The 60,948-nt window shown below is 37.1% G+C and overlaps 1 protein-coding gene, 1 long non-coding RNA gene and 1 other non-coding gene across 3 annotated transcripts; 1 reads left to right on the top strand and 2 right to left on the bottom strand.

Annotated features, from left to right (window-relative positions):
• Nucleotides 1-17,863: 17,863 nt before the first annotated feature.
• On the bottom strand, nucleotides 17,864-18,744 carry LOC110796035 (cysteine-rich repeat secretory protein 38-like). Its single transcript, XM_022001063.2, has one exon. It carries the CDS (start codon nucleotides 18,709-18,711, stop codon nucleotides 17,980-17,982), a length of 732 nt encoding a protein of 243 aa, XP_021856755.2. The 5' UTR covers nucleotides 18,712-18,744; the 3' UTR covers nucleotides 17,864-17,979.
• An 8,265-nt stretch (nucleotides 18,745-27,009) lies between these two features.
• On the top strand, nucleotides 27,010-48,156 carry LOC110796046 (uncharacterized). Its single transcript, XR_002535503.2, has 2 exons — nucleotides 27,010-27,158; nucleotides 47,829-48,156. It is a non-coding gene; the product is annotated as an uncharacterized lncRNA (long non-coding RNA).
• On the bottom strand, nucleotides 30,317-30,423 carry LOC130462221 (small nucleolar RNA R71). The gene has a single exon (XR_008922335.1). It is a non-coding gene; the product is annotated as a small nucleolar RNA R71 (small nucleolar RNA).
• Nucleotides 48,157-60,948: the final 12,792 nt, after the last annotated feature.

The following is a 60,948-nucleotide window of genomic DNA, read 5'->3' as shown; positions in this document are numbered from 1 at the left end:
CCATTGAAGTTGCTATATATCTCCAAAAGAAAAGTGATAAAGATCGCAATTTACAACAAATTATTTGTGTGCAACTATTTTTTTTAATTCATAAAAATAAATTTTTAGATATTAAGATTGTAATTTCTATTTTTTAAATTTTAATTTATAAGATAAAAGGAAGTATATATTTACTATACTGTAAAAAAAATATTTCCTTCATTCTAAAATATACTACATACTACCTTATTTAAATATTTTCATAGTAAAAATAAGGCGTTGGTGTGAGAGGGGTCGAAAAGACGAGTGCTTCGTAAGAAATTGCTCGACGACTACCCTCGCGGATGTGGAAATCAATATTAAGTAAACGGGGGACTTACTGGATGGTCGTAGCCTCCTATTTACTAGATCGTGGAGTCGCTATTCAGTTTTCAACGACATTGAGGAAAACTGACAAAACCTGGTTGTTGCGATACGCAAGTAGCTGCTGAAACTCAGGCTCGCGTATTAGACCACAACGGTCTTAAGTTTCCTTATGATCCCTGGTTTGGAGATCGCTCTATGTACATCCGCATAGTAGGGATTGAGGGTTCGGGGACATTTACTTATACGGGGAATGCGCAACAAGTCCTTACTAGTTCAATGCAACGACAAAAGGGACATGTGTTAGACTAAATTACTAATCTGTATTGATTTTAATGCACAGATAATTAACTAAACAACGTCAAATAGTGATTTATATTGATTTACGGTGCCTAACAATAACAGATTTGTCCAGATATTATCTTTATTAGGCGTGATTATATAACATATTTTATGAACAGTTTATATGGTGACGAAAGCAATAAAATATACGGTTTTTTCATGAAATGCCCCTGAGGTTTGCAAGAATGCACCAAATACCCTCGCGTCTTTTGAATCACATAATATACCCCTATTTTTGCCTAAGTTTGCACCAAATACCCCTAAGCCGACCTTCCGTTAGTCCTCCGTTAAGTCATGTTTAAAATTCACAGAATGCACCTATCTATGAACTTATTGCACAATATACACCTATTTGTAAACTAAGTTGCACCAAATACCGAAACGACTTTTATATTACAGAAATGGAATCAAGTTTATTAGTTATGAACACAACTAAGTGTTGAATGTTGTTGATGTTGCTGACATTTTTAATGTCTTTTACAATAATTGTACTCCGTATTATTTTTCCATCCAAGACAACTAAATATATTGGTCCCCTTCAATTTTTGTATATGTCACTAAATGCTCTACATTGGTGGAAACTGTGAACTGTAGAACAAAATATTACGGAGTAGTAGTTGCTTTGATATCTAAGCTAGGTACGCACACATGAAAGAGCTTCCATTTTTTAGAAGTTTGTACCAATGTTTTATTTTGGGAGGTAAACAAAACTCTATTGGACAACTTGATCGATCAAAACAGTCCCTGTAGTTTTTCTCTCTTCAATGGCCAGTACCACCTACAACGTTTTTCATAATGCGATTTTTCACTGTTGTTTTAAATTTTAATTCAAAATTTCAAATAATCTTCTACAAAAAAATACAATTTACTTTCCTTCCCTACCTATCTCAATAGTCAATACTAATCTGTAAAAACTGATCAAAAATGACAAAATCTTTGAGGAAAAAAAAAACCAGAAACACAATTCATATGGGAAAGAAGAAGAAAACAAACAACCACAATTAAAAGAGGAAGATGGGAAAGAAATTTACAAAGAATGTGATTGTGGAGGACAACAGGTAGGAAAAAAGAAATTGAAGAAGGGGAAGTGAGTAAATCAAATGAACCAGAAAAAGAGAATGAGAAAGTGGAAGAACAACTCTAGCACCCACTCTATCAAATTGTTGAATCACAACAGCACCCTCCCTTCCAAAACGCTCCACCATTCATTCTCCAATCTCCCTTCCCTTCTCCTCCCTATCCGTCACTGCCACCGCCGTGGGCCCTGCCCCGCTAATCGTACATCTGAACGCTCACCCTTCAATAGTTTTAGATTACAACGCTCCCCCTTCAATAGCTTAGATTCTCGCTAATCGTACACTGGAAACTTTAGATTCGTACTCAAGTTCGTCGTGTATGAGGTCGATTGGATATAGAGGGGAGCCAAAGAGGGAGTTCACAACAACAGAAGCCGCCGAAGATCTGAGACCGGAGCCAAGTGGGAGCCCTTTATGGAGAGTTAGAGAAAGGTCGATGGAGGAAATGTTGAGGAAGTCGACACTGGGACGGGTGTTGACGACGGCAGCGGGGGCGAAGGTGGTGACGGAGGTGAGGAGTGGTGTTGGTTAGGAGTGGTGGTTGTGAGGAGACGGAGGTTCAGTGGTGAGGGTAAGGTGGGTTGAGTGGGAGGAGAGAGAAAATTTGCAAATTAATGGGATTTAAGTGAAAGAATGTCATTAAGGGTAAAATGGTAAACTACAGCTAACGGAGGACTAACGTCCGTTACCTCCAAGTGTATTTGATGAACACTACGAAAAAATAGGCGTATATTATGTGATTCAAAAGACGCAAGGGTATTTGGTGCATTTTTGTAAACCTCAGGGGCATTTCATGAAAAAACCGTAAAATATAATGCACATTACAATATAGTTTTGGCCATATTGCGATTCTCATGAACACTTACAACTTGTCTTTGCTGGATTTCCTTTCATGCTTAGAACTTCTCGGCAACTGAATGAATGCTCCTGATTCTTGATGTGATTCCTCCAAAGTTTCCCCTAGATTCCCTTAGTTTAGGCTAGGAAATTGGGTATAATCTAGGCTAGGAACGGGTGATTCGGGCGTTAATACGAACATAGATTTGACAACGGGATTTAATACGGGCAAGGATATTACGAATGTAGGGACGCGTTTAATCTTTAGTTAATACTCAAGCTTAGGGTTGGTGAATATTTGGTACCGATTTCCGGAAATTCTAAGTATGTGTTTATAGTGAAACTGGTCGGGTAAAGATAGGCGTTTGAAGAGTCAGAAGTTCACTGAAATTGAAATGTCAACGCTAGAAATTTCTAGTGCGTACCTGACCAGCGCTGGTTTGGCAGCGCTAGATCCGTTGGAATCAGTGTTAGCAGTAGAACATTCTGGAACCTTATCCTTTGTTGTGATTGGGAGTGAACCAAACTGCAGCGCCTGAAAAGAGTGGCGCTTGGATGGCGTGCTAGAAATAAGCGGCGTGCGGGTGCCACGCGCTAGAAAATTCTAGCACTGGTAAATTTATCCACACATTTTTTAGATTTTTCGGTTTATTCTGGATTCTATCTCTTTTCACGGTTTTATCTCATCTACAGGATTAGGTGGAGTGCAACTCTTATCTTTTCTAAAACATTAATTGTAGTGCAATGCAATATCTAGGTGTCTATCTTATAAAATTACTATATATGGTAGCTGTTTGGATGACAGTTACTATAAATAGCAGTTACTAAAATAAAAATGTTAATTCGGGAATCTCTTCAGCCAGTCGTAGGATGTTCGTTGCTTACCTAGGGAAGTGTTGACAAGTAGTTTTGGTTTCATCATTGAACTTACCGCTTCTGGCTAGAGGTCAAATGTAGGCATCTGTCATGACCTATTTGACAAATTTGTGGTACCACTAATTAGTGACTCAGGCGATGCCCCAGATTTTATTGTTTTTGTTATTTTATCTTTGTCCGGATATCGATTGTTTTACTACAAAATTTTTTGTATTCGTTTTATTTAATTTGTTGTCATATTACAGAATACACTCTAAATATATGAGGGTTTCCAGAATAGCCCCTAAGTTTAGATACTTTATTTTTTTCAAGTCTTACTTGATTGGTACTCCGTATAAAGCTCTGGTTTTTTTTTCTAATTCACTTATAAACATAATAAATTTCTTAAAGTGTCAATTATTATAAATTGAATAAGAAAAAATATATAATTTTGGAATAACGCACAATTGATGGATTAGCTAAAAAAGTAGTGCAACAATTAAACCTTTTTTTTAAGGTATGATTTATCTGAGTAATTAAAAAAGATTAAGTAAAAAATTATACTCCATTCGTTTCAAAATGTTTGTTACGTATTCCTTTAATAGTGTTTCAAAATGTTTGTTACATAAAGAATCTTTCTATTTATAAACTTGTTACTATTATTGTTTTCTAAGCCAACTTTTATTTCTAATTGGTCCAACTTTTCAACTCAATAAATGTCATTCACAATTGGACAAGTTAGCAATTTGTGTGATTTTTAATTATTGGTTCATTTTGATAATAAAACAATCTTATTGATTGTTTCAATGATTAGTCGATTGAGGTATATTTTTTTAATAAAAGATGAAAGCAGATTTGCACTATATTCAAAGAGAGTAATAAATGTCAGAATTTGGAAAGATGAAATCAGATTTATGATTGAATCTAGAACATTTAAATTTTTTTTTTAAAAAAGAATCTTAATTTACGTTAATAAACGTGTCAAATTCCAAACGTAACAAACATTTTGAAACAGAGAGAGTAATAGGTTATTATTCAAATATTTTGGTCATTAAAGTTTTAATGTTTATAAGAATGAGTTTTGTCTTTTTTCAGTACTTTATAGTCATACATTATATCATTGTAGAGATGGTTAAAACTTTACATTATAAATTATAGGTCATGGGTTCGAACATTGATACTAACATTATTTGTGATAATAAAATTAAGTAATGCACGTGTGCGTTAGTTAGAAGAGAGACATGTAACCAAACAGAATTGTGAAACATTTTATTTATCGCTACTTTCGGCCTTTATCATCACACATTCACACCTCACGAAATACCAATTAAAACAGTTTAATTGTCTGGATACAAATCAAGACTACAACATACTTTAAAACACAGGCCAAAATAACAAACTCATTTAAAACCAGTTTACAACTCACAAAACCAAACTCTATTTATAGTACGGAGTATTTTGTAACTTAGTGTTCACTTTCTTTCCTACAATGCTTTCTATTATACTTCATATTATTTACAATTTCCTTTGCAGTTTTTACAGTTGAATGGGTATGCAAAACTTGAGCTCCGTCCAGTCAGTCTCTATGATTGGCGAGCAAACCTTATCAAAGGGTATTTACGTAAATAAATTGTTAAAATTTACAATCTAAATATTAAATATACAATCTCTTTTTATATTAAAATTATTTTCCTTTATTTTTATAAATTATTAAATAGACTGTACATTATATTGTATATTATTTATTATAATTACGAGAATGCCACTTAATATGCCAATCAACGAGATTGTTTTTAAATTTCTCGCAAAAATTTTCCTTTACAGTTTTTACAACAGTCGCCTGCTGCAGCAGCATATATGACCCTCTTTGTAACAAGTACAAGAAGTCAATCTATATAATTAAAGTAGAGTGGTGTTTAATGAGAGGTGAGCAAACCCCTAATACTCTATTTTCATCTATGCCACATCATACTCATTCAAAAGGAAAGCAATCAATTCACAACTTCAATCATGCACCAATCAAGCAAGAAAAAAAAAAAAAAAAATCAAACTACTAATAAAAGGAAAATAACCATTGACAAAAAAGGAAATAGAAAATAAATCAACTAACACCCGAGTAATCATACCAAACCAATTGACATAATCATTCCGATAAGTGTACCAAGGTAAATCAATATGAATTTATTGCCTTAAACATCAACGAAATGAAATGTACCAAGCTAAATCAATATGAATATTTTGCCTTAAACATCTACGTAAACATCATTTAAAATGTTAACTAGTTTGTGGCCCGGGCGTTGCTCCGGGTTTTACTTTTAGTGGGGATTTACTTATTTTAAATATGTGCCTATGTGGTGCTATTATCTTATTTCCATGCAAGATCAGTGACCGATCAACAAACTTCCTTCCCATATCCGAAAATCAAAATAAAGTCGAGTTCTCTTCTTCATGATTAGTTGATTTATTATACTCTTGTCAATGTTTCCCTCTTCCGCACTCATAATTACACTCCATTACCCTAAGTTTTATTTTATTTTTCAAGCTAGCTTAAGTTGAGAAGAGAAGAACTGTACATTTATAAGTTAAGTAATTAATTCCCTTTTGTTTTTTTTCCCTTTAATTCATTATTATTCATTTTAAAAAGGTTGTATTTATTATTTAAATAGAAATATAACATCATTGTGGCTAGCTAAGATGGTAAGAATGGTAACTTTTAATTCAAGAGGGTGTTCATTGCTACATGCTTTTTGGTTGTCAACTACATGTCATTATACTTAGTAGTGGTGATGTGGCATAATAAGGAGGGATCTACGTGGCACATATACGTTCTTATAAACGCCTTTTAATATATTAGTATAGATTATCAGTAGTTTAAAAGTATGTATGTTGATTTATAAATTTCATAGCTACTCCAAATTTATGTTTTTATTATTCTCAACAAGCATAGTATGTAATTTTTATATAATCTAATTTTGCTTTTAATAGCTTTTCAATTTTATAGAATTCCCGTGCATCAGCACGGACACAAACTAGTACTTAATTATTGCTTTTATTCCAATCCATTGCTTAACGTGATCGAGAGCAGGGTTGCTAATTTTATATATATATATATATATATATATATATATATATATATATATATATATATAGGATAAATTGTTTTTTACCACCTAAAAACTAAAACTTGTATTTTACCACCTCAAAAAATTTAAAACTTGTTTTTTGCCACCTGAAAAATGGAAAACTATATGAAAATGCTAGTAAGGGGTCACAATAACGGTAATACTTCTTATATGTTCTATTCTTCCACGATTTCATGTATTTAACTCTGATCTCTTCCCCAACTTCCTTATGTTCCATGAATTTGCATAATTTTTCACCACCATTAATTCACAAAATTAACAAAATTTAATAGAAGTAAAGAGAGAAGGGTGAAAGAGTTAAAGAAAATCACACAGGAAGTGTAAAAAATGGGAGGGAAATTGAATTAGGTAGCCATACATAAAGATTTCATCAACTTTTTTTGCTTACATGTAGTAAAAACAAGTTTTAATTTATTTAAATTTTTAGGTGGTAAAATACAAGTTTTAATTTTTTAGGTGGTAAAAAATAAATTTTCAATTTTTATAGGTAGTAAAAAATAATTTGTCCATATATACAAGTGCATCTAAAATTCGGATGCTTATGATTCTCACTACTATTGGTGTAGATGGGGTAAAAATCAGAATCTGCAACACCGATAGCTTTCAACCTATCTCTAGCTTATACGGAGTATTATTTTACTGCAAGTCGTCTAAGGAATCAGAAACTTTTGTGTAAGACTGTCTAACGGCTATACCACTTTTTTGGTACTAATTAAACTAGTGTAAAACATAACTAAAAGTAATCAAATCATAACTAATTGAATAACAAAATAGTTAAGGTATAAAGACAAATAGATAAATATATGAGTCGAATAGTTATTATTTTTTAACAAACTTATTATTAACTAAAGCTCATAAAATCTTAACTAATTGATCTCATTGCTTAACTAATCAGTTTCATTGTTTAACTAATTGGTTCAGTGCTTAACTAATTGGTTCGGTTGCATAACTAATTGGTTTCGTTGCTTAACTAGTTGAATTTCAACTTAACTAATCGGTTTCAGTGGTTAACTAACTAGCTAAAGTGGATAACTATTGATTCCAGTGCATAAAAGAGGTCTAACCATTAGGCCGTCTTTTCTAAAAGTTTATACTTAGGAATGGACATTCTATTTAAGTCTACTTTTATCTCTATAGGGAATTAGGGATCCTTATACCAATTTCTTATGCAAGTAAAACATTATTGTACGTGTAACTTGGAGACATTGGATTTGTTTTTATTAGTTAATAAATAACTTTATATTTTGCACATACTGATTATAATTTGAACATTTTAATATAAAATTCTTCACAAAATATTGGAACTTTGAAATTATGATGTTAAATTTCTTACAACTACGTACTCACAACTTTTATCAATACGTACTGTTAGTAAAATACTTGAGTTGTATACTTGCAATAAGGTTATTTAAACTTTATTCTACTCCCTCATTCCCTTGTTATAGTTTACGTTTGGTATCATGCATGTTAAATACCGAACTTTGAATTATGAAAACGAATATACAGAAAACTAGATTAGGACGAGTTAATATCTGTCCTTAGAATAATATTAGTCCCCACTATATTGCTGATGGGATTTAAAGCTAATCTACCCCCATGATTCCCTAACCAAACGAACGGATTACAACAAGATCATCCATTCTCATGAACATGTGTTTATCAGAAATATGATAAAAAACGTAATTAACCATAACCTTCTACCTTAGGTTAAATAGGAAAATATATGGCAGTCAGTAAATAACCGCCTCTGATTATTATCCTATTAAATTCAATAATTAATTAATATTTTAATTAATTAAAATATTAATAACCGCAAAAAGGTTAATCGTTAATTAAATCCTTAAATAAACCGTGTGCGTGCCACGTACGTATCCTATTAAATTTAATATTTTAATTAATTAAAATATTAATAACCGCAAAAATATTAATTGTTAAGTAAATCCTTAAATAAACTGTGCAAAGTGCTAAGTGCTAAAGTCTTGATTAATATATATAGTCATATTACCAACCCAATACTAGAACACACCAAGCCCAATGCCCCTCTTGGCCAATAACTCAAGCCACCACATATTCAATAAATCAACCACATGGGTATATTTAAAGATGCATAAAAGATCATATTTCTTCCATGTGGGAGAAAACTCCCACATAATAAAGTGAAGACTATTATATATATCTAACAATGCAAACATTTAACTGTTTAAAAATTTAGTAATGTGGACTGAAATTCCTTCTTTTTTACCCTCAAAAAAAAAATTCCTTCTTTTTTTATTTAAACAAAGCAAATTATGTTTATTGAGAAATTGTGTGAGATAAAGAACAATTGTGTGAAATCGTGCAAATTATGTTGTGTAAAATATGCTTATTGAAAAAACAATTGTTTAATAACTTTGTATTTTTTTTTTCTCGAAATTTAAATTTCTATGTATCCTTTTATTTAGTAGTTCCTTAATCTTTTAAACGAAAAATATTTTTAAGAGCTTTTTAGTTTCATTTTATATTATTAGTTTATTTGTATTTGATTATTTGATTATTTGATGGGTAATATGTTTGCCTTTATTTTACATTGTAATCTAATGAAAAATATTTGCGCGTAATTTTGGATAACGAAATCGATGTGGAGCTATGTCGCTCTCTGATTTGTCGTTCTTATACTTGATTCTATAAAAGGAATTCCACTCTCTCTCAACATGCCTATTTTTCTATTAAATTATAATATATAAGATTACAATAACTTATCGCATAAAACTCCATGAAAAGACTATTGCAACGATTAAATTTGGACGGAGAGAGTACATAATATAACGCTTTGTTTATTTACTCAATTATTATAATAAGACATTTACATTGTAGAAGACTCTATAGTAGAATTTTAAAATTCAAAACTCTCTTACCAAAACAAAAATAAATATGTTAGTCCAGGGGTGAGTGTGGGGCGAGAATGGATACACATGTCGGTGATAGATCGAGGATGAGTTTTATTTTTTACCCTTTAATGAGGAGATTCGTAAGGGTGAGTATCTTTCCCATTGTGTGTGACAGGGATATAGATGAGAATTTTAGACAAGTACGAGTGCGGAGGCATCGACCAGCCTCGAAGTCATGACTAGATGAATAAAGGCAATGGTAGAGTATGTGTTAAGTGATCGGGTAATGGTGTAAATATAAAATGATTAAATAGGTGTGACTATCGAAGTGAAAGGTTGATGAGAATAACACTATGATTGACACATGTGTTGAATAGATGAAAATAATTTTATTTATTATCTTTATTTGTTTTTCCTTTTTTAATAAATAAGACATCGTATGGGGTAATAAAAAATTTATCCATCATTAATTTTAATTGGGGGGATATCCATAAGGTACATGTGTCCAAAGTATAGTGTAGTAAGTGATTATCAAATTATGAAAAGAGTTTTAAAATTAAAAACTCTCTTACCAAAAAATAATGCCGGGTCCAACCGTCTAGGGCAAGGTTTGACACATGTGATGCATGAGGATGAAAATAATTTTGTCTATGTACCCTTATTTGTTTTCTATTTTTAATAAACAAAACACCAAATTCGGTAATAATAAATTTTATACATCATTAGTTTTAATTAGGAGAATATCTTTAAGCTATATGTGTCCAAAGTATAATCTAATCAGACAACCAAATTGTCAAATACTCTAGAATAGAGTTTTAAAATTAAAATATTTCTTACCAGAAAATAATGTCGAGTTCAGCTTTCTAGGCTAGGTTTTACACATGTGATGAGTGAGAATGAAAATAACTTTGTCTATGTACCTTTATTTGTTTTCTGTTTTTAATAAAAAAGACACCGAATGAGGCAATAACAAATTTATCCATCATTAGTTTTAATTAGGAAAATATTTATACGTTATATGTGTCCAAAGTATAATGTAATCAGAGAAACAAATTGTGAAATACTTTAAAGTTTTAAAGGTCAAAACTCTCTTATCAAAAAATAATGCCGAATTCAGTTGTCTAGGGCTTGGCTTGAGTCGGGCTTGGGTGCACATACGGGTGATGAAGGGGGGTTAATTTATTTTCCGTCCGTGACGCGGGGCTTAGACGGGGATGAGTATCATACCTATCGTGGTGACGAGCATGGGGGTGATAATTTTAGGCAGAAACAGGTGTTGAGGGACTAACCCACCCCGCTTCGAAGTTATCTCTAGATGAATAAGGTATATGGTGGGGTGAGTGTTAAATGATCGGATAATGATGTAGATGGTAGGGGAGTATTAAGTGGGTATGACTATCAAAGTAAAGAACGAATGAGAATAAATTTATGTTTGACATGGGTTATGAAAGGGGAAAAACGTAAATTTATCTATGTACCATTATTTTATTTTATTTTGAATTTGTTAAATAAATAAGATAAGAAATGAGGCAGTAACAAATCTATCCATCATTAGTTTCAATAATAAGATTATCTATAAGCTCTATTTTTATGATAATTGTCTATAGCTATAGTTTAGTAAAAGTTTAGATATGCAAATTTAATATTCATATCACAAATCGTGCATCGCACGGGTACTTTAAATTTTCCTTAAAAAATATATAAAAAAAACAAAAAAAAAAACCAGGTTGTATATCTTTGGAACGGTTCTTCAAAAAATTATGAGATAAATTGAAAAGTAATTCCAATCAATCTAACCAATATAGATAATGTCATTTTTTTATTCTGCATTTAATGTATACATAATCAATTTAATAAATAAAAAAAGGTATTTCAGTCAAATGATTAAACCATACAATTTTGTAACTTATTATTAAAAATATAGAATAAACATTGTAAAATTATCCATAAACATAACACCACCTGACTATCACAAAAAGAAACATAACACAAACCAACTATCACAAAAAGAAACATAACACCCCCCCAAAAAAAGAAGTAATATTATACGTAAGAATATTACAACCTCAAGTCCTCAACAATGACTAACGAGCAAAAAAAGCAATATAAAAAAGTACTTCGTCGATATTCAATTCATACAAAAGGTCTTGTGCGTACAAGGTGTACAATAAATTTATTGTACACCAAGATAACTTTTATGCAGTTTTTCATAACTTTAACCTATTTTCTGTAACTTTTATATTATAAAATAAAAAAGTTAATAGATAAACATTTTAAAGGGTTAAATGATTAATTTATACATTATTAGTGATTTTGAAAAGTAATATTTATTCAAATGAAAAAATTTATCATTAAAAAATAGATAACTTTTACATATATAAATGTAACTTTTAAGCATTTTGAGTCAACTTTTACTCCGATGTACAATATTTATTGTACACCCATTATAAACAAGAATTTGTGCAATCCATATCATTTGAAGAAGTTATTACCATTATAATATAAGGTAACTGTTTTTATAAATCTAACGTACTACTCTGATTTTTATTTGCTTTCTAATTTTATAGAAATCTCGTGTATTATCACGAGCCTATACCAGTAATATAAAATAAAATATTTCAAACGTAAAAACTAAAATAGAACACTTAAAATAGATACGTACGTAAAGAATAAAAAGGAGGGAAGAAGTAGTATACAACTAGGTTAATACCCGTGCGATGCACGATTTATAAAGATCACTTATTAATCTTACACTAATCTAAATATTAAGAGGGGTGATATTAACTTATCCATCCATAATTTACCTATCATAAAAAAATTATAATAGAGGTGATGATTCAACTTTAACGATTTAATATTGACCTATTCGCCAGTTGTCACAATAATAAATTTCGCATCATAAATTTGTTTTAATGTTCCGTGTGATTTAAATTGCGGAATTAATTATTACTCTGTAAAACGTATTTATTTTCGTGACATATTGTACACCCTTAGAAGAATGTTATTGCATATGAATTCAATCTTTGTTTAGTATTTATTATTATACTTCTAACTTGTACTATGGTAATATATATTTTTAACTGTAGAATGAAACAAACTTTTGAAAAATGATAAATTTATTATAAAAATATAAAAAGTTTTAAAAATTGATAAATTTATTATTAAAATATAAAAAGTAAGCAAAAGTCTTAATATATTGATGGGTCACATGAATTTTTTTTCAATGAATTAATTTGATTATAAATATATATATATATATATATATATATATATATATATATATATATATATATATAGTTTTACAATATTAACCTTTAACTTAGTGAGATGCGTGAAAAGCCAAGATGATAAATAAGGTTTCTTTTTAACCATTAACTTGATATTTCGGGGTTTCTTTTTTTGTTTTTGTTCTTCTCAATTTTTATAATTAAAATAGATATAAGAACAATAAAATTGATTATAGCCGAGTAAGCGCATAAACATACAAAGAAATACTTAATATATATATATATATATAAGAACAATCATGTTGAATTTTAACCATTAACTTCCTTCATCTTCCTTCCGATCGTTGTAAATCAAATTGATTAGAGCCGAGTAAGCGCATAAAGATACAAAGAAATACTTATTTCGTTCATTTTTATTCGCAATGTTTAGACTTTTTACATTTTTCACATAGTCTACTTGACTATTGTTGGTGATCTATAGGAAATATAAAACATATACATGTGGGATTTTGTTAGATTCGTCTTATTAATCAACATTTAAATTTCTTTTTTTATTAAAAAATGAATAAATTGTGTTAGTAAAGTATGTACTATGTATATAAGAAGTATAATATTATCCCCATCCATCACAATGCACGAGAATAGATGGTAATGAAACCTGAACCATATCTAGATTTGGTGATCTTCAAAATATAATTAGACCCTGCATATCTGGATCCAAATCCGGATCTGTTTCTAGCAGATAGGATTTGAATCCTGTTTTTGGGATCCATATTCGATTCAGATCCTGCCCATTGATCTATTTGAAAATGATTTTTTTTTAATTATGTATAAAATAATTTGAATTTGAATTTTTTTCATAATTTTGAATTTTATTTTCTTTATTCCGTTGGAATGTATTTTGCATCATAGGGTGAATGCATAATTTTATTTTATTTATGAAAAAATAGCATAAAATTACACGTGGATCTAGATCCTACATACAGATCCGTTGGATCTGGATCCAAATTATTTGGACCGGCGGATCTAGATATGGATCCATGTGCGAAAAACGGAACTTAGAGTATATTAGATGTACACCCTGGTGCACCGTGCACCCTTGTGAGGAGAAAATGTGGCAGGTACCACCAATGGACATAAAAGTACCCTTGAGTGCACCAAATAACTTTCACGCTTTACCACCCACTTTTTTTTGCCTAATATAGTTTTGTATGCTAAATGAAAATCACCATATAGCATATCAATTTTTTTTGTATTTTTTTATTTCCATTGATTTTTTTTATTGAACCTAATTTTATATATCACCTATAACAGCTTGTAGTTAGAGAGTATCTATTTTTACCCCTTAAATATTGTACCACCCTCCTTACCGCCAATATAACTTTTTTATCCCTAACCCCGTTTATTAGGACCATTCAACCCATCTCCTTATTGTAAAATTAAGAAAATCTCCAACCACCATCGTACTCCACTCGATTGGAGCTCGTATTAGCCAATACATGGTCAATTGGTCATGCACCCCCAAACAAATTCATACATGTTGTATATCTTAGCTAGATTATTTTACATGATTAGACAAATAGGTCTAATAATATATGATTAAAGATTTGGCCTAAAACCTTATGAATCGGTTACAATTTTGTCTTAACTTTCATCATCGAGTTTCGGATATTTAAATAAATACTTTATAGATTAAATGATCCTGACTTAACGATTTTCTGATATTTATTGTGACATAATTGTATCATGAGTAACGACGTATATAATTTTCTTATGATATGTAATGTTACAAATGGTTTTGTATTATTATACGTTAAAAAGTCTCCAAAAAAAAAACTTGGCGTAATCCAACTAACATTCAAACTGCCGAATGACTTCTCTAAATATACAATAAAAAGTAGTATTCGTATATGTTAAGACAAATGACTAATTGATTATAGAGAGAGAATATATATAACTTCTTTAAATACCAAATCATTTATGTTAAGAAAAATTATTTGAGCATATATCATATATATGATTCGTTATTGTTACCACAAATACAATAACTTAAATATGATAAAATAAATTATCTATTAATTTATCTATATATTATACAAATACAATAACTCAACCACTATCACATGTCGAAATAGGCGGATAAAGAGAAGTCATTGGGTTTCCCAAAGACGACAAGTGATAGGACGTCAACCGATTAACAAGAAAGGATCAACCAATAAGTCGACCAACGTTAGAATGGACAGTGTCAAGACCAGCGATGTGTCGACCTCATTCAACGTGACGGGACGACGCCAGATGTGACGACGGCGGTACAAGCGATGACAATGATCTCAGGAACGAAAACAAGATCGTCGACGAGAGGTGTCACGACATCAGGACAATGCTGCTGATTGTAGAATCATCATCAAGGGACAGTCAGCGACACGACGTAATTTCGTTACACGAGCCCATATTAAGTAATATCTAACACTTACTTCGTGCGTTAATTAATTTCTTTCATTTTTCACTACACTGCGATTAAAGTTCAATTTCAGTTTTTGTTATCTGTCGCATTGAATATATCTTTCCAAACGCAATTATATTGTACTCGTATTTCATCTCACTTGTTTGAAAAGCAACGCTAACATCGCATCAAGCGAACGTCCACCTCTACCTTTTGTATTTTCTACAGATCACTTGTTGACCACGTCACCAACGGCAACAGCAACGAACGACATCATCAGAAGACGACATCAACGAACGACGCTATCAACTACAAGCGACGACGTCTCCATGGTCATGACCCTTAAACTTATTGGATCCCAACGACGACATGTCGCTTCTAAGCGCGACCACTACAGACGACGCCGGTGCTATTTATGTGCACGTAACTTCGTTTTCCGAGTACCTCACAGGTGACATCTATTCCACAACGAACAACAGAGACAGCGTAAACAACATTTTAAGCTAACGACGTGTATGCACCCTCGACGCTTGTCCAAACGCCTAACCAATCGCCAAATACAAAACAGAGAAACACACGTCTTTCCCCCTCAACACTGACGAAAAACAAAGCCGACCCAGAATGCTCATGTCCTACTTAAACTATTGTTCTGAATATCCCATAGGCTAAAGTCTCTTTCCATAGATTGCGCCATCCAAACATCTTATCCCTTGTCCTCGTGTTATAGGAAACCTCACAACCCTTCGACTCTTCTTGACATTCGTCATAAGGTTGCTTCGAACCATCCACTTCATTCACCTGTAACTTCAACTCAGTCGTATGCTACCTATCCTCACATGACATTGCAACCATCTAAAACGATTCAACCATACGCACACTCGACGCAACTTCCTTCTCTAAATTCTTCGCAAGACTACGAACAAATGAAGAGGCTTATATCGCCTTCATACGATAGATGTCGCACAACAGTGACAATAGAGGCACGCCTGTAAACATCAGACAACAGACTAAGATACGACAGTTGGCCATGACACATGTAAAAACATCAGACAGACAAAGATACAATAGTTGGCCATGACGCCTGTAAACATCAGACGACAGATTAATATACGACGGTTGGCCATGATGCATGTGAGCATAAGACGTCAGACTAAGATACAACCGTTGGTCATGACGCCTATAAACATCAGACGACAAACTAGGATACAACAGTTGGCCATGACGCCTGTAAACATCAGAAGACAGACTAAGATGCAAGAGTTGGTCATGACGCCTGTAAACATCAAACGACAGACTAAGGTACAACAGTTGGCCGTGACGCCCGCAAATATCAAACGACAGACGAAGATACAAAAGTTGGCCATGACGCTAGATACCTAACTAACAGTATGTCTCAACGTGTTTTCGCACAGCTTTTTAAGAACTACACTCTATTGTCTTACGCTCGTTAAGAGAAACGATTCTTTCACAAGATGCCAGGTTTACATCTAATTAAGCTGAGGACACCAACGTCAACATGAAGACACCAATATACGCATGACGACATTAAATGTTGTCAGAAATCATGGGTAACACCAAGTGGCGACGTCATTGATCAAGGTTAAGTACGGAAGACGACGGACAAGTCAAAGATAGTGACAGATTAGCATCGACAGCAAATGAACGTGGTGACAGACTTTGAAGATTATTTTCCTAACTTCCGGCTCGCTACAGTTAGGAAAATGGGGGCTATTGTTATGGATCGTTTCGTACCGTACATGTCGCGGTCTGTTCCTATGTTTGAGGAGCGGTTATGGCTGAGTCATGGAAGACTTGTTGGGAAAGGTCAAAGAGGTTAGCAAAGATCAAGCAAACGGTTGGAGGAGATCAAGGAATCGGTTGAGCAATTCAAGGAGCACTACTAGCACAACTCCCTCAACAAATGCCACACCAAAGTCCTATAAAAAGATCACCACTCTACAATGATGAGACACTTCCAATCTCCATCCGAAATACCCACAATGAAACCGTTGCTGTCTATTATCTACCCCCTACACATAAGTGCCTCGTATCTCCTACTAGCCTAACTGATGCCATCTTTCTATTAAACCCATTCATTCTCACTAGCCTATATTTCTTACACTACTAGGGCCTTACGCCATGTATCATCACTGTTACATCACCTTCTCCAAGGATCCATTATTATTTGCCCAACATATCTTATCCAACATTCTAACCTACTGCCGTAAATATAATAAGCTATCTTTGATGATCCATAACCCATCTAGGTCTACCCCTCGTATCTTCTATGTTACTCCATACGTATGTATTATTGCGAGATACACATTTACATATATGCAGATATCCGTTGTACTTATATTCAATGGGCTTTTTATGCCAGCAACATAGTAGATTGGTGGACTCATGGCCACCCGCGGTTTTTATCCCTTTCGGGTTTTCCGCGTCACCATCTCTTGCCTCGTCTCTCTTTATTTTCTGCCCTTTATTTCCTGTCATCTATTTGCTATATTTAATCTAGTCGTCTATGTCCCAACCAAAGGTCGTCCATACGAAATTTGGCATAAACACGAATCACCCCGAGACTAGTCAACGCTTTTACTATGTAGGCTATAGTCGGCACACAAGAAAGAGAAAATCGGATCAACCCGACACTATTCTATATCTTTAACCGGAACAATAATTTTATCAATTAAGACAAACACATTACCATTTATTATATATAGGTAGGGTATATCCAAAAATAAATTTATTGAAATTAATCATTGAAAAATCTCTCAATGAGTTGAACAATAAAGAATAAAATACATCTAGCCATATAATAAAGGTTGATGACAGAATCTTAAATTTCTAGGAATTGACAAAAGGGTATAACTCATATCTCACGTTACAACTCCCACCCATTACTCTCGCTCCTCTCTTTCCATAACAACAATTTGGTAGCTCACGTATGGCTTCATCCAAGCAAAATTTGCAAGCTTTATTCGTCAAATCTTGGGTACATTGAGTTGACCCGTACAAGTTTGTAAATGCATCGAGCTTCATTTTTCCAAATGAGAAAAATTCCTTAGTTTTAGCACTCTCGAGAGCTAACTTACTCAATAATGTCTTAACATTTTGGTTAAACACATTAGGATCATGACTTACGTTAGCAACGTTCAACAAATAAATTTTGTTTTTGGTATCAATTTTACCAAAGAAACTTTGGTCTAAATACTTCAACAAGCAATTGTCATACCATATAGTTGCCCCTTTGTTATAAGGGCAACTCTTGCGAAGTTCGATACTAGCATCCCGAACACACGCGTTACACTTCGAGGATTTTACATCTCCTCGGCAGAGAGCGATTCCAAAAAACCAAGATGGATGCATACGAGATACGGCGCGCGAAAATCCCAATGGAGAAATATCTCTCTCTAGAGCACCCAAGAGTGCATTAAGGTTCTTTTCATATATGGTATTGGAAGTGAAATTCCCGGAGGTAGATGAACAAAAATGATAGAGTGGGTGTATCGCTAAAACTCTAAGGCTACTTTGGAGAAGGAAAGTAAAGATAAAGTATGTAATATGGATGTTAGACATGATGGAATGTAATGCAAGAGATATTGGGTGGAGATTTTTGATGTTATATGAAAAAACTATTCAATATATAGGCACTTTTTTAATAAATAAATAATAAAAGGTAAATATTACGTCAAAAGTTTGATGAGATTTACATATTCGTTATTAAAATATGCCGTACTTTGTGGCATTTCTATTTTTGGAGGATTTAGGATTCAAAACTTTATAATTTTGTTTTTAGTTGACTTTGTTTCATCTAATTAGTGGTTATCTTAAATCAACTTTACATTTATTTTTCTTTTTTTAAGGAAAAATCAACTTTACATTTCTAACATTCCCTTGAAAATTTATCCTCTTAAAAGTTGTGTAATTACACATAATTCAAACTTAATGAAATTTTAGTAATTTTGTTTCAATTCCATCTAACTAAATTGGTCTCTTTTATTCTGGGTAGTTATTTTACTCTTTTAACACTAATTTTTTTTTTCTAACTATATAACCCATTAGGTAGTGTTCCAAGCAAATAATTATAACGATGAAACCTCATATTTCATCAAGTACAGTTAAATTAATATCATATTGTAATTTTTAATATTTAAAAACTATAAAAATGATGGAAAAGAAAAAGGAAAATGTGATCATCAAGAATAGAAAATATAGTAATTAATAATATACCGTGTTTTAAATTTAGTAGAAGGAATTAAGTGTATTCAATGTTATCTCTACTCGACAGTAAAAAAAAATAAAGGGAAAGGAAAGAATGATAGTGAAAATAAAATAAATAATATTTTTCAAATAGTTTACGGATGGTGCAACTCGTGGTTACAATTATTACTTACAATGGTATTGTTGTTATTTACCTAAACCAAAATTAATAATATTAATTATAATTTACAAAAATATATATTTCTCATATACATAAAATAAATGACTTTAGTTGACTTGGTATATTTCACAATTTAAAAATAAACATAGAAAGACGAATTCGAAACTGAAAACTACCTTATTAATATTGTTTGCATCATAAAAGGACTTCACTGGAGTTTCACCGGCAGTCATTTCTCGGCCTGTGAAAATGTGACAGTTGTTAGGTAAGTAGAGTTGAATTCACAGAGAGTGACTCATATTGGAATAAAAATATAAAAAAATAGGGATGTTGTGATCAGGGTGATTGAACTTCGATCACTAATGTAAGGAGCTAGATGAATTATTTACTAGGGTAACTAATCAAGAAACTATGGTGATCGATTGCGAAAAAACAAATACCAACTCTCAATTCCCATTAGCGAATCAATTTCTCTACTAACCTTCCCCGACCACAGGAAAAAAAAACAACTCTAAAGACCTTGAACAAAGCATTAAAAATCTTATCTATAGTGGCACTAGAATTGGCTGGCATTACTTATCTCATCTAAACACAACTCCTATCGGAGATTACACTTAGGATTCAATTCCTTACATTCAACACAACAACAATGAATTAATAATTTCAATGAACGCCCAACGAAATAAATAGGAATTCATCGCCTTAGATTAGGGGTCATCCAACCGCTAAGTTCAGTAGCAGAACTATAAAGAGTACTACTGTGTGATTTAACACAACAAGAAAAATTATTAGGCCCTCGATCTACAACAACTAAGGAACTTATTAAAACTTTTTTAGAATTAAAAGGGACTTACAACAACAAAAGAGAAAGTGTAAGAAGAACTTTCTAGCCCAAATAGAAAATGAAAAACCTCGCCTCTAAGTAATTTTGATTCAATATTTCCACTAAAAATAGGCCAAGAACTCTATAGTACCTATTACAAACTTAAAAACCAAAACTGAGTTCCTCTACAAGTTCATGATCCCCGCAACTGCTTAACAAATGCAGCTCTCAAACTTTGCTATATATATTAGTTACGAAAATGATAAAGGTCGCAACATGCGACCTTTAAGCCGTGTCCCAATGATGATATGGCATGCTTATGTGTCATGATTTAAATTGGAAACTAAAATATTTAACTTATATGATTTATTATACATGCTTCAAATAAAAGGTAGGAAAATCTTAATATTCTAATATGTTTCATTTTTTTATATCGAATACCTTATTTACATAGTAAAAATATTGTATTGATAGTAAAAATATTCTGATGACGCATAGCCTACGTGGCACCTAGGTGTACCAATTAAATTCCGACACGTAAGATTGCGACAACTAAATGTTGTCGCAACTTGCGACCTTTATCATCACGCAGTTAGTTAAAGTATAATACAAATAGTTGCACTTATGATAGATCGAGTAAATTGGTTAAGATATAATCTAAGGTGATGTTTGGTTGCAAGTAAATAGAGGGGGAAGTGTTAGTTCCTAGGAATTGCATATATATCAAGTTGTTTGGTGGCAATGAAATGAGTATAATGGAGGAATTGGAACTTCCTTGGGAAGTTGTAATTCCCATGGAACATGGGAAGTGACTTACCTACCCTCCCCTTGGTAAGTCACATTTCCCATGCCATTTCCCACAATTTACAAATGCCCAAGTTCAACCAAACATCATCAAGCTACTTCCTAGGAAGTTAACTAAGGAATTAACTTCCCATAAAATGAAACTTCCCATGGGAAGTTACTACCCATGTCAATCAAACATCACCTAAATTAGTTATAACATAATGTAAGTAGTTGCACTTATGAGCCAAATAGTTAATTTCTTATATAAAATAGTTAAAGTATAAAACATATAGTTGCATTTATGAGTCGAATAATTAAGTTAATAACTAAATTAGTGAAGACATTTCAGCCTTGAGTTTATACAAACAGCAAGCAATCAACATTCTCATTTAGCCCTCATTTCATTTCTGTTTTCATTCATTCGAAGTTGTGAGCTGATTGCTCATTACAAGTCCTTAAATAGGACGGCGCAGCATCAACCTAGAAGTAAGGGCTGGCCAATCATTGTCCTAGGATAATACCCTAAACATGACTCATACAAAGAGACAAAACAAGTCACATGATCCCATAAGTTGAACATGTGACTTTACAACTAAATGGGCTGGACAATAAGTAATGAAATGGGCTAAGATCTTAATTAAGCATGCTGACACACTACCATTCTCAACACTCCCCCTCAAGCTGAGAGTGCAGGTTTAGAACAAACTCCCAACTTGGAGAGAAGGTAGTGTTGTTGTTGAGTGGAGAGAAGCTTGGTGAAGACATCTGCCAGTTGATCCACACTAGCAATCTTGGTTGGTTTGATCACACCTGTTGCTGCTTTTTCTCTGATGAAGTGATAGTCTATCGCAACATGTTTTGTTTTCTCATGGTGCACAGGGTTGGCTGCAATTGCCAATGCTGCTTCATTGTCACACTGAACAAGAGTGGTGCCCAAGTTTGGTAACCCCAAATCCTTCAAGAGTTGTTTCAGCCACAATATTTCACACACAGTCAGTGCCATTGATCTGTATTCAGCTTCAGCAGTGGACCTAGCTACCACAGATTGTCTTTTTACTTTCCAAGAGATGGGAGAGGCACCTAGAAGGATGCAAAACCAGATGTTGACCTTCTGGTGGTAGGGCAACCTGCCCAATCACTATCACAGTAGGCTTGGAGTTGAGCAGAAGAGTGTGAGGCAAGAAGAATTCCTTGATTGGGTGAACCAGATAGGTACCTTAGCACCCTCATAGCAGCTTGCATATGAACATTTGTTGGCTTGTGCATGAATTTACTCAGTACATGGACAGTGAAGGCAATGTCAGGTCTTGTGATAGTGAGGTAAATGAGCTTTCCCACAAGTTTTTGGTAGGGTTCAGGATCTCCCAACACATCACCAATATCAGCAGATAGTTTCAAATGAGCATCCATGGGGAGCTTGAGTGGTTTACAGTTAGTAAGACCATACTCATCAAGGAGATCTAGTACATATTTCCTCTGTGAAAGGAATATTCCTTGATTGTTTCTGTCAACTTCAATTCCTAAGAAGTAGCTTAATTCTCCCATGTCTTTCATTAGGAATTGAGATGAGAGGAACTCCTTAGCTTCACAGATAGATGACATGTCATTTCCTGCAATGATTAGGTCATCCACATAGACTAGGATGCTTGTGAAAGATTTTCCAGTTCTTTTGGTGAAGAGAGAGTAGTCAGACTTGGACTGAGTGAAGTTGTTGCTTTTCAGGGTTGAGCTCAATTTAGCAAACCACTGTCTAGGGGCTTGTTTGAGTCCATACAAAGATTTGTTGAGTTTGCACACTTTTGCGGGATCATACTTAGGAACAGACTCCCCCTTGGCTTGAACTGTTATCCTGCTTCCCATTTCAGTGTATCCAGGTAGCATTTTCATGTACACATTTTCCTGCAAGTCACCATGAAGAAAAGCATTCTTAACATCCATTTGATGTACAAACCATTCTTCTATGGATGCAACAGCTAATAGGGATCTAATAGTGGTCAATTTTGCAACAGGAGCAAATGTCTCCTCATAATCTATCCCATATCTTTGTCTGTTCCCCAAGACAACAAGCCTTGATTTGTGTCTTTCAAGGAATCCATCTCTGTCATGTTTGTGTTTGTACAACCACTTACATCCTATAACTGTCTTCCCTGGTGGTAGGGTTGTAATCCCCAAGTATGATTCAGTTCTAGGGCCTCAAGTTCCTCATTCATAGCTTCCACCCAATTTGGGTTTGAGATGGCTTCTTTGAAGTGAACTGTATTGGGTTTTTTGGTGATGTGAGACATGAAACAGGAGAATCTAAGAGTGTTTGAGAACTCAGTCACATTTTCACTTTCTTTTGGTCTGTGGTGGTGTTTGCCATGTTTGTGTGATACTGACTCAGTCAGGTGGGTGGTTTATGAGTTCTGGTTGATTTTCTTGGTGGAGGGTCTACGGTAGGTTCAGGGCTATCTGGTTCATCATGATTAGGAGTTGGTTCTGTCATTGGTTGAGTGTCTTGGTCATCACTGGTCTCATTGTGAGTTTCAATCCATGCAGTGTTTTGGTTCAGGTTGAGAGGGTTGGACTCATTTGTGTGTTTATGAAATAGCTGGTATGGGTATATTTCCTCATAAAATCTCACATCCCTAGATACAAAGGTGGTGTTTGTGGTCAGGTTAAGCAGTTTGTATCCTTTCTGGGTCATGGGATAACCAATGAATACACAGGGCACACCTCTAGGGCCAAATTTATCTGCAGTTCTACTGGGATTGTGACACATAGCTAAGCAACCAAAGACTTTCAGATGATTATAATTAGGTACAGTTTTGTAAAGTACCTCATATGGTGTTTTGTGATCAAGAATTGTGCTTGGTAGTCTATTTGTCAGATGAACTGCAGTAAGAACACAGTCTCCCCAAAATTGGAGTGGAAGGCCAGCCTGAAATCTCAATGCTCTCCCCATTTCTAGAACATTCCTGTGCTTCGTTTCTACTCTCCCATTTTGTTGAGGTCTGTCATTGCAAGAGTTTGGTGAGATATTCCCAATTCAGTGAAGAAAGAGGTGCATTTCTTGTCATCAAACTCAAGAGAATTATCTGACCTTATGATCTTCACACTATACCCAAACTGATTCTTTGCCATGTGAACAAAGATTCTGATTGCTTCAAATGCATCAGACTTCTGTCTCAACAGGTGAACCCAAGTCATTCTGGAGTGGTCATCTACAACAGTTAGAAAGTATTTGTAGTGACCCCTTGTTTCAACTTTGTATGGACCCCAGGTATCAATATGAACCAGTTCAAATGGCTTGCTTGCTCTTGAGTTGTTTGGCTTGAATGGCAGCTTTGTGAATTTTGATAGGGGACAGGTCAAACAAATGTCTTCTGTGGTGTTTTTGAACCCTTTAAGCTCATGTATCTTGTTGATTTTGTTGAGAGGAGCATGACCCAATCTGTGATGCCACAGGGTGGTCTTGTTGAGAGGTTTTACTCCTTGTATCACTGCAGGCACACTCAGAGTGGTGGATGCATTCATGCACTGGATATTCTGATCTTTGAATTCTTCAATAATATCACCCAGAGCTTTGTTCACAAGATAATACAGACCATTTGACACTCTCCCAACTCCCTTCACCTCTGAAGTTCTCCTATCTTCAATGATACAGAATTTTGGGTGAAAGGTCACCTTACACTTCCCATCTTGAGTGAGTTTTTTGACTGACAGAAGGTTGTATTTGAAGGCTGGAACACACAGTACATTTTTAAGTTCTAGCTTGTTTTCAAGGAGAGCTTCACCACAGTGACTAATGAGAGAATTTTCTCCTGTAGGCAAGTTGATTCTTGGTTTGTTGTTGCAAGTTCCTATCTTTGACAGCAGGTTTACATCTCCAGTTATGTGGTGAGATGCTCCTGTGTCAATGATCCACTCATTGTTGCTTTTGTCAGCAAAATAACACCTCACCATATTGGAGTAGCTCACATCCATTTCTTCTTCAGTGTCAGATCCTCCATTCTTTGAGAGTGCAGGCAGATTTCTCAACAATTGTTCAAGTTGTTGAGCAGTGAAGGTTGTTGAGCTTGATGAGCCACTTTCACTATGACTATGAGCATTAGCAGCCATTCTTCCTTTGTTGCCATTCTTGCCCTTATTCCATTTCTGATTCCCTTTGAATTCAGTTCCTCTCACTTGTGGTTTCTTTCCACTGTAGTCTTTGGGTTTGAATTTGTTCTATTGTTGACTCCTGGCATGCCACTCAGGATAGCCAACTACAATCCAACACTTGTCTTCACTAGTAGAAAAAATGTCATTTGCAACTCATCAATTGCAACTCACGCAAGTCATACAGGCTGCAATATGGGTTTGGTCAACGCGGGTCATAAATGAGCTACTTGCACCGATTTTATTGACCCCGAGCTGCAAGAAAGCAATATGTTTTTTAAAAAATAGATTTCGCAGCGCGTACATACAGTACAAGTTGCAATTAGGCAAATTAGTTGCAACTTCGGCGCTTATTGATTGCTGCAATTCAGAACAGTCGCAACTTCCGCCCTCTGAGATTGCTGCAATTAGCTAGAAACCTTCATACTCGATCAATCATCTTCTCAACCCACCAGTCCTCAATGTACGGTAGATCTAGAATTCCAAAAACAATAACCCAGAGAAAGACCTAGGTTTTCGAATCTCCACAGCCAATTTCTGCTCCTTTCTACACCGCCTGCTACCGCACCGCCGGCTACTGCACCGCACCGCCTGTAACAATCGATTGAGGACTCTCCTTCGCCGGCTACCGCAACACACCGCCTGTAACAATCGATTGAGGACTCTCCTTCGCCGGCTACCACACCGCACCGCCTGCTACCGCACCACCTGTAACATCGGAAAAGGTTGTCTGTTCTTTTTCAACTCCCACCGCCATTTAACACCTCTAACCTCAAGTAAAACCCAAGTTGCAGAAAAGTGGAGGGAGAAAGACGAATTTATCTGGGCTCTCCGGTATCTTCGGTTCAAGCAACTGCAATTGGTGGTAAGTCCATAGTTGGTATTCTGTTGTTTTAATTTTATCAACAATTTCTACGACCTAACATTCCCAATTTTAATTATGTTGTTTTAATTTCGGAACAATTTGTATGACCTAATCAAAAATAAAATTCGTTAAATCAGGAACTGAATTGGTCTATATTAATAGTCAGGGGGTATCCTGGATTTGAACTGTAGAATTTTGATTTGATCTTCTTTGGTTTTGGTTTTAGTACACAGGAAGAGTAACCTATTTTTTGTCCTGCAATTTTATTTCTTATTGAAGTATGAAATTCAAACATTGCTGAGCTTTTTGTTGTGTGGAAGGGGCAATTAGGATATATGGAAATGGTCATGAATTTTACTCATTTGCGTCCAAATTATATCACGCAATTGAGTTTTTGAATTTGATCAATATACTTGATAACTTTATATTGCTTTCTATTCAAACTGCAATGTACTCTTTCATGCTTAGATGTTATGGATAATATCATAGAATATGTGCAAACTCTTAGGTGTATAAAAATAATTTGAAAAATGGTGTTTCTACTAGTACTATACGGAGTACTAAGTTACTATGTAGAGTACTGAAGAAAAAACACACCAAAATCTAACCAATTAAGTGTGTGTGTAAAAGAAAAAAGAAACCAGCAAATGAATCTAGCCAGAATTCTCGACCCAAGAGCAGATAATGACTGACTAAACCAGTGAAGAAAATCGTTTCTTCTTTATCTGATACTATGATACTTGAACTCCGATGTTATATGTTTTTTTCTCTGTTGTATTTTATATTTAAGTCGATTTCCATAACTCTGCTTGTTTGATGGATTTGGAATCAAATACTTAAGTTATGGTGACCCTTTTTAGTTTTAACTGCACAGGGGATTTCACCACCACTTTCTCACCCGTGCAATTACGGTTGCTTTAACCTTTGTCTTTACTCTTTCCGTTAAAGAAAGTTCAAGTGTAGTCTTATCAGCAACTTTTTGGACTTGATTCAGAGAATTTTTGGACCCATTGGTGAGCTCGTAGAAGGTATGTCCATGTTGTTCTGTTATTGTATACGTTTCTTACAAAGTTTTCTTTTATTATCTTATTAATCTCGAGCTGCTATGCTAACTGCCAAGTGCCTGCACACAGCAGAATATGAATACAAAATTAGAATTATACTTTTAAAAAATAAGCTAGCTTCATGAGCAATAGAATTATAGTGTTGTGACTGGTCGAATGTTGAGTTGTCTTGTTGCTGGAGTCAGTTTGTTTGTCGGGTTTTGCAGTCTGCAACTATTCATGGGTTATGCTGATTAGCCATTCAGCCCTCATTTCCTTTGCAGTATGTACAATGAAGTATGTAGATGTGTATTGCGAGTTCTTAATGCATGAATCTTTCATTCATGTCTCCCCATCGCTCTTTCTGTTGTTGTGCTGCTGCTTGCTGGTGTTCTTGTCCAGCTGTGACTTCCTGCAGTTTATGTGTTTGCTGGTTAGTATGCAGCTTGTTTAGTGTGCGGGTGTGTTGCGTGTTGGTGTGCAGTTTGTTCTGTGTTGTGCAGCCTGTACATTACAGTGTGCAGTCTGTTTTGCTGGTGTCTAGGTGCAAGTTGTTCATTGTATATCATGTAGTTATTTATTTATTTTTTATTTATTGAATTTCATGGATGTTTGTTCCAAGATAAGCTTCCCTAAGTTGAGAAGCATGGATTCCCATATAACAACAAGTCCCTATATAAACAGTCTAGATCGAACAAGGTATTATAGATGAGATATGAAAAGATGATGAATTAAAGCTTATAATAACAATTAGTATCCTGTATAAATGATGGATTATGTAATTCGTGGTTTATAATGAGTAAGGAGCAGCTTATAATTTCATTCTAAGCACATGGATCACATATGATTTGCACTTGTTACAAGATGAGTTCCGCAATAAACGTATCTTGTTACCTAGAAAAAAGATTTTTGAAACTAGTACTTCATAGAATGAATGGCTTGGGACTCATCATGACTTCTAATCTGAATTGCGGTCTCTAATGATTTTTTTTAAAATTTTCTTGTACCTTCCACTTTTCAATTTTGTTTCCTGAGAAGGGAAAATTCAGGCGCATTGTGATATGCATGTTTTATATAGTTTCTTTACCCCCGTCCCTTAGTACTTTTATGTGTCAAACGTGCTCTTAGGAGCCGTTTCTAGTACTAATGTGTGTTATTGAGTGTGCCTTGAGTTTCAGGTTTGATTATGAGAAATTGGTCTTTTTAGACCCGTTTCATGTTGATCTAGGCCACTATATGAGCCCGAGGAAGTTCGGGACCTCCATCGTCGACTTTCGGGAGCCTTGGATGCTTATGGTTGAGCCCCGAGAGTTAGACTCAGTGATATGGGCGAGCTACATTGAAGATTGCAAATCGCCCTGGAAGTTGAGGGCGAAATGCAACCATCGGGCGGAATTTAGGCAATTTGGATTCATCAACGCGCGCCCGATCGGGCGCAGCTCGCCCGATCCGGATCGGGCGGTCATCCTGGAGCCTATGTGGAGAGTTCACAAAACCGCCCGATCGGGCGGATTTTGGCCCGATCGGGCCGACTATCGAGTGGATCGCCCGATCGGGCGACGCCAACCTCCTACATTTATGCGCGAGTTTTCTTTCCGTTTTTTGGGCTTTATTTTGGTAAACTATATAAACAAGCTTTAATTATTTTTAGAGAACACTTTATTTTCTAGTATTGAACCTTAGTATTATTTTCCTTAGCCTAGTTTTCTCTCTAGTTTATGCAAAAACACTTAGTTTAATTCTCAATAAAAATTCAAGCTTTCACTTCCCTTTGTTCTTCAAATAGGTATTATTTCTTATTTCAATTCATTGCCTTGCTTTAATAATGCTTTCAATTATGATTATTGCTTTGTTTATTGTCAACATGCTTGAGTAGTTTAATTTCTAGGGTTGGGGATCCATGAATAATATTAAGGGATGATTGAATGATTATGATTGTTGGCATTGTAATTGATTCCTATTGATTGGTTTATTTCACTATACAATTAGATTTGCGCAGGTTTAATTGTGGTAGTTATGCAATATCAAATTAAGATTCGAGAGATGTAATTTGATGTTTAGGCTTGTGTCAATAGGTGGAATTAGAGTTAATACGTAGTGAGAGCCCGTTAATTCTAAGTCTATGATTAGTATCGACTTGAGAGAGCATGCTAGTCTAATTAATTACTTTGTTGATTATCGTGATTGTTCAATGTCGTGGATTATTATTTGTTGGCGAACCTATACCCTAGATTCCTTAATATATTGATTCATTCTTGTTTAATTATCGTTCGTAGTCTTAGCATACAAACCATCAACCAACTTTTGTTCACAATAGTCTAGATTAATTAATTGATAGTAGAAAGAACGCCTGTTTCCCTGTGGATTCGATCCTGACTTCCCTTGCTACCTAGCTAGTGGACCTTAGGTTATTTTTGATTAGGTGATACGACTTTAGCCTGTCAAAATTTGGCACCGTTGCCGGGGAAACGGTTTTATTTTCTGTTATTAATTGTTGTTCTAGATTATTGTTTGTTACTTCTCAAGGAACTCCCGTTCCTTGAGATCGGATCTCACGAATGTTATCTAGTTTTTGCTTGTTTATGCCCAGGACTGTCCATACCAGCGATCTGACTTCGTTCGATCCTGAACCTGAACGGACCTTTCGTAGACGGCGTAGATTCGTTAAACAGTTGAGAGACTATTCTGACTCTGAATCCGATTATCTGATTAGCAATCTATTCCATACAGATTCAGAGATGGGTGACCAAGCACCACCACCGCCACCCCCACTTGTGCCAAGGCTTACAGACTACTCTAAACCAAGTCTGTCTATGCTTCCCAAGGCAATCATGCCTTCCATTGCGGTCGAGAATTTCAAGATCGAACCCCAGCTGATAAACATGATCGAGAGACACCAATTCGGTGGGGGAAAGGGTGAAGATCCCAATCTCCATATTTAGTCTTTCATTCAGTATTGTGCCACCATTAAGCAGAAGAATTTAACAACGGAGCAGACTATGGAGATACTCTTTTCATTTTCATTGAGTGGGAAGGCAAAGCTATGGATTAACAGTCTCAACCGCGCAGCTATGAAAATCACCGATTGGAATTCCTTGGCCCTTGCGTTCTATGTTAAATATTTCCCACCTGAGAAGACAGCCCGTCTGAGGGGTCAGATATTAGGTATCTCTCAACAAGCAGATGAGAGTTTGTTCGAGGTTTGGGAAAGATTCAAGGACTTCCAAAGAGAGTGCCCACACGATGGTCTGGAGGACTGGTTCCTGGTTCAGCAGTTCTATAATGGTCTGGGTAATGAGTCTAGGTGTCTTCTGGATTCAGTTGCCAGTGGGAGATTTATGCAACTGAAGGTGCCTAGAGCTTTAGAGGTGATTGAGGAGATGGCCATCCATAGTGCCCAATATGGGAATCCTAGAGGTTTTGCCGATCGTGGTGTTAAGCATGAGATGAACTCTATTGAACAACTTACTGCTCAGCTAACTGCCCTACATCACAAGCTGGATAATATGCAAAACGCATCTTCCCAAGCCACCCATCAAGGTAGTGTCGCCGCAATGAGTGCTCAGTTGGCCAATGTCTGTAATAGTTGTGGGATGCAAGGTCATTATGCACCGGAATGTAGGAGCTCTATTGAACAATGCAATGCATTCCAGGCCTACAAGCAGAACAATCCGTACTCCAACTCATACAATGAGGGGTATAAAAACAACCCCCTATTATCATATAGGAGTACTAATGTTCAGAACCCCCACCAGATTCAACACCCTCCACCACCACAGCAACCCTACCAACCGCGGAGTAACTACAACCCGCAGCCTAGTGGACCACCTGGTTTTCCTCCACAACCTCAACCCACACAACCTGATCCCATGCTTGTAGAGATGAGGAATATGATGTTGGAACTGCAGAGATCTCTGAGCGAAAAGGATGCCAAAATCGATGCCCTCACTGCTCATAACAAGATCATGGATAAACAGTTGGCACAAATGGCTACTGCTCTTGCAGAGAGACCCAAAGGTCAACTCCCTTCACAGCCTGTGACCAGAGAGTCTGTAAATGCTGTCACTTTGCGGAGTGGATATGAGTATGATGGGCCACCTATGACTATAGAGGAAGGGGTTGAAGTATCTGTTAGTGGTGATGTGCCAAGAGAAAGTGAGAAGGTGGTCAAGGATAAGGAAGCTGACACAAGGGTTGAGAAGAAAGTTGAGATACAAGTTCCACCTATCAAACTTCCCTTCCCTCATCGTCAGCTAAAGAACAAGCTAGACAAGCAGTTTGGTAAGTTCTTAGAAGTGGTAAAGAATCTGCAGGTAACGGTCCCTTTCACTGAATTAATTACTCAAGTACCTGCATATGCTAAATACATGAAAGACATCTTGACTAGGAAGAGAGCATTTAGTGAGGTGGAGACTGTTGCATTTACTGAAGAGTGCAGTGCCTTACTACAAAATAAATCTCCACCCAAGTTGAAGGACCCCGGGAGTTTCTCTATCCCGTGTAATATTGGCAACCTTTTTATTGACAAAGCCTTATGTGATTTAGGTGCCAGTGTTAGTGTCATGCCCCTGTCTGTATGTACTAAGTTGAACATGGGTGATTTAAAAGTTACCAACATACCTCTGCAAATGGCTGATAGATCTGTAAAATACCCCCTAGGTGTTTTAGAAGATGTGCCTGTTAGAGTAGGTAAATTTTTTATTCCTGTTGATTTTGTTGTTTTAGACATGGAAGAGGATAGGCAAATTCCTATTATTTTAGGTCGACCCTTCCTACACACTGCGGGGGCAATTATAGATGTCAAGAATGGTAAACTGACTTTAAATGTGGGGGATGACAAAGTCACTTTCAATTTAACCAAGGTTGCTAGAAGCCCGATGGTAGAAGAGTCATGTTGTGGAGTCAATGTTTCTAATGATTATTTCAATAATGAATTGACTCATACTAACTCTGACAACTCTTCGGAGAAAGTGCGTATTTCAAATTGTTTTGCAGATGGAAGTGACCGGAGTGTGAACCCCTTAACATGGGTTCGAAAGAAGGCACGGGTTGATGATGCTGCGACCCAAAAGGACGAAAGTTCTGTAAACGGTGGGCATCGTATTCATGATCGGGGTCGTGGTCTGTCACTTCCCTCACCACATAGCTCATCCAAGGCAATCGATGGGACACCAGATGGCACCATCTTTGGTGCCCCCATTCGATGAGTTGTCGTGGCTCTCATCCCCTTCCTTTCGTTGTTTGTGCATAAACTGAGATTGTGTAATAGGGACATTACACCAATCTAATAGGGGATGAGTACTTAACTATCCATTTATTGATTTCCGTAGTGTACTTTATGCATTCGTTTTGTGTGTTTTAGTATAATTTTTGATCAAGTGTGTGATTCAGTGTAGTCCTTGGTATTGGAGAGGCAAGATGAGTGTATTTTACGGTTTTGGTGTTTAATGTTATGCAGGTCTAAGGCCCCAAGCTCGAAAAAGTTGAATCAAAGCCAAACGGAGCAGCTTGCATTTCGCCCGACCCGGATCGGGCGAAGAGCGCCCGATCGGGCGCGTGTCGATACAAAGAAAAATTTGGGAAATCGCCCGACCGGGCGAAAGTGGCCCGATCGACACAAAAGGCGAGTGAAATGCCCGATCGGGCGAAATTCCGCCCGATCGGGCGGTTGATGATGACGTCGTAGAAAGGTCAAGGAAGGATTCTGGGCTGAGAAAAGTCAATAAAACAAGGCATTGCATTTCGCCCGATCCGGATCGGGCGAGGTGCGCCCGATCGGGCGCTCACAGATTCAATGAAAAGGTTCGAAATTCGCCCGATCGGGCGATTTGCGAATCAGCGACAAATAAGCCACGGGTTGCTCACTTTCCTCATGATACCCCTTGAGCCAATGAGGACATTGTCTGATTTAGCTTGGGGGGTGTTTCACTCACTTGTACATATTAGGTATGTTTTTCCTTTTACTTTTGCATTTACTTATTTTTGTGTGTTTATTTTGGTGTGTTTAATGTTTTCTAAAGTAGTTTATTGCTTTGAAAAAAATACAAAAAAATACAAAAATACGTTCCGATGAATACAATATCATGCTTCCCTGTGCCCCTTGAACGAAAATTGTTTTGATTCTTGGTATTTGATGATGGGCAATGTAGATGTGTTCGCCATGATTTGATATTCGATTGCTTTGATGCCTTAACATGAGTCAACTCCGACTAACTACTTGTGGACTTGGTGCTTGACTAGTTGACTTGGTTAGGATGTGTGATAGCTTCCTAGTGTGTCATTGATTTTGAGTATTGGTTTGCAACTATTAGTAGTGTTTCATGACTCATATACATGCACATTGTGGAGGACGAAGGCATTTTTCTATTTAGGTAGCCTTCAGATGAAATTAGATACATTTGTTCCCTCTTTTTCTACCCATGTTGTGCTTGTGCCCTTTATTCGGTGACTAACCACATTACAAGCCCGTAAATTCCCCATTGGTTACTAGTCCCAAGCCTAGCTTGGGGGAGCTAATAGTAGTGAGGTGAGGGAGTTGTAGTGTGGTACATTTTGAGCATATTGAGTATTGAAAAGGGAAGTTCTTCTTATCATGATTGTTGTTGAAAAAAAATGAGCTGAAAAATGAATGAGATGAGGAGAATAAAAAAAAAATGTGAAGGTTCCAAAAGAAAAAAAAATGAGATTGAGCAAGAAAAAAAAAAGAAGAAAGAAAAAAATCGTTATTCTCAAGATAATTCAAGCTTTTGTCACTCCGGTATTACAATTTCTTATCTTCATGAGTGATTGGTTATAATTGTGAAATCAAGGCAAGAAAGTATAGTGTGGTTGTTTGTTGTTTTTATTCATGTGTTGAGTGGGAGAGTTGTGGTCATCATTTGTGATTGATCGTGGGTTTGCTAGGATTTATGCTCCCCAAAGCCAAGGTTTTAAGCTCAAATTTTACCCAAATTTACCGCACCCTTACCTAAGCCTATCATTACAAGCTTGAAAGACCTTCCGACCTTTGTGCATAGAGTTGTATTAATGTGAAAGTAGTTGTTTATCAATGCAAGTTATGACATGACACATTCCGAGTCGACTACTAGGTTGAGTGCATGTTTTTCTAGACACACGAGTGTTGTGAGTTTGGGAGGGCATTGTACACATATATGTTGGGAGGGGAGCGAACGGGTACATTTTTTATCCGCCACATAAATGAGTGACGAGTGTGTGAGCACTAGTCTTGAATTCCATTGTACACTTGTGGTTCGCTTTGCGTGACGATTGTTAAAGTGGATTAGCGATTGAATGAATTTGATTGGTTGACATTGATGCATGCTTGTTGGATTTTGCCTCGAATTATGTCTTTCATTTTGAATTATGTTGGGGGTGAAGTTGGTTTTGTGTTCATCGATGATTTCCTTGCTTAGGGACAAGCAAGGATCTAGCTTGGGGAGGTTTGATATGCATGTTTTATATAGTATCTTTACCCCCGTCCCTTAGTACTTTTATGTGTCAAACGTGCTCTTAGGAGCCGTTTCTAGTACTAATGTGTGTTATTGAGTGTGCCTTGAGTTTCAGGTTTGATTATGAGAAATTGGTCTTTTTAGACCCGTTTCATGTTGATCTAGGCCACTATATGAGCCCGAGGAAGTTCGGGACCTCCATCGTCGACTTTCGGGAGCCTTGGATGCTTATGGTTGAGCCCCGAGAGTTAGAATCAGTGATATGGGCGAGCTACATTGAAGATTGCAAATCGCCCTGGAAGCTGAGGGCGAAATGCAACCATCGGGCGGAATTTAGGCAATTTGGATTCATCAACGCGCGCCCGATCGGGCGCAGCTCGCCCGATCCGGATCGGGCGGTCATCCTGGAGCCTATGTGGAGAGTTCACAAACCGCCCGATCGGGCGGATTTTGGCCCGATCGGGCCGACTATCGAGTGGATCGCCCGATCGGGCGAAGCGACGCCCGATCGGGCGACGCCAACCTCCTGCACTTATGCGCGAGTTTTCTTTCCGTTTTTTGGGCTTTATTTTGGTAAACTATATAAACAAGCTTTAATTATTTTTAGAGAACACTTTATTTTCTAGTATTGAACCTTAGTATTATTTTCCTTAGCCTAGTTTTCTCTCTAGTTTATGCAAAAACACTTAGTTTAATTCTCAATAAAAATTCAAGCTTTCACTTCCCTTTGTTCTTCAAATAGGTATTATTTCTTATTTCAATTCATTGCCTTGCTTTAATAATGCTTTCAATTATGATTATTGCTTTGTTTATTGTCAACATGCTTGAGTAGTTTAATTTCTAGGGTTGGGGATCCATGAATAATATTAAGGGATGATTGAATGATTATGATTGTTGGCATTGTAATTGATTCCTATTGATTGGTTTATGTCACTATACAATTAGATTTGCGCAGGTTTAATTGTGGTAGTTATGCAATATCAAATTAAGATTCGAGAGATGCAATTTGATGTTTAGGCTTGTGTCAATAGGTGGAATTAGAGTTAATACGTAGCGAGAGCCCGTTAATTCTAAGTCTATGATTAGTATCGACTTGAGAGAGCATGCTAGTCTAATTAATTACTTTGTTGATTATCGTGATTGTTCAATGTCCTGGATTATTATTTGTTGGCGAACCTATACCCTAGATTCCTTAATATATTGATTCATTCTTGTTTAATTATCGTTCGTAATCTTAGCATACAAACCATCAACCAACTTTTGTTCACAATAGTCTAGATTAATTAATTGATAGTAGAAAGAACGCCTGTTTCCCTTTGGATTCGATCCTGACTTCCCTTGCTACCTAGCTAGTGGACCTTAGGTTATTTTTGATTAGGTGATACGACTTTAGCCTGTCACATTGTCCAAACATATTTGAGCAGGTTAAGCCTTTCCATGGGTAACATTTAATCATCATATAATCTAAAGTTTCAATTCGAAAAGCAAAAGAGACAAATAATACTGTGCAGGCCTCAATTGTATCTCAGAATACAAGACTAGTTAACATGCAAGTTTAATGTTAAGTTTTCTTGTTATTTTTATTTGATTTATAAATTTCTTTATAAGGAGATCAACGATAATAATACTAGTATAATTTAATTCAATTATTGGGTTTATGTGAAAGCATAATTTTATCGTAGCCTGAATTTTAGCCTAAATATGTCCATAACGACCCAACAAGCCTAAAACGTGCATAACCATATTGGAATGAGTCTTAGAAAGTTTAAACATAGCCTATAAAACATGTAATTAGTTTAAAATGAGTCCATAGGTTCATGAGTTCGAAAATGGGAGCGAAAGTGTCTCATTTTAGCCTAAATATGTCCATAACGACCCAACAAGCCTAAAACGTGGCATAACCATATTGGAATGATTCTTAGAAAGTTTAAACATAGCATATAAAACATGTAATTAGTTTAAAATGAGTCCATTGGTTCATGAGTTCGAAAATGGGAGCGAAAATGTCTCATTTTAGCCTAAATATGTCCATAACGACCCAACAAGCCTAAAACGTGCATAACCATATTGGAATGAGTCTTAGAAATTTTATACAAAGCATATAAAACATGTAATTAGTTTAAAATGAATCATTAGGTTCATTAGTTCAAAAATGGGAGATAAAATGTCTAATTTTAGCCTAAATATGTCCATAACGACCCAACAAGCCTAAAACGTGCATCACCATATTGGAATGAGTCTTAGAAAGTTTATACAAAGCATATAAAACATGTAATTAGTTTAAAATGAATCATTAGGTTCATTAGTTCAAAAATGGGAGATAAAATGTCTCATTTTAGCCTAAATATGACCATAACGACCCAACAAGCCTAAAACGTGCATAGCCATATTGGAATGAGCCTTAGAAAGTTCAAACAAAGCATATAAAACATGTAATTAGTTTAAAATGAGTCCATAGGTTCATGAGTTCGAAAATGGGAGCGAAAATGTCTCATTTTAGCCTAAATATGTTCATAACGACCCAACAAGCCTAAAACGTGCATAACCATATTGGAATGAGCCTTAGAAAGTTCAAACAAAGCATACAAAACATGTAATTAGTTTAAAATGAGTCCATAGGTTCATGAGTTCGAAAATGGGAGCGAAAATGTCTCATTTTAGCCTAAATATGTTCATAACGACCCAACAAGCCTAAAACGTGCATAACTATATTGGAATGAGCCTTAGAAAGTTCAAACAAAGCATATAAAACATGTATGTAACACCCCGACAATTCTCTCTTTTCTAAAATAACCTTTTAATATAAAATATAGAGAATTATCAAGGCATTATCGCCCGTGTGAAAACGTTACGGCTTATTCAGAATTTTGCAGCGGAAAACATAAAACTAACTTTTAGGTTCATAAATAATCTATTACATATTAGGTCCAAACCAATTAACTGAATTAAGGAAATACGAATAGTACGACGAATTTCAAATCCAAGTTAACAAATTAAATCACTTAATTAAACGAATAGAACTACAAGCTCTCTAATCCCGATCCCAATGATGCATCATCTTCAAACCTGTAGATGGGCAACGCTTATTGATCCTTAGAGACTGCTCACCAAAGATGGGTCATCACAGGATCAATAAGGCATAGCCATGATCAACACACACAAACAAAGCACGTAATCAGCAAAGCTGAGTACTACATACTAAAACAACAACAATCCTAGCATGATACTATCAAACCAACAACCCTAACATGATACTAATAAATATAAGTAAGGACAGACAAAACATAATAATTTGACGACTATACTTGACTAGACTAAGCTAGGCTTAATAACCATAATATTATTTTAGTTGAAATAAACAATGGACCGAGTTGACCATCCAGAAGTCTTCACTAAGGAAGACGAGGTACGGGCGCGACTCCGTAACCTCAGTGACCTGCGATATCGAGGAACGTTTAAATAAAAATAGGACACGGTGATCAATCCGGTCCCAGAAAAGGCCATGGGCTACCACCATGAACCCCAACTCCTGTTTGTCCGTCACTTCAGACGTGCACAGTCTAAAGCTATTGCTATTCAGTTTCACTTTACATGATTTATAAATTGAGATTCCGTTATGACTCAACCATCACATAAGACATACAATTCACATTTGTTCACAACTGTTTTTATCTTGGAATTAAGTAAGTGATCATAAAAGCATCAATCAAAACTCATTCCAATTTATCCAACCTTTCCTTTAACCATGAGCAACCCTGTATATGGGCATAAAGTTTCAACTTACTAAACAAGGTCCTCCGCCCTTATAAAGTAGTGAAAAGATAGAAAGGGAACAACAACCGATCGATCCAACCCAAATCATATAGAATAATCTAGTGTTCCCAACCAACATGTTTGTATCAAACATCCATACTAACATGTTACAGTTCTTATAGTGCAAAATAAGTTCAATAAGTTTGTCCAACAGTATTAAACATGCACATTCGATATAACCCAGTTCGTCCATAATATCAACATCACCAAGTTCAACAATAATATCAACATAACCAAGTTCAACAACAAGATTCGACATGGTTTCAACAATTAGCACACATTCCAAGCACACAGGTATGTACGTACCTTGTGTAAACAAACTGATAGGCCACTTTAACGAATTCAAAAGTCGCCTACAAAGAATTCTCCGCCTAAAAACAACCAATAAAATTCCCCAATCAACTTCCCATAATTCACAGCAATAATCAAGTATTCTAAATACATCTAAACTTGTTTAGAACATTCCTCAACAACCAAACTTAACTACTAAATCTCCTAGCATAGTGATTACTTCACTAACGATCACGAATTATCATAAATTCAAATATATCACGCAATTTACAATTTCCAGCAATATAAAATAGTTTCAAACTACTCCAAAATATATCCATTATGCTTAAAATCATAAAAATAATAACTTTCATAATTTATAATCATCCTACTATGATTTTAAAACTATTAAAACATTAAAAATCCATGCTTTAGTAATTAAAAATCAATACTTCAATGCATTTATATAATCTGAAAATTAATAATTTAATGCAAACATATAATTCTTGAAATTCATAATCAAATCATAAAACTTATAATTTAAATTCAGGAAACATATTAAAATTATTACAACGTAATTAAATTCATTAATTAGTTTAGGGTTTAAGGAAATCACCAAAAGTGGAATGGAGTAAAGCTGCCGGCGGACAAGGGCACGGCTGGAACGGTTGGACGGTAGGGACGCACACGGTGGTGCGTGGCAGGGCACGCGACTGCCGTCGAGGGGTAGAAAGCAACGAAGAGGAGGAGGGCTGGAACGGCGCAGCAGCGACGCTGCAGGTGGGCGGCGCAACGTGTAGGGGAACGGCGAAGGTGGTTGATGGTTCTCGGTCGTGGCTGTGCGAAAATAGAGAAGAGGGCAACACCGATTAATTGGTGTGCAAGAAACCGAAACCAAAAGTTTAGGGAACGAAAGAGATAGAAGGAGAACGACGAGGGGAGAGAGGGGTTACCAGCGGGAGGGACGACGGAGGAGAGGAGCTCCGGCGGTGGCGGTGGCTGGGCAGCGGCGGCAATGGAGGTAGGGTTAAGGGTTTTTGTTTTACGTGAAAGTGAAGGAGATTGTTGGTGTTTTCTTTTGTTTTTTTTTTTGTTTTTACGTAATGTTGAAAGAGAGGGAGTAGAGTAGTTTGAGTTTTATTATTTTGGGCTTCACCCAATTGGGCTAGTGTTAGGATTTAGGTTGATGAATCCACAATGTTTAGTATTGCTTTCTAATTTCAATAGAACGTGGTTTCGTAATTCGAAATCGTTTTAACGTAAAATTCAAATATACATTTTGATTTCGTAAATCATTAAAAGTATTCAAAATGAAATAAAATAATTATATTTTAATTACATATTCATTTCTGAAATCCGTAAATTATATTTAAATATATTAATATACGTTAAAATATATAAACAAAATATATAAAATTATGGGGGATTACAATCTACCCCTCTTAAAAGAAGTTTCGTCCCGAAACTTGACACGAAAATTCACATATCTTTCCAAACTTTCCAACTTATTCTTATTGTAGAAGTACTTTGTGCCACTCTTGTGCACTCTTTTGCCAACTAAGAGTTACTTGTAATATTCAAGAACACATTTTCTTATGCGGAGAATCTATTTCCTTTACATCAACATGTATAAGTTGCTAAAATGAGCATAAAATGCATAAAATACCATAAAAAATAGGTAAAAAGCGCGAATTTCTATCGCATTCTACCCCCCTTAAAGAAAACGAGTTACGCCCTCGTAACTCATCTCAGGGAATAACTTTGGATATCTTTTCTTCAACGAATTCTGCTCCCAATACTATATTTTCACTAAAATCATCTCAACAAGTGAAACCTCTACACTTCTTTCCCATACAATGCCTCAACATGTGACATCTTACTGCTCGCATGGTATCTATTTTTCAAGAAATTCAATCGAATCTAGGTGGTTCCCCAGTTACTCTTAAAGTCAATAACACAGGCTCTCAACATATATTCCGTAGTTTGGTTAGTCCCCTCAGGCTGACCATCAATTGCAGGGTGGAAAGCAGTACATTTTTCGATGTTGTCCCCAAGATTCAACTGGACCTTATTGCCAAAGTTTCAGACTTTTGTGCTCGGTAAGGATCTTACATGTTGCCCTATAAAGGTAATGTCTCCAAATATTCGCAGGTAACACAATAGCAGCTAACTCTAGGTCATGGGTTTGGTAATTAGGCTTATAAGGTTTCAATTGACGCGACAACAGTTGCGGAGGTCAAACATTCCCTTAAAATCTGGAAAGCTTCTTCACAATTCTCACTCCACTTGAATTTCGATTCCTTTTCGACAAGTTGGTCACTGGTTTTGCTTTCTTCGAAAAGTTTTCCACAACCTCCTATAATAGTCATCTAGGCTTAGAAAACTTCAAATATCGGACACGTCCTTTGGAGTAGGTCACTCACTCACAGCTTGAATCTTAGCATGATCTACAGAAACTCCTTCTGTTCAACTTTCCTTGTTACCGAACCTCATTACACTTTTCATGGGTGTATAACTTTTGGTTTAACTCTTAGCTCTTGCACCAATTCATGTATTTCTTTTCATCTTTTCCAGACAACAATGATTTCTAACGATCCTGGACCACTCAAATCTTCTCTTAAATTTATTCCCTTACGTAACATAGTTCTCAATCAATTTAACCCTTCACTTTTCTGTCGGTGTCACTTATACCCATATGACTTCAAGATTTGTATACTTCATTTAATAAAACTAGATTCTTCCTAAGCGTCTCCAAGTAATCCTCAAGTGTTTGTCATGCTCTTTCTCATTCCTTGCATAAATAGGGGTATCATCAATAACATCATAACGAACTTAATTCGGAATTCTTAGAAAATCTCATTCATCAAATCCATAATTAATGCAGGTGCATTGGTTAACCCAAAAGACATTACTCTAAACCCATAATGACAATAACGAATCCTAATGAGGTCTTAGGCCCTTATCAGCTATTCTCAATTGGTGGTACTTTAAACCCAAATCAGTCTTCGAGAACACACTCGCCCAATTCAATTGGTCCAATATGTCATCCATCCTAGGCAAAGAATACTTGTTTTTGATGGTGTTTAGTTCCCTAAAATCGATGCATAATTCCATACTCTTATCTTTCTCCTTAACAAACAACACAGGAGCTCCCCACGGTTATGCACTAGGCCTAATATACCCCTTAACGAAACAACTCTTGTAATTGTGTCTTAATTAGCTCATTTCAGGAGGTGTCACTCTATATGGTGCTTTTAGATATAGGTGTCGTTCCAAGAATTAAGTGTATAGTGATCTCAAAGGCTCCAACAGGTAACATACTTGCAATTTCACTCAGAAACACATCAATGAATCCACTCACAATGGCAACATACTTGATTTTCACTCCAACTTCTTTACCCACTTCTAACACACTGCAGAAAAATAGTTCACACTCCTTATTCATCAAGTCCTCACTTGCATTACAGAAAAAAACTAAAGGTTTTTGGACTTCTCAAAACATCTATACGAGGTCAATCTTCCAATATGGTTCCTTAAATTTACTTTCTGAATTTCACAGTACGTCTATCTTAGCCTTGTACAAATTTAGCCAATCCCATCACGAGGTTTATCAATTATTGTGCCTTTTGCTTTCTCATTAAAGGAGTTTCCTTAAGGCAGTAACAACGAAGCCCAATTGAATCTCTCAACAGCGCTAAGTCTAACCCCATTTTCTCTCCACCACAAATCAGCCTCATCTTCCAAGTACAGTACAACTTGACCCACTCTCCTGTTCTCAAGACAGTTCACATCCCCAAACAGTTTCTCAAACTCTCTAACCCAGTTCTCTAAAAAGGTAGGATCATCTTGCTTCTTAAAGTATGGTGGCTTAACTTTGGTTAGTCTCTCAAACATGTCCCCAGTAGAATCAGGACGCTCAGTTCTCTCTTCAGCCAGTCTTCCTGCCAAAAGGCTAATAGTAGCAACTAACTCACTATTGCTTGACATTCTAGTGTGCGACCTAAAATTAATTACTCTACGATACATAACTCATATGTCCCCTCTACGAAAGAAATTTAGATTTGATCATAGAAATCGCATCAACAAACACTTATTCAAGAATGTACACCAATAATAGAGCAATCATCGTCACTCATTCAAGAAAATATCCCCATCAAGGACATACAATTTGAAAACCAATGAATGGAAGTTCAATCACAACAAATAAGTAATAATATTCCCATTCGGGTGCCCAAAATAAACTCTTGATCATTTGGATTATCAATAATTTAACTCTATTCCTCAAAAGAATGTTAATAACAATTTCTAAACCATAATAACGCACTTGTCCTCAAATTAACATAAAGGTTCTATGACACAAACATAAACTATTGTTGGCGAATAATGGAATTCTCAAACTGGAAATGAATACTTTAACTTCTATTGCTAACTCTATAAAGGTTTATTACATCCTTGAAAATAATAAAGAACATTTCAAACTTCAATAAACTTTAACTTTAAACTGTTGTAGCTTCGCTACTTATTCTTTAAAACATAAAAGAGCTAATTAACTATTTATGACTTCAAAATATTTGTGGCCTCTTGCCTATCCCTTGCTCCTGAAACTTGCGGAGTGAAATTTAGATCTCAAAATCATCAAACTCTTCTCCAGGGTCTTCATCTTCTTCCATATCTTTATCTTGATTAGGCTCACTTGCCACCTCCTGTTCACTTTCGAGCTATGCATCTGAATCACTAGAAATTCAATGGTTGGCTCATGGGCCACTAGGTTAGGATTCTCTGCCTCAACACCTACATTCTCATTCTCCACAGCTACATCATTTTCTTCTAGGTCATTATTTACACTTATTCCCATAGGTTCTTCTGTAACTGCATCCCAAGCATGACTCCATGAGTTTCTACCCTCCTTGAACCCATTTTCTACGACCTCAATAATGGTGGTCAGGATCTCTAAGTCATATCTCTACCTACCATCCCTAGTCCCATACTTAATCAACTTTGGTGTTCCATCATCAGAATGCATGTCTTTAAACCTATCTTTGAGTTCTAGGTATGGGATTTTGTTAGGTAAGCAATAGACAATGGTGGATGCTACAGTATCCTCTCTTATTAAGATGGGTTGGTCTTGTATCTAGCAAAATACTCACATCCAAACACGACTTTCTTCACAAAGAGATATTTTATTCCTGAAAGAAGCAACTTAAGATCTCACTAACGATTTCCCAACCAAACCATAATCAAAGTTCAATAAAGCAATAAGTTCGGTGGAATCAAACAATCTCTCTAACGCACATTTGACTGCAACACTTGAACATTTAACATATGCATATAACAATTAACTTCTTATGCTAGAATTAACTAGTATGCACACATAATTCTATCCTATATGCCCTTCTTATATTACCCATCTCTCGTAATAAATCAAAATAAGTAAACATTGAAACGCTTAAAATAAAACAAGAATGATTAATAAGAAAGAAATTTTTATTAAACGAATAAATAACGAATAAATAGAATAAGGTTTTTTTTTTTTTTTGAATATATTTAATTTAAATACGAAAAGAAGAACTTACTTAATTCACATAAACGTAAAGTTTCGAATAAATAAATTAATTTCAAACTTAAATAAGAAATATTAATATACTTTTTAAACAAAATAAAATGAATTTGGTCCCCCAAAAAAAAGTACCAATTTTTGAACACTATAATACGTAGAAACTCGATTTTTAAGAAATTTATTTTAAATAACTAGATAGTTAGGCACCTAAAATTTTATTAAAGTAAAACCTTAGCTTCTAGATACCACTTTGTAACACCCCGACAATTCTCTCTTTTCTAAAATAACCTTTTAATATAAAATATAGAGAATTATCAAGGCATTATCGCCCGTGTGAAAACGTTACGGCTTATTCAGAATTTTGCAGCGGAAAACATAAAACTAACTTTTAGGTTCATAAATAATCTATTACATATTAGGTCCAAACCAATTAACTGAATTAAGGAAATACGAATAGTACGACGAATTTCACATCCAAGTTAACAAATTAAATCACTTAATTAAACGAATAGAACTACAAGCTCTCTAATCCCGATCCCAATTATGCATCATCTTCAAACCTGTAGATGGGCAACGCTTATTGATCCTTAGAGACTGCTCACCAAAGATGGGTCATCACTGGATCAATAAGGCATAGCCATGATCAACACACACAAACAAAGCACGTAATCAGCAAAGCTGAGTACTACATACTAAAACAACAACAATCCTAGCATGATACTATCAAACCAACAACCCTAACATGATACTAATAAATATAAGTAAGGACAGACAAAACATAATAATTTGACGACTATACTTGACTAGACTAAGCTAGGCTTAATAACCATAATATTATTTTAGTTGAAATAAACAATGGACCGAGTTGACCATCCAGAAGTCTTCACTAAGGAAGACGAGGTACGGGCGCGACTCCGTAACCTCAGTGACCTGCGATATCGAGGAACGTTTAAATAAAAATAGGACACGGTGATCAATCCGGTCCCAGAAAAGGCCATGGGCTACCACCATGAACCCCAACTCCTGTTTGTCCGTCACTTCAGACGTGCACAGTCTAAAGCTATTGCTATTCAGTTTCACTTTACATGATTTATAAATTGAGATTCCGTTATGACTCAACCATCACATAAGACATACAATTCACATTTGTTCACAACTGTTTTTATCTTGGAATTAAGTAAGTGATCATAAAAGCATCAATCAAAACTCATTCCAATTTATCCAACCTTTCCTTTAACCATGAGCAACCCTGTATATGGGCATAAAGTTTCAACTTACTAAACAAGGTCCTCCGCCCTTATAAAGTAGTGAAAAGATAGAAAGGGAACAACAACCGATCGATCCAACCCAAATCATATAGAATAATCTAGTGTTCCCAACCAACATGTTTGTATCAAACATCCATACTAACATGTTACAGTTCTTATAGTGCAAAATAAGTTCAATAAGTTTGTCCAACAGTATTAAACATGCACATTCGATATAACCCAGTTCGTCCATAATATCAACATCACCAAGTTCAACAATAATATCAACATAACCAAGTTCAACAACAAGATTCAACATGGTTTCAACAATTAGCACACATTCCAAGCACACAGGTATGTACGTACCTTGTGTAAACAAACTGATAGGCCACTTTAACGAATTCAAAAGTCGCCTACAAAGAATTCTCCGCCTAAAAACAACCAATAAAATTCCCCAATCAACTTCCCATAATTCACAGCAATAATCAAGTATTCTAAATACATCTAAACTTGTTTAGAACATTCCTCAACAACCAAACTTAACTACTAAATCTCCTAGCATAGTGATTACTTCACTAACGATCACGAATTATCATAAATTCAAATATATCACGCAATTTACAATTTCCAGCAATATAAAATAGTTTCAAACTACTCCAAAATATATCCATTATGCTTAAAATCATAAAAATAATAACTTTCATAATTTATAATCATCCTACTATGATTTTAAAACTATTAAAACATTAAAAATCCATGCTTTAGTAATTAAAAATCAATACTTCAATGCATTTATATAATCTGAAAATTAATAATTTAATGCAAACATATAATTCTTGAAATTCATAATCAAATCATAAAACTTATAATTTAAATTCAGGAAACATATTAAAATTATTACAACGTAATTAAATTCATTAATTAGTTTAGGGTTTAAGGAAATCACCAAAAGTGGAATGGAGTAAAGCTGCCGGCGGACAAGGGCACGGCTGGAACGGTTGGACGGTAGGGACGCACACGGTGGTGCGTGGCAGGGCACGCGACTGCCGTCGAGGGGTAGAAAGCAACGAAGAGGAGGAGGGCTGGAACGGCGCAGCAGCGACGCTGCAGGTGGGCGGCGCAACGTGTAGGGGAACGGCGAAGGTGGTTGATGGTTCTCGGTGGTGGCTGTGCGAAAATAGAGAAGAGGGCAACACCGATTAATTGGTGTGCAAGAAACCGAAACCAAAAGTTTAGGGAACGAAAGAGATAGAAGGAGAACGACGAGGGGAGAGAGGGGTTACCAGCGGGAGGGACGACGGAGGAGAGGAGCTCCGGCGGTGGCGGTGGCTGGGCAGCGGCGGCAATGGAGGTAGGGTTAAGGGTTTTTGTTTTACGTGAAAGTGAAGGAGATTGTTGGTGTTTTCTTTTGTTTTTTTTTTGTTTTTACGTAATGTTGAAAGAGAGGGAGTAGAGTAGTTTGAGTTTTATTATTTTGGGCTTCACCCAATTGGGCTAGTGTTAGGATTTAGGTTGATGAATCCACAATGTTTAGTATTGCTTTCTAATTTCAATAGAACGTGGTTTCGTAATTCGAAATCGTTTTAACGTAAAATTCAAATATACATTTTGATTTCGTAAATCATTAAAAGTATTCAAAATGAAATAAAATAGTTATATTTTAATTACATATTCATTTCTGAAATCCGTAAATTATATTTAAATATATTAATATACGTTAAAATATATAAACAAAATATATAAAATTATGGGGGATTACAATGTAATTAGTTTAAAATGAGTCCATAGGTTCATGAGTTCGAAAATGGGAGCGAAAATGTCTCATTTTAGCCTAAATATGTCCATAACGACCCAACAAGCCTAAAACGTGCATAACCATATTGGAATGAGCCTTAGAAAGTTCAAACAAAGCATATAAAACATGTAATTAGTTTAAAATGAGTCCATAGGTTCATGAGTTCGAAAATGGGAGCGAAAATGTCTCATTCTAGCCTAAATATGTCCATAACGACCCACCAAGCCTCAAACGTGGCATAACCATATTGGAATGAGTCTTAGAAAGTTTAAACAAAGCATTTAAAACATGTAATTAGTTTAAAATGAATCATTAGGTTCATTAGTTCAAAAATGGGAGCGAAAATGTTTCATTTTAGCCTAAATATGTCCATAACGACCCAACAAGCCTAAAACGTGCATAACCATATTGGAATGAGTCTTAGAAAGTTTAAACATAGCATATAAAACATGTAATTAGTTATAAGATTCAATTTCTCTTAAATTACTTTTTGAGTAACTAATACCAAGTTTTTGTTTTTTGAAGGGTTATGTACAAAGAGAAATGCCATACTCTAATGAGGAGTTAGAAGAAACTCGAGAACATTGGGCAAAATATTTTAAGGACAACTATTTGATGGATGCCGGCGAATGAGTTTGTTGTCTAGTAATGTTATGTTTTATGTTTTTGTTATGTGTTGGATATGACGTTTGCTACTTGGAGCATATATATGGTTTTTGGAACATATATGTATGTTATGTCTTATATACAGGTCTTTATAAATTCCCGTTTTGTTCGGGTTTCGCAAATTACAAGGGAAACTATGGCAAATTTTTTGCAACCTATTAAACTATTTATAATGTTTTTATTATAATTTTTTGTCATAATAATAGGATTGTCCAGGGATAAATATATAAATATGATCTGATCGGAGCTATTATATTTATTTATTTTTATTTTAAAAAAGCATTAATTGTAGCGCGTGTACTTGCACTGAGCTGTAAATGACAACTAATTGCAGCGCGTATTTCTCAACAAAGCGCTGCAACTAATACACTAATTGCATCTTATATAGGTCTACCCGCGTTGCGCCTAATACACTATTTACAACTTCAAGCAGTGCAGTTCAGCTCCTGCACTTTGCTGTACATAGCAGCTGCCTCATTTTCTTCTTTTACTGGTTTGAGTATCTCCCTTTGAGACTCTTCTTGCTGCACACAGCTGCATGCTGTATCAACACTAGGAAGAGGGGACATCATTAACAAGTGGCTTCTTTGAGCACCATATGCTTCATCTAATCCATTCAGAAACTGAAACAGTTTCATTTCTTCTTGTTGGTGTTCATGGGCTTGCACAAATGCATTTATCTCTGTTGTCATGGTGGTAATGGCAGGATACACACTTAGGGATTCAAGCTCTTCCCACAGAGCTCTCATTTCAGTGTAGTATTCAGACACAATCCTCCCTTGTTGCTTTGTTTCATAAATCTCTTTGCAAAGTCTGTACTTTCAAAATCCATTTGACACAGAGTATCTGCTCTCAAGTTGTTTCCACATTTGAGCACAGTTGGCTACAAACATTATAGATTTCTTAACAGATTCACACACAGACCCTAGGATCCAAGATATCACCATATCATTATAGGTATCCCAGCATTCCTGTTTTACTTTATCACTAGCATCTCTAGTTACAGCACCTGTCACAAACCCAAGTTTTCTCTTGGCTCCCAGAGATATTTCCATGGATCTTCTCCAGGATCTATAGTTTGAGGATCCCTGGAGATTTTCAATATTTATGGAGTTACTTTAATCAGAGGGGTGCAGGTATAAGGGGCTAGTAGTTTCTATAGTAGTCATTTTTATCAAAGTTTTCAGACCATATGCACAAGACAGTCACAGTGCAAGTAAAGCTAACTGTTTTAAAAGAAAAAGCTTCTATTTTTAGGCTACTTAATGAAACATTGATTGATTGCTTCTACACAGGTTTGCTAACCAAGAAAGATGAGAAAAGATCGAGCTTTACTAACCTTTGCTCTGATACCATGAAGACATTTCAGCCTTGAGTTTATACAAACAGCAAGCAATCAACATTCTCATTTAGCCCTCATTTCATTTCTGTTTTCATTCATTCGAAGTTGTGAGCTGATTGCTCATTACAAGTCCTTAAATAGGACGGCGCAACATCAACCTAGAAGTAAGGGCTGGCCAATCATTGTCCTAGGATAATACCCTAAACATGACTCATACAAAGAGACAAAACAAGTCACATGATCCCATAAGTTGAACATGTGACTTTACAACTAAATGGGCTGGACAATAAGTAATGAAATGGGCTAAGATCTTAATTAAGCATGCTGACACACTACCATTCTCAACAATTAGTTTTAATATAATACATATAGTTGTTTTATGAGCCGAATAATTAAGATCTTACTAGAGGATGGCTTCACTCGAGATTGGCCCCTGACATAATGTTCAATGAAATAAAGGACATAAGTTATAGGAACCATGATACGAACTATAACCATAACCTTATGGGGAAGCAAGCTAATACTATGGATGTTAGCAGTGGCAGACCCACGTTGGGGCCGGGGGAGCACGTGCCACCCCAGAAAAAGAAAAAAGAAAAAAAGCCTGAAAATGTTATAAAAGCAATAAAAGAAACAATATATACATTAACCTCGCGGATAAGACACATAAATAGGTCCTGCTGTAGTGGTCAGCACAGTGAGTCACGATTAGAGTAACCTGGTGTCGTGAGATCTGGGGTTCGATTCCCTTCAAAGGCAATTTTTTGTTTCTCCTCCATTGTGTGAGGGGGTCGAAAAAGCGCGAGGCTAATGCGTGACCTCGTCCCTCGTGGGTGTGACGATTCTTTTTATTCAATCAAGTGTAATTGGATTTCCTGTGAGTATACACCCAATTGACTAGTAATATAGGAGTCGACATTCAGTTTTTAACGACAATGAGAAAAACTGACAAAACCCGGTTATCGTGACATAAAGGGAGTGCAATTATGTTTGACCACGACGGCCGTAGGTTCCCTTGTGATCCCTGGTGTGGGGATCTCTCAATATACACCCGCAAGGTAGAGATTGAGGGTTCGGGGGACTGTAACTACCGAGAGGAGTACTTCGCTCGTCGATAACTCCACAGGCAGGATATCCTTACTAGCTCAGCATAAATAATTGAAGGGACATGCGTTAACTATTAAACTAATCTGAGTTAATTTTAGCAATATGCAACATATAATACTAATTCGATCGTGATTATCTGATTTAAATAACATTGAAGGACCTAGCATGATAATCCGATTTCCCAAAATATTATATTTGTTAGACGTGATAGAACAATCAGATTAGGTTAGTTAAACAGTTCATAAAAAGGGCGAGGAAAGCAGTTAAATCATCGAAAATGGACACATTACGACGCACCCTTGAGAGGTGCGTCACGGTTCTCAGAAAACTAACCAATTTGACTTTGCTATTTCTCCTTTTTATTTAACGAATCTCAATTATGGGACAGGATACGTTATGTTCGAATTATGGATCGATTGCGACAGAACGCGTGAACAGTTTCGCAGCGTGAGGCTTAGGCTGAGGGTTAGAGTCAATACTCAGAATATAATTATGTGTTGTTGTTGTGTTCTTTCACGTCGAATTTAGGGGCTTATTTATAGGGAAGAGTTCGTGGAAAGATAGAATTGCAGAGTTCTAATCCACAAAGAATTAGGAAAAAACACGTACCCAGGTATTTTCAGCGCCCAGAGCCAGGCGTTGAAAATAGGGTCTGGGCTGTTTTCTTTAGTCAGATTCGGATTCATGAAATCCGTAGAGTTTGAGTTTAATTCGAGTCTTATAGCGCGTATCAATTTTATGACGGAATGCGTCTGGGCCCGTTACGAACTCTAGGCTCGTTAGGATTTTAATTAATACGTAACTCTTATTTCTGAATCATATTAGGAATAGGATTCTCGCAGTTTTCTATCTCATTTAGGATTTATGTTGGAATGCAACACCTAATTCTGACAGGTTTCTATCTTTTATGATTTGCCACTTTTAGAAGCTACCTTTTACGACAGTTACTATTTTTAGCAGGTTTCCATAAATAGCAGGTTTCGGGTGAAATGAAATGGGGAATCGAGATTCGTTTATTTTATAGGAGATGCTTTGTCAAGTGGAGATTTACGTTTTCATCATCGAACCTTTCCCTTGCGGGAATGGGGACAAAAGTAGGTGTCTACAGTTAGCCCCCACTTTGACTGAGTCTTGGAGTAAGACGATGGTCAAAGTATTAGACGGAGTGCGTCACACAAGCCACGGTGTATTGTGACCTGTTTTGCGAGGGTCTCACGAGCCCCCGAGTGATAACATTTGACTTAAGGGTCATCACTTGAAGTGTCGACATATCCCTCACGTGTCATTGGGATTTGTCAACTGATAGTATAGAAACTTCCTCACTTTGTCATTGGAAGAATCTAAAGGTGCGTAGAAACTCCCTCACTTTGTCATTGGGAGTAGCTACAGAGTTTTTCGAAATCAAAGCTATAAAGTGTAATTGGGCCTGGCCAAGCCCAATCACGAGGTAAAAAACGTTTTTTTTTAAAGATTCTCATTTTCAGGGCTAGCTAAATGAGAAAACCCCCTTGTTTTTATAGGACGTAAGTCGAAGAAAAATCCAGCAAAAGTTATCGCTGCAGCGACTAAGGACCTGCGCGGTTAGTGACGCAGACCCCGCCCGCTGAAGGTGGGCGAGCCTGTCCGTTGAGGGTGGACGCCCCGTCCGATAGAATTGGACGAATCTGTTTTGATGTTTTGAAAATAAGGACCTACGCGGTTTGTGACGTAGACCCCGCCGGCTGAAGATGGCGAACCTTGTTCGTTGAGGGTGGACACCCCGTCCGATAGGAGTGGACGAATCTATTTTTGAAATTTATTTTGCTTTTTTTTGAAAATAAGGACCTACGTGGTTTGCGCCGTAGACCCCGCCGGCTGAAGATGGCGAGCCTATTTTAAATTTGAACATTTTATTTCTTTCGAAAACTGAGGACCTGTGCGGCTAGTGACGCAGACCCCGCCTGCTGAGGGTGGGCGAGCCCTGTCCGCTGAGGGTGGACGTCCCTGAATTCGTTTTCTTTTCGATTTGGGAACTCGCGCGGTTTGTGACGCGATCTTGCCGACTGAAGATGGGCAAGTTCCTATTTCTTTGGTTCTTTGTGATTTCTTTTGAGAATTTCTTTTTATTTATTCTTGTAAGAGCGAATTCTTTCGAGGGATGCTCGAATTTTAGTTGTAACCTGAACGTGGGCTGACAACGTGTTCAGACGGATCTTTGTCTCGCGACCGTCCTCTTTCGTGATTTCGAGCTAGTCTTTACAGCTCGACTTGGTCTTTGATCAGAGGACCGTGCACAAGCGTCAGTGACGTCCTTTAGATGAGGTTGAACCTATTGTTGTTCTTTTTTTTTTGAGATATCCAAACATGATATGGTGTATGGCGCAGTCTGGGAATGTGATTTTGATCGCGCGCTCCTTGTTGGAGTCTATTTTTCGCGAGCCCCCAAGCACTGGGGCTCGTCGGTTGTTTTTCGCATTTTGTAATCATGTTTGGGGTCATGCTCGTATGTGCGAGCGACCTTCTACAGTAGTGTGTTACTTTAGCGAAGCCATGGAGTGCGACTTTAGTTTTCAGGCGACATCCGGTTTTAGCTTGGCCCGGATTAACCTTTTGTCAGACAAACATTCTTTATATTTGGAAAACCAATGACTTGACGACACATATTTTTGGTGTTTCGAAGAATGACCATGATATTTAACTTGCTTTTTTTTGAAAGTGTACATAAGAATTTTCTGAGACGGGTCTAAGTTTTGACCAAGTTTTAATGTTATTATTTTTTCTTGCTTATTTGGGAGCTAAAGGTGCTTTGGGCTTGATCCTACTTGTAATAGGGCCTCGTGTTTTAGCAACGCGGTCTTAAGTCCTTTCCTGTTCCGTGTTTTGTGAAATCTGGGCCTTGGGCTGCATTTTCAGCGCCCAAGGCCAGGCGTTAAACATTTCGGCGCCCAGCCGTGGGCGCTGAAAGTCCTTTCCTGGTAATATTTGATTTTCGGATTTCCTAACACGTTTCCGAATGGGATCAGGATGTCATGGGGTGCGTTCAGCTATATATAGGGGCTAGATACCTCCTTATTTTCCATCACTCTCAAATTCTTTCTCTCTTTTTGCTGTGCTCTAATTATTCACTGCTTTTGCCATGTCGATCCCTACTTTCTTACTCCAACGGACTGTTAGGCGTTGGCTACGGGCCCTTACTCCCACAGAAAAAGCTTTGTTAAAAGAATACCACTTAGAGGCACTTTTAGGTTTACAACAAATTAATATTGATTATAATTTTCTGCATGCTGCCCTAAGCTTTTGGGACTCCGATCACCATGTTTTTTCCTTTCGGGGCAATGAAATATGTCCTTTGCCTGATGAATTTGCTGCGATCCTTGGTTATCCTACTAATGCTACTCCTGTTACCCCTGGCACTATTGAAGAGGGTAAAACAACCATAAGGGCTTTCCTAGGGCTAAATGATAACATGTTTGCTGAAATTGTTGTAGATGATAAGGTTAACTTGGCGAAACTTGTAAAACATCACTTTAGGCCTAGTAAGAATATGACCGAACAAAAATTAAATATTCGAGCCCTTGTATTTTGCTTGTTGAATCATTATTTGCTGTCGAATAATAATGGTGAGTTCGGTGACATAAGGTTGATCCCCTTGATTAGCCAGATGGAAAGTTGCTATTCTATTATGCCGTTGGTTGTTGCTGAGACTTTGCTGAGTGCGGATGAACTGAAGAAGGATGCCAAATCTGAACATTTTAAGGGAAGCCCCCTATTACTGCAGGTAATCGATTTTTTCCTTGCGCACATGTATGTTTTTTTTTTTACATATATTTCTTTTAGCCTGGGGCTGAGTTTCAGCGCCCAGGGCTGGGCGTTGGAATTTTCGGCGCCTGGTCCTGGGCGTTGAAACTGCGCCCCAGGAACCTTTTTTTCTTTCTTTTCATTCTTTTGATTCGATCGTACCTGTTTTACAGATTTGGCTTGCGGAACGGCTTAGACTTTTGGAAGCTACAAATGGCTTTGTGGGTCTTTCTGAAAACTACAAGTTGTGGATGAGCTCCGATGACAAAGATGTGAGGACCGAGGCTCGTAATGGGGAGCCGGCTGAGCTTTTGATACCTCGTATTCGTGTTAAGTATGAGGGTCCTGATTCTGCCAAACCTCATACCTATAGTGTTAAGACTGTGAAAGCTCGTCCTGATCGAAGGCGAAAGGAAGTTCCTCCCCGTTCCAGTTTCAGGCCTAAAAAGATGCCTAACATGAAGGGGCCTGCTGTTGTTAAAAGAAATGCAAACTCTCGCGGAGATCGTCGCCGGAAAAATGTATGGGTTAGGAAGGCCCAGCCGCCTGTAGAAACAGCGGCTAGTCTAGTTGATGATAATAATCCTTCTCCCATCATTGCATGTGCCCTCGAGGCTGAGCGGGCTATAACTGAGAACGTTTCTGAAGCCTTGGCATCTTTGGAAGTTAGTGTCCAGGAGCCGGTTCTTATGGAGATTGATATTGGGGCAGCGCAGAAGACTGTGGGGGTGGATCCTGCGAACATTGCTCTCTACAAGACTTTATTTGATGATCCGGAAGAACTAGAGTAGTGTAGTTCTTGCTAGGGTGTAGGTGCCCTCTATTTATTTCAGTCGTGTTTGTTTTTATTTTTAGCACTCTGTTTTCCTTCTTATTATATTTTAATAAAGGCGTATTTTTAGTTTCATTTATTGTTGTTTCTCCTGTATTTTGTATGTCTAACACTTTTTTTCACAAAGAATATTTTTTTTTTATTATTTGGACCGAATCCTTGGTAAGGATTGCCTACGTATCTTGTTAGAATCAGGTTGCGCGTAGTTCTAGCTTTAGAATAAGTTCTAGTATGCCGGATTTCGGTAGATATGTCCTGAAGTGGAAACATATTACTTAATCGGTCAAATGAGTGAAGTATTTGTCATTGTTTTCATCTGCCGTTTTTTTTTTTGCCATAGGTTGCGTAAAATTCGACTAATTTGTATAGCTATATTCTTGGTAAACCTATTTGGATACGTACTGTACCCCCCAAGTGTTCGTTATTTTTCCGTTGTGTGCGGATAAAATGACGAGCACTTTTCAAAAAGAAAACTTTTGGCAGGCAGAGAGTTTCAACGCCCAGGCTGGGGCGTCAAAAATTTCGGCACCCAGCCTTGGGCGCTGAAAATGACTTGGGCGGTCAATTTTTGACGCTTTGCTTCACATGTCCTTGCGTTTATTTCTATTCCTCTTTTTTTTGTGCCTTGATATTTTGCTTCGTATTTAAAGTTAATTTTGAGGCTATTTTGGAGGCTTTCTTGACTGTTAGCGTGAAACGCATTTTTGTCCAGATTAATTTTTCTATTGGTGGCTCAAAACAGTCTTGAAAATGGAGTTAGGGTGCGGAATTTATGAAGATCTTTGTGTAGGCTTTGGAGGTAGATTGTTAGTGAAGGGTATGATGGAATCTATGTTTTATGAATCTTTTTTTTTGGTAACATTTGTATTGTTTTAAATTTTTGATTTCCTTTGATTTTGGGTTGCATGGATTGATTCCTTATGATGACACTGGTTTGGCTTTTTAGGTTTTGGGGATATGAATGGGATAGTGTGCTTTATTTTGTGGGTTTCGGGAATTGGTTCCTATGGCACTATTTCAAAATCGAGTGGGCTTTGTTTGTTGGGCCTAGAGTGGGCCGCCTCTTTATTTTTGTATTTTGCAAGTACATTTGGTGTTTATTTAGTGTTAGAATAAAATTTTTTTTAGGAGAAATATTACGCCTTTATTGATTCGGAAAGTAAGGAAAACACACTGAAATAAAACTGACCCATATTCTAAAGGGCCTTAGGACCATCTAAAGTCTCTATTATTTTTTTTCTATCAATCTAAAGAACTACTAGGCGCTTTTTACTAATGGTGCTCTATGTGGCTCAAGCCTGGGGTTTAGTCTCATAAAACTTCGGTCCTTCACCGGTACTCATCTTGAATTCCATTCCTTTTGCGTTGACCCACTGATATGTCTTCACCCATCCGTTCTCGACCTCTTCTAGTGTTGATGCAGGAGAGATTAACCGGGTTGGATCGAAACCTTCATCTTGTAAAGCTAGGGTAGTCATCACAGTCTCGTTCTCCATAGGCCTCGATTCGTTAAACAATGTCCATAGAGCCTGGTTGTCCAATATTTCAGATGTTTTAGTCTTGGTGAGGTGGGGTGCCTCATCCAAGGTGTGGCAGTCATGGAAAATTTCAAATCCGGGTTTTAGCAAGCCATCCTGAACGAAGGGTTCAGGGAAATCACAGCATGGGTGTTCTTCTCCTTCCCGAATGAACATCCCGATAAGGGTCCTTTGATATGGGGGAAGGAGGGTGGTTTGTTTGGTTTTGTTAAGGCGTAGCCTAGATAGGCGGTTAGCCATATCTTCCTCCGTTGGTTCATAACCTAAGCCAAAGGGAGTAGATTTGTCAGGAAAAGGATGGAATGTGCATTCCTTCTTCCTTATGCCCAATGGGGTTCCTGGGAAATAACCTTGAGCTAACATCATTCTAGGGATGACTCGGGATGCATGCGGGTCTAGGAATGCTGGATCATAATCTTCGATGAACTAGATTGTTTATTCCATTTGAAACCCATAAAGGTCGTCTGCAGTTTCGGCCGTTCCAACCATAGTACAACTGACGTCGAGAGGAGGGGCGCGGATCTCTAGTATTACCCCGTTATGGTTAAGTTTAACCATTTGGTGCAAGGTAGAAGCCACACCTCCTAAGTCATGGAGCCAAGGTCGCCCCAAGAGGAGGTTGAAAGTGGGCTTGTTGTCGATTATTTGAAACTCCGTGGTGCGTGCCACAGGCCCGGTTTGTATGGTAAGGTTGATTTTTCCCAATACAGGCCTTCGGGAGTTATCATAAGCTCGTACCCCTTGCGTGGAGGTTTGGAAGTCATCGCTTCCTAGCCCCAAGCAATGGGCGGTTCGCAATGGGCAGACATTAACCGCTGAACCATTATCTACGAGCGCTAGGGGGATGTTTTGTCCTTTGCATCCAACCACTAGGTAAAGGGCTTTATTGTGAGCACCCCCCTCTTTGGGTAAGTCTTTATCAGTGAAAACTATGGCCTTTTCTCCGGCATCTCTCGTGACATGGCTAACCAATGAGTCAGGTGTGATATCTGTAGGTACTGAGATGAGGTCAAGTGAGCGAATAAGCTTTTCGCGATGTTCCTTTGAAGTACACATAAGATCCCAGATGGTAATCTCAGCCTTGGTTCTTTTTAGTTGTTTCAGGAGAGGATTTTCAATGACTTCCGCGACGGTTGCGTGCCGTCCATTCTCAGGAGTTTGCCTAACCGGGATGTCGTCCATAGGAGGCGGGTGAATATCCGGTTGGTATATCCTTCCGGATCGGGTGAGGTTGTCGACCTCGGGCTCCTGAGGGGTGGTGTCAATGAGAGCATACCCGGGCCAAGTTTCAGTGAAGAAGTCCTGGCCCGAGACTTGAGATAGGTAAATATCTTCAGCATCATCGTTCCACACACCGCACACTTCCCTCTCGATTCGATCCATAGGGACCACAGCGAGTGGTGCACCTTGAGGTGTAATATACACCGTGGGGTCGAAATTCTCTGGTTGGTCGAGAGAGATGTGACAAGAGCCGAGTGGGCTCTTGTTGTTGTTGGGTTTGCCAACTTTAGGGAGAGGTATCACTTCATCCTCTATCATGTCCTGGATCGTATGTTTTAGACTCCAGCAGTTTTCAGTGTCATGTCCATTTCCTTGATGGAATTCGCAGTAAGTACCTTCGACCCAATATTTGCTTTTGATAGGAGGATCACGGGTGGGGCCTATAGGTCTCAACTTTCCTTGATTGTTTAGTCTTTCAAAGGCTTGTACCAAAGTTGACCCGAGTGGGGCAAACTTTCGGTCTCGGACCCATCTTACAGGGTTTCTTCGGGCGGGAGCCTCTTCTACAGCATGGACTTCTTGGGTTTGGGATGTGTTACCCCGATTATAGGTGTTGGTCTTATATGTGGGTTTGCTCTGTATGGTTTTGGCGAGGTCGTCCTCGATCTTTATTCCCACATCATAAACTCTTTTGAAAGTGTCGAGTCCCAGGTACCTAAGGTGTTGTCTGTAAGCCGGGTCCAGGTTGTCAATGAATTTTTGGACCAATTCTGTTTCGGGAGGCCTATTGATGAGCTGGGCCGCCTGGTCCCTCCATCTAGCAAAGTAGGTTGTGAAACCCTCATTTTTCTTTTAGAAGAGAACTTCCAGCTCGCGCATGGTGACTTGGAAATCCATGTTCGACGAGTATTGCTTGATGAAGACATTGACAAAGTCTTCCCAAGTGGGGAAGAGCTTAGGGTCCTGGTGATAGTACCATTTGAGCGGCACAGGTTCCAAGGACAAAGGAAAGGCAGGTAAGTACATGGACTTGTCCACGCTTTTCAAGTTCATGGTATTCACAAAGCTCAGTAGATGATCACGGGGTTGTCCGTGGCCTTGAACTTTGGTAAGTCAGATGAACTGAACTTTTCTGGTAATTTGCCAGGAAAAGGTTCAGGATCGAGGGAGAAGTATTTGCTCCCCATGGTTTGCTGTAGGACCATTTTTTCAATCCTCTTCTCGTTTTCGAGGTCATTTTTGGCTTGCGCAGCCGCTAAGGCTTCATTTTCCATTTTCAGTTGGCCCATAAGTTGGGTCGTTTGGACCATCTGGTCTCGCAAATCTTCGATGGACATGTTTGAAGGTGCGAATCGAGGTTGGGGAAGCGGAGATCCTTGAAATGAGGGACGACGGACGGAGCTTGGAGTTACTAAACCTAGTGTTGGCGATGTATCTTCGAGACGCACTAACCGTTGATTCCCTGATCGGCACCAAGTGGCAGGACCAGTCCTAGGCATAAGATAAGCTAGAGTTTAGGTTCCCAAAGTTTCAAGCATTACTTAGTCTAGACTTCGACTCTCTAAATTGGTTTTTCACTTTTTCTTTTGTCGGTACACTTTTTGGTTTTTTTTTTTATTTTGGTCATTCTTTGGATTTTCGAAACACTTGCCCGTGTGCCATTCATAGTTATTAGCACGTTCGGTTTTGGTGCCGGGTATTGTCGTCGTAGGAGGCCTAACAACGACACAAAGAGTTATTAATTTTTTTGCGAGTCGCTTTTGAAATCGAGCGCTTTTCTTATGCCCTCGTAGCAATTCTTTTTTATGAACATTTTTTGCGCTAAGTATTTTCCTTTCGCGCGGGCACCGAGGCTGTTGCGCCTGACCAGAACGCCAAGCAGCAACTTCAGCGCCCAGCGAGGGGCGTGAGAAATTCTGGCGCCCAGCCAGGGGCGCTGAAAATTCGTCCCTGGCTGGTTCTCGTTTTCTGTCTTCTGTTTATGCGACTTCGATTTGCGTGCTTGCCTAATAACGTCCTTTACGCGTAACAGCGTTTGTGGGATTCGTTACAGGCCATCCCGAGCGTCGCTTATTTTGTGGCGATCATTCGGGTTTGCGGAACACGTGTTTCGGTATAACTCTTTGGCAAATTAGTCTATGAATGTTTGGGCAGTTTTTTTAAGGTCGTTGGTTTTCTAGGATAGTTTGTCACACACAATCACATATTTCGCTACACATAACTACATTACAAACATGGATTTGAAAATTAAATATGCCACGTAGTTTATGATAGGCTTCTATGGGTAGTTTATTTGCGCCTGGCTTGGTACCGCTTCTACCGTAAATCCAACACATGCCCCGGTCGAGGTAGTGTCTTCTACAGACGAATTTCGCTCAAGAGGCCAACCCGCAAGTGCAAGCCAAGGGGGCATGCAGGCGAGAAGGACCTAATGGGCGAGCGATTGGGTTCGGGATAGGTGTACTACCTGCACAAGTACCGAGTGGGAAACATGCGCGGCGTATGCACCCCCCTATTGGAGAAAAAAAGGTATCCTTAGTCCCAACTCCCGAGGGAGCCGAGATTCGTTATGCGGTTCTGCCCGTTCACATTAATATGCTGATTTTCAGGTCGTCCCAACTTGATGGGGAAATAAACGCGGGGTAGGATCGTTTCACCCTTCGGCTATTTTGATTACCTACAAGCACGAGTATTTCCTTCACTATCCTCAGTGGAGTCGCCACTGTGAGGGGGTCGAAAAAGCGCGAGGCTAATGCGTGACCTCGTCCCTCGTGGGTGTGACGATTCTTTTTATTCAATCAAGTGTAATTGGATTTCCTGTGACTATACACCCAATTGACTAGGAATATAGGAGTCGCCATTCAGTTTTTAACGACAATGAGAAAAACTGACAAAACCCGGTTATCGTGACATAAAGGGAGTGCAATTATGTTTGACCACGACGGCCGTAGGTTCCCTTGTGATCCCTGGTGTGGGGATCTCTCAATATACACCCGCAAGGTAGAGATTGAGGGTTCGGGGGACTGTAACTACCGAGAGGAGTACTTCGCTCGTCGATAACTCCACAGGCAGGATATCCTTACTAGCTCAGCATAAATAATTGAAGGGACATGCGTTAACTATTAAACTAATCTGAGTTAATTTTAGCAATATGCAACATAT

This window comes from Spinacia oleracea, chromosome 5 (genome assembly GCF_020520425.1).
Source record: "Spinacia oleracea cultivar Varoflay chromosome 5, BTI_SOV_V1, whole genome shotgun sequence".
NCBI lineage: Eukaryota > Viridiplantae > Streptophyta > Magnoliopsida > Caryophyllales > Amaranthaceae > Spinacia > Spinacia oleracea.
The sequence above is the reverse complement of the archived record's forward strand: the minus strand, read 5'-3'. Positions and strand labels throughout refer to the sequence as shown.

Coding starts and splice junctions, on each gene's coding strand:
- LOC110796035 (XM_022001063.2), bottom strand. CDS start 18,711: ATGTCTAACATCCATATTACATACTTTATCTTTACTTTCCTTCTCCAA.